At 39.8% G+C, this 72,089-nt stretch overlaps 1 long non-coding RNA gene across 1 annotated transcript; it reads left to right on the forward strand.

The window, feature by feature from the left end:
• The first annotated feature begins 4,035 nt into the window (after nucleotides 1-4,035).
• Nucleotides 4,036-48,157, forward strand: LOC118660572. The gene is made up of 3 exons (XR_004968976.1): nucleotides 4,036-4,164; nucleotides 11,102-11,152; nucleotides 47,568-48,157. It is a non-coding gene; the product is annotated as an uncharacterized LOC118660572 (long non-coding RNA).
• Nucleotides 48,158-72,089: the final 23,932 nt, after the last annotated feature.

A 72,089-nucleotide genomic window follows, 5' to 3' on the forward strand; every position in this document is an offset into this window, starting at 1 on the left:
GATGAGCATCAGATAAATATCTCAACTCCTGGCATTTTTCCTGAGCCCAGTCCAATGTAAGCCTCTAGAATTGCTTGTGTTTGTCCATAATTAGTCTTGCTGAAACCTATGACTTCAGGTTATATTCCAAAGTCAAAAATGATTACTGCACAAACATGTCAGGCCTTTTGCAACCATAAAATTAACCTTTTATTTAAGAGAAAATTCAATCTGTTAAAAAATATTTCATGAATGAGAGAAATTAGTATAAAGACAAAGACCATTAAGAACAGTAAAAGCAATCAAAACAGGGCAATTGTGTATTAAAAAAAGAAATTAACGGCTCTGGAAGAAAAATATAGAGAGATCAGGGAAGGCCTCATAGCAGAAACTTGAATGATTTGCAGGATATGCTAGGTAGATACCTAGGAATAATGGCTCTAGACCAGGGGTGGGCAAACTTTTTGACTCGAGGGCCACAATGGGTTCTTAAATTGGACCGGAGGGCCGGAACAAAAGCATGGATGGAGTGTTTGTGTGAACTAATATAAATTCAAAGTAAACATCATTACATAAAAGGGTACAGTCTTTTTTTTTTTTAGTTTTATTCATTTCAAACGGGCCGGATCCGGCCCGCGGGCCGTAGTTTGCCCATGGCTGCCCTAGACAGAATAAACAGCAAATGCAAAGGCCCTGGAGCAGGCATGTGTCTAGTGTTTTTACCATGAGACCAATGTGCCTAAAACAGAATAAACCAGTGCAGAGTAAGAAGAGATGAGATCAGAGAGATAGAGAAGGGGTTGAGTAGACAGATCATGGATGGGTCCTTAGGCAACATTAAGGAGTTGGAATTTTATTTTGAATGAGATGGGTAATTTTTTCATAGTGGGAAATGAGCTGCAAAGACACCCATATTGTGAAAGTGATCTTGAACAAAGAGAAAATAGGTTTACAACAAGAAAGGTTAGGTTAGATGTGTAAAATAATGTTTGGATTTTAAGGCATTTAATCATTGGACAAGGTTATCAAAGAACAATAAATAGCATTCCCTGTTGATGTTTAGGAAAAACCTTATTTACTTGACATAAACTACCACTTAGAAAAAAAGGATCAATGTGTCCCCACCCCCCATTTCAACTAATCTATAGCCAGTCTGATTAATCATGCAATCAAATTGATTTAGTAATTAAGACTAGCAGGAAAATGGAAATATAATCAGGCCTCCAGTCTATTATTTTTCATCAGTAGGTACTTCCCAGGGGAAATACCCAGTTGTTTCTAGGATAGTAGTTCTGCTACATTTGGCTCACGAACAACTTCAGTAGAACGACACAACTATTCTAGAATGAAAAATTTTCTTTGAGATAATAGCACAGGGACTGACTAGATCACGAAGGCAACTTGGAACAGTGCCTGATTTCATAGTCTTTCAACCTGATATTTAAAAATATTAGCCCAATACTCTGGAATTGCAGAGAAATAAATTGTCTTTTATTAACTATTATGTACAAACCAGGTTCTTATCAATTATCTTACAGCACCCAATAAGAACATTCTGCTAAAAATTTGGCAAAGCTTTTCTTATTCTTCTGTTTTTATTTGTTTTTTTACTACTTCCTTCTGCGCTTTTTCAAAGCCTCAATTTGCTGATGTCATAGTAAAGTATTTAAAATTTAGATAATAAAATAAAGCATTTCTATAATGAGGACTGTGCTGAACACTTTTCATTGTCAGAATTCAGTGTTCTATGAGCATGGCTTTCAGCTGATGGCCGTCATGCCATTTTCCAAAAATACTCAGTGGGAAGAGGCTTGTCTTAGTAAGGAATGCTTTCTTTCTTTCTCTCAAGGGCACTGGGAATGGGATGAATGCACATCGATTCCTGTGAAAATAGATTAGTGACAATTAGTTGCCTAGTTGACTGGCACCACCCTTAATGTGGCCGTGTGGGAACACGAACATGTTGTAAACAATAATGCTACATAGGATGACCCCAAGGCCACGGAAGGGGGTTTCCGGGCCAGCTGAGACCTCGGGCTGGGAGGCCAGGGTGGAGAAGTGTGGGGGTTCCGCCTCAGACTCCAAGTTTACTCTCATCCGGGCGCTGAGACCATGTGTCGTTCTCTCCCCATTCCTGTGAATCATTGCTTGAGAGGTTTATCTTATCCCTTGCAGAGTTCAGCGTCCGCAGAAGTGTAGGATTAATACTTGTTTGTTGCTTTTGGTTTCTGTTTGTTTTAAGCATTGATTGATGGATGTTCTAGCTGCTTTTAGAAACTGGATTAAGGAATTAGATCGCATTAGTTTATGCCAACCAAGGCTTTAGAAAAGTAACACGTCTACAGTGTCTAGAATGGTCACCCTTTTCCCTGGACCCAGGCAGAAGAGCCACATGGGCCTAGCTGTTTTGGCTCAGTGGATAGAGCGTCAGCCTGGGGACTCAAGGGTCCCAAGTTTGATTCCAGTAAAGGGCACATGCCCGGGTTTTGGGCTCAATCCCCAGTGGGGGACATGCAGGAGTCAGCCAATCAATGATTCTCTTTCATCACTGATGTTTCTATGTCTCTCTCCTTCTCCCTTCATATCTGAAATCAATAAAAATATATTAAAAAAAAAAAAAGCCACACAGCCCTGACCACTCTTCTCTTCCCCTCCCTCCTGAGGCTCCTCTGACAGCATGCTTGGTAAACTTAAATCTGGAGAGTAGGGCCATTAGCATACATTTCTGTTAATAACACACCAATGTTCCATATTTGCAAGGTGCGAAGTCAGTCCTGGAAAGGGACAATGAAGATGCCTCTACTCCACCTCCAGGAATTGCTTAGATCCCTAAGCTAGATGAGACAAGGAACAAATAAAAATCCAGCGTTGCCATGAAAGAGATCTGGGATGCTTGTGTATTCTAAGGGGTCCATTTCCTGTTCTAAGCAGCTATTCTTTCTGTCTCAGCTCCTCCACATATATGCTTCCCTACCTTCCCCTCCATGGACCTGCCATCACACACTCAGTGCACACATTCAGCATGGAATGCAATTTTCACTACTCATGCATCTTATCTTAGGTGTCTGAGAAGTTCTGAATGTGATCAGGCATGCTATTGGTCTTTGCAGCATGAAGACAAAAAAAAAACAAAACACCAGTGGACGGATCAGTGATAATTGGACCTAGAGAGAATAACAGGCATTCTGTGGCAGCGGAGCTAGAATATCCGACTTGTAGAAAAGATCAAAAAGGGATAGAGAGAGGATGGCGTGCATCTCCAGCTGAGACACACTGCATAGAGGATCGTCCTCACAGGTAGCTGAAAATAGAGGTGCTGGGGTCTCATGTGAGACTTGTGTGTGGAAAGCACCCCTTTCCTGGTTCACCTTCAGGGAAGCCTTGAGCTGGTAAGAGCACTTGTCTCAGAGCACCCTCTGCAACCCTCTAGCTGCTCAACCTCAAAGGGAAGTAAGGGAGCTCCCCAGGACTGCCTTCAATGTCTTTTCAAGGTCATGGCCCTCGGCTGCCTTTGCCCATCACTACTTCTGGAAGAGCCATGTTTTCCCCAAACACTATTTCCCCAACTCAATTTCTGACCACATTGTGTGGTAGACATGGAGGGTGGAATGGAATGCAGGAAGGAGAGAAAGAAAAGGAGCCCCTCAGATTGTTTTTCTGAAATCATCTCACCTGACAGCTTTACCCTGACATTTCCAATGGGAGCATCTAGAGGTCCGGGTTTGGAGAGTGGAGGTGCATGGGAGCTCCGAGCAGAATCCCCCCACATGCTCCTGAGGAGCTCCTGAGCTTTGTAATGAGGCGGGTGGGATGGGCACCTTTGAAAAGCACATTTCTTGTCAGTACAGGCTTCCTTATACTGAGTGCCTATCATGAGTTATTTAAATTATTTGGCCTGATATTTCTATGGCATAGATATTATTGTCTTCATTTTACGTGCTAGGAAACTGGGATGTAGAGGCTTAAATAACCATCCAAGGTTGCAGAGTTAGGAAATGAAAAGACCAGCATTTTAACCAAGAGCTCTTGGTTCACAATTCACGTCTTTTCCAGTACATGAACTGCGTCTCGGTTCACACGTCTGGAGGAAATAGTAGAATAATTCAACAATCCAGTGATTCCAAGCTTCGAGGCACAGAAAGGAATCTTCCCACAGTACGCACAGTGTGGATGCTGTGGCCACAGGTAGGTCCACTGTCGTGAAAAGAGGGTATTGATTCCTTCCCTGTTCCCCTCCCCCCTCAGAAAAGATGCTCTAAGCCGGTCCTTTCCACCCAGCTCCTCCACTGGGAGGAAATGGTGTCGGTGAGCTTCCTGTAGTGATACATACATAGTAAACCAGAACCTGAGTGAGGCTGGCTGATGAGCAACTCCTCTGCCACTCAGCACTTTACTCGCTACGTAAGTGCAGAAGTACAGACCCATCCCCACATATCATGGCACCAGGGAGAGAGAACTCAAACTGCACCTGGAATCCCACCTTCCTGAGACAGGCACCTGGGAAGCCAATGAGCCCAGCACATTCTCAGTGCCACAGCCAAGACTGCCCATGGGGACAGTAGCCATCCTTTCCTAAGCAGATGAAACCTGAGCCTCTTATTTCAGGATACCAATCACCAAGCAGACAGGCTCTTTTATGCTAACATCTGTATGAGGGTGACTTCCCTCAGCAGCCTCCTTCCCGCCTGCCTGTTCTCACTGAAATACCTGCAATATCTCAGGGCCACCTTAACCCTGAAGGGGCCCAGACTGTCCCTGGACCTGTGCCACCTTGCATGGAGCCTTGGGCTCAGGGACTTTTATTTTCTCTCAGGGCCAAGCCACCCCCTGGATGTGCAGTGTCCATGAGCCACCTTGGCAGCTGCAGAGGCCCTTTCAGTGGTCTCCATAGCATTGGCCTGGACTCCAGGGTTTCCCCGCAGGGGCCTGGTTAATCCACTGGGAGGACAGACTTCCTGGGAAGACTCTGGGTTTGCTCTGAGTTTCTTCCTCGCCTGAGATGGGCCAGTTCATGAAGCAGTTCACACACACCAATGCCAGATTTATAAAGTGTGAGTTGAATTCTGCCCTTGGCCTTCTCTGTTCAACTCCCACCACTTCCCTATTGTAGCTTCTTTGAAAGCGTAGCCACATTCCCCTTCTAAAGCCCTAGTAAATCCCACCAGATTGATGAATGGGGGGAAATGATGATTTCTTATGCATTTTTACATGAAGGCTCCAAACAGACCCTGTCCTCTGAGATCCTCCTTATAGTGTTCCTATGGGGCCAGAGTAGTTAAGCTCCAGGTTTTACAAGAGGAAAAGCAAAGACCACTCCTTTTCTTTCCCGCTGCCAACAGCCCTGAACAGACCAAAACAAGAAACCCAAAATGAAGTGATTTGAAAATGAAGTGATTTGAAAATGAAGTCACTGGCGCAGAGGCCTCTGTCTCTCAGCTCAACACTCTGATTTGCTTGATTACACTTCCTACAGCCCTTCCCTCAAATCTCATAGGCACGGACCCATTACCCCACCAGGATTTGGCTGGGGTGGCTGAAGGGACAATGAGAACATAGAGGAATCTGGTTAGGCTGCCAGAGTTAACAACCTCTTACGTGCAATAAAACCAGAGTGGATTTTTTGATGGACCACACTCTCATTGCATTTAAACAGCCTTGGAGAGCTTCCATGGCTTCTGATGTCAAATAAGAAAACATCCTGCAGGGAAGTGGGGCCGAGATGTATCCACCTCCAACACTCGGGGGCCCAGGGTCATTGTGCAAATGGAGGCCCACATGTCATGTGCTTAAATACTTAAAAGTTATAATTCAAACTTGAACTTTCTTAAATAAACATAAAATGTCTTCTATCCTCCATGACAAATGTAATTTTATGAATAATATAGAGGCCGGGTTCAAATTTAGAGTTCTCTGACTCCTTGGTGTTACATCTGGATGATGATGGCCAGGGAGAGCTGGCCTCTCACTCCCAAGTCCACTGTCCTTGGACTGAGGTCTGCCTCCTTCTCTTCACATCCTGGTTCAACCTGCACTGTGAGTGGCCTCTCAAACTCATGCAGGACACTCTACCCAACCTGTCCCAGTTTCACTTGGACATTTCCACCAATTGACACTTCCACCAATTGACACTTCCACCAACAGCTCCACCCACCACTGCACCCTTCCTTTGAGAGGTGTGCCCAGTGTGCACTCAGGTGGACAGACCCAGGAATGAGGACTCACACAGATTGGCTGATTGGAAACTGGCTGTTTGGGAAGGGAATTCCAGGGTCCTCAGAATTCAAAGCATGGTTGTGAGAATATCACATTGTCTCTTTTTCACATGAAAAGAGGCGCTGTTGAAAGACGACAAAGCTGGACCTTGTAAGATGAAGAACCATTTTGCTTGGATTTATGGACAGTATGCATATAATAGGTCCTTTACAAGAGGATGTTTCACTTAGAAAGTGGATACTGGCTACTGTGTCTGCAGACAGAGGTACAACAGGGCAAGGTTCTCCTTGCTTCATATGCTAAATGAGGACAGATGTCTAGCTGTCATGGTTCTCAGTTCAATAGTGACATCGCTTGGGAACGATGTCTCATGACTGCATTCTTAGGGATTCTGATTTAATTGGTTTAGGGTGAGGTCCAGGCACAAGTATTTTTTTAAAAGCTCCCCAGGTGATTCTGTGTGCAGCCAAGATTGAGAACCAGGAGTCCAGCATAATGATTTTGCTTTTCATACCCCAGGGCATTAGCCCTTGTACCTACACCAAATAACTTAGAACCACTGTGGCCCAGGGGATATTCATCTCTAGAATAATGAGGACCCTGTGCTGTAGCTAACAAGCAGCTCTGTGCCTGGAGCAGTGAGTAAGATTGGTCTAAATAGGTTCTGCCAGAGGTAGGCGGAATCTCAACTGGCATCTCCATTGTGCTCCACGTGGGTTGAAGTTCAAAATATATAAAATTAAATGGCCACCACAGCAACCAATCAAAACAGGCTCCAGCTGTAGAATACTAGTTGGCCTTATCATTGTCTGACAGGGTAATTTAGTTATCCCTCCATGAAATCTCTTAGGGCCAACATTACTATGTACTTGCACCATGCAAGTATATGATACTTCAAAAGCACAAGATCACAAGATAGAACAGGATCTTTCACGGCCATCTAGTCTACCTCTGTTTCTGGGAAAGTCTGCATTTAAGTCATCCCAGAGACAAAACTCCCCCACTTGGAATAGAATTTCTTTTTCTGCACAGCAGGGAGGCCTTCTATTCAAAGCCTATACAGGTCAAGGCCATCTTTGTGGCAAAGTTATTTATTTCAAGTCTCTCTCCTCAGCAGGGCAGATTTAGGTTCGGGGAAATGGAATTTAATACAATTTGCAGAATTATCTTTATGATAATGGCTACAAAATTAGATACAAAAGTGAATATTTGTTCAGAATGAGAAAATAATAAAGTACTGGAGCCTTTGAGATTTAGGTCTCTTTCCTCTAAGATCTCTTTTGGTGAATTTCCTGGCCTGCTTGCATTGAATGCTTCCAGTTTGTAGTCTGGTTTTCCCAGCACACCTTGAACATGGCAAAGCCCAGTGGGCCTTTACATTACACCCTCTGGGCCTCGTACATTGGCCTCTGCTCTTCTACATATATTCATGGGTACTATTTTTTTCTCTATTTATGTGCCTCATCATTCTAAAAGGATTTGAAGTAGAGAATCTTGCTCTCTTTATACTCTGACAATATAGCACGTTGCTTTTGCGCACACTGCTCTTTTTCCTCACCTCCACTGTTTCTCACCTCCCACCTGCAACTGTGACCTGGCAAAATCCTACTTATTCCATAATACTTTTCTGGATTCTTCTAGACCAATGATTCTCAACTAGGAACAATTTTTCATCCCTGGGGACATTTGTTAATGTCTGGAGACTCTTTTGATCATCCCTACTAGAGTGAGAGTGGGAGTGGGATGGGGACATAGGGGGTGGTGTTACTAGCATCTAGGGTGCAGAGACAAGGGATGCTGTTAACCAGCCTACAACTAATAGTTACTGGAAACAAAATATCAATGGTGCTGAAGCTGAGAGACACTACCCTTGCTGGGGTTGAGTTCCCTTTCTCTGTGCTTCCAGAAACCTATACAAAGATTCTGCATTTCCATTCAATATGCTTATTATCACCTGCACATGTGCTTATTTCCTCCATGGATGGTGAGTCCTGCCAAGGATGCTTTTGTGCTTTAGTCGCCTTAAAATTCCCAGAATCTATCATTGCTTGGCACACAGTAGATGGTCCTTGAAATGATAGACCACTTCTACTTGTATTTGAGTTGTATAATTTAGCAAGTTTACCATATATTGCTTTGTTTTAAGATATTTCCCATGCATAAATCTTGTCTCTTCAGCAAGACAGTAAGCTTGTTAGATGGGAAAGATCATGTCTTAATACTTTTTCTGTATTTCTCCACACACTTTGCAGTGCTAAGCTGCCCAATAATTATTTCTGGATTGGCTATCTTCCAATTCTTTCAAATCTCTATAGAGGCTAAAGTGATAGATTGATCATGATAACGTAGCTATAATAAGGGAAGGTTCCTCATGCAAATGTATTAAAAACTGACTTTTGAAGAAGGAAAGAGGTGTATTTGATTCCTAAGGAGGGATTCCATAAGGGGTTCCCTCCTTAGGAATCAAAATTAGAAATATGTGTTTAAAGACATTTTTTAAATTTTTAAGAGAAATGTGAATTTATAATGCATCTCTTTAGTGAACTATAATCCACTGAGTATAGGAACATTTTTAGGTTGGTTGAATGAGCTATCTTTGGCAAGACTTTCAAAACCAATGTTGTAATTTTAAAAGTAATTAGAATATTGTGATACCTGGTTACCATTGGGAACTCTTGCAAATGTTTCAATATATATAGCAAAACAACAACAACAATGGATGACAAGTGACTAAGGTGAATCAAAATTGCAGAAACTCCTTAAGCCTTTGACAACTCTCCAAATAATGATGCTACATAGAATGGTGGCTCTTCCTGTCCGCACAGGCCTTATTATGTGTGACAAAATGGCTTACATACAGACTCACACATGAGATATTTTAGATTTTCACATCCATGCTTTCCATTCATTTCTGTTTGTGTGGTGACTAGGAGGGTGATGAACTGCCATAAAGTGGGAAATGAGCTCCTCTTACATAACATCTTTCTCCCAGATGCTTGATAGGTGAAAACCACAGTAACATGGAGGCTGCAAAGAAGTCCTGATAGTTTTAAAAATCACACAGGCACTTAAACATCTGTTTCAAGACCTGTGGAATGGTAACAAGCAGGCAGGAGACAAGCATGGCGTTTTACAGATACCTTCTGCCAATCTTAGTTAAGCCAAATTCTGCATCTTCTCTGCTATTCCGGCGGGGTTTGTAGAATATCACAATCCAGGGATGTCAGAAGGCAGTAGGGGAGGAAGTATCCAAAGCTCCAGGCTTCCTTTATTTAGACACAGGCTAACTCACTGACTTATTACTTTTTTATTGATTGTTCTGGTGGACAAAAACCAATTTTATTTCTCAGTTCACCCTCCAGGCTGTGTGTTGAGTAGTTATTATGTGTTATGTCTATCATTTGATAGCTTGGATGCCTCTAATTTTTTCTCTCCCAGTGCATGAAGCACAGCGTGAATCACATGGTATGAACTAAGTAAATATGTCTTAATTGATTTTTATTTTTAAAGTGCTTTACTCAGTAAAATTGGGCCTCCACTATGTCTCCCCATCAACTGGTCTATTATAACTTTTACAGGACTTCACATTGCATAGTGCTAGATAAATTTCTATTGAAGGAAATTTTCCTATTATTCACTTTCATGGTAATGAACACTCCTCTACTACCTTCATTAGTTTAGATAATTAAGGAAGCTGGTTATTGGAAAGCCTATTTTAAATTGAGTTATACAGGGTGGGGCAAAAGTAGGTTTATAGTTGTGAGTATGCAAAATACAGAATTTATTAATTATTGTATTACTTTCTACATGAACAACTCTCTAGCTAGTGTGTTTCAGTGGTTGTGCATTGACTTATGAACCAGGAGGTCATAAGTCAATGCACAACCACTGGTTTAATTCCCAGTTAGGACACATGCCCAGGTGTAGGCTTCATCCCCAGTGTGGGGCATGCAGGAGACAGCAGATCAATGATTCTCTCTCATCATTGATGTTTCTCTCTCTCTTCCCCTCTTCCTTCCTCTCTGAAATCAATAAAGATATGTTAAACAAACAAACAACTGTAAACCTACTTTTGCGTCACCCTGTATTTCACTTCAACCACGGAGGAATAAAGGCCTGAGTGGACTATAGTTAGCTATTGCTTTTATCGATTCACAGGAAGCTTTCTCATCTCTTCTATGCACCTGCAGCACAGGAGTGGGCAGGACCAAGACTGGTCAAATAGTCCCCTGGCTATAAAGATACAGTTAAAATGTGGGTGCATGAGCTAAATAGGGCCAGAGAATCTTTCTCTGGTTTTGTTACATTGGAATCAAGAGAAATGAATAACTTCTTCCCATTGGGGTTACTGAACAGAGTGATCGGGAATCTGGAACTTCCTTCAGCCGTGTTCTTGGGCTACTGATGGGGAGTCTTCATTGTAATAGAGCATAAGGCAGTCCTTTCAAGGAAAGTAAGGCCAAGTATGAAGGAAGGAAGGAATAAGGAGGGAAGGGGTCAGATAAATATTAGATGTTTATTGATCCCCAGATTTAGTCATGCTTAAAGTCAGTGCCTCTCTTGGATTTTCTAGTAACAAAGAGTCAATAACTATCTTCCCCCCTTGTTTTCTTATTTGTTTGAATTGATTGTTTGCCACTGAAAGGAATCTAGTTTAAAATTATCTATGGACTATCCAGGTGGCTTAACCCAAACAATTCGGTCAGTTTTAGACAGAGTATACTTTACCAGAATTTCTTTTCCCTAAAAGAACTTTCCCAGTTGAATAAAAAGTCCTCAAATTGAGTAAGTGGCCAACTTTTGTTCCCAAGATTATTCTGAGTGTTAAATAAGCCAATCATAAAATGTTCTTATCATTTACTACCTGGCTCTAATTGTTTAACTGTCATCTTCATCTTCTTCATCCTAGGTGTTCACTAAAAGTTATTGAGTTGAAAAATTGCCTGGAAGCCAGAAAGTGGTAAGTCTATATGCTATGCAAGAATATTTTGCAGGTGCCAATTTGGGGTTTAGTCTATAAGACTATAGTATAGGGAAGAAAGTGTGCTCCATAAGATTTTTGTTATAAGAAGTCTCCTCTCTCTCTGTTAATATTCTCATAATCTTTCCAAGTCAGTTACTTAAGTATTTGGGGGGAGTTGGCAAGATTTATTTTTACCCAGGAAAACAATATATCACTTTGACTACATACAACAAAAGTAGACAAGAGGTAGCTTATTGATATAGGCTAAGACAAATCCCAAAAGCAAACACAATCCTACCCTTTTTCATGAGCTGTGGTCCAGATAACAAATAAGATCACTTAAATATATATATATATATATATATATATATATATATATATATATAGATATATAGATATATAGATATATAGATATATAGATATATATATATAGATAGATAGATAGATATAGATATAGATATAGATATAGCCAAGTCTGGACTAAAGCAAAAATTTTAAAGGAATTTTAAAGAAAACATGAGAATTGTTCATTAAAATTACTCCTAAATTAAGCAAAAGCTGTTGACATAGCACGTTGAGAAGCATGCATGTCTATCCTCTGACTCAGGAGGTAATTAAAATCAGTGCTGGTGAATAAATTAGTTGTAACAGGATAGGAGACTATAGTTACCATAATCTGGGGAAAGAGTTGGTGAAAAAGACAGAAATTGAGACAATTCTAAATCTAAAAATCAACATTTTTTTTTTTTTGCCCCAGAGGATGCAAGTTAAAAACATCTTTGTTTTTTCACCCACAATTTTATTTCTGTTCTCACACCCACCCTCCCCTTTACATGAATATTAAGGACTAAGGCTTTAGCAACAGGCTTTTGGTTGTGAGGGAGGTAGGGGTAAAGGGAAAAGCGTTGTGTATGGCTTTTCATATGTTAATAAGTTGATTCCATGACAACCATTGAAAAAGCAGAGCTGGAAACAAAAGCTGCAGCCAAAGAGAGGACAGTGCTCTTTCCCGGGTGCTGTAAGAATAACAGCCCGGGCTCCCCCCTCTGAAAGGTATCTGATGTCTGCTCCTCAAAGGGCTTTGTTTTAATGGTCCAGAGTCAGTATATAATTGATGCAGAGTTTTATGAGTCCAAATTTTACCCTCAATGATGCTTTCCTTTTAAAAGGTTGGGAATAAGAACCAAAACCAAAAGGCTGTGTCACTGCTTCCAGTCCTATCAGTTCCTATGATCCTGCACTTCAGTTTAAGCAAAAAGGTCAAGGGCCTTTATCTTTGTAAGAAAGTGGTTAGTGCTGGGCCATTGGAGGAGGCGGGGGTGGGGTGGGGGCCTGCAGTGGAAAAAGCTTGCTCTTCTCTCCAGGCAGCCTTTGAATGTGGTGCAGCATGTTATCCCAGTGACATGTTGAAACTATACAGGGTACAACACAGAAGCAGGCCCTGGGACACTGATGGCATTCCTCAGCTTCCTTGACCAATGAAAAGAAATCTCTGCTGGCTGTTTATCCTCCCAGAAACATGAAGTGACATTCTCATGCCAGATTTTCCAATGTCTAGTACAGCTAAGTTTTTACTTTAATTTCAGTAGTCACACATCTCAATTAGCTGTTGCATCATGCCAGCGCAATGCATTCCTATATCTAGCCAGTTCTAATACACAGTAAAGGATTGCATTAAGTAATAATGCTGACTTTACTAATTTTCTGTCCAGCCTTGTTTTTCCCTCATGTGTTATTACACAGCCTTTGATTAAATTATATTAAATTCCTCTTATTTGTTCCCTTTAAGTAGTTGCCAAAAACTCTGCCATGAGTAACTTGCGATACAGTGTTTTCTCTGTTTGGGTGGACACAAGAGCTTTCATCACAATGGAATGCTTATGGAATTACATATTTCAAAGGACACTAACACAAAAATACAACTTCATTCAGAGTCAGGCACAATAATGAATAGTCATGCCAAAATTATTACTAAAAGAATTTGCAATTTGCTTTTTAAAGTATTGACTTTGGTCTTCATTGTCATTATGTATTTTTTTCCCATAAACTTCATGAACTTATATGAATCTCTCTTTCATACTATTAGTGACTATAGTAGTATTGTTTGATGAAAAGAGATATTGTAGACATGATGAATCAGAATTTGAAATCTGACAATATTGTTACCAAGAATATATAAAAAAATATTACAGTTTCCTTAAAATGATCTTATTTCAAAATACATATTTTATTTAATATTTACTGTGTGATATTTATCATTGTCCAATATTTTGGTAAAAATCATTGAACCATTGATTCATTCAACAAACTGAATAAGTGCTTATTGTGGACCAGACTGGACTAAATTCTATAAGTACAAAGGTAATGATATGATCACATTCCTTGAAAAATTCAGTTTAGAGAAACAAATAATTTTGTTAATAGATAGTTATTGCTTTTGTCATTTTTTAATCTCATCTCTTCTGAAATTAAGATTTGATGTGTGTTAAGTAGATACACATGATAAAAGATAAAAAATAGAACGAATGAGGATGGATAAGTGAAATAGGATCAAGACAGAAAAAGAAAATAAGATGAAACTGGGTAGGAGAGCTTTAGATAGACACTGTAAAATCTTGTATTATTTTCAGCAGAAGCATTCCACAGATTTGACCTTGAATTTTTAGTAGCCAGTTCAAAGAGTATGTTTACAAAATTCATGGTGTACTTAAGAGCAGAGCCAAAAGAAAGTACTGATGAGTCAAGCTTTTACTTGTATTGAGATGTAAGAGAAATTTCCCTTATGGATATGTGTGAATGGTAAATGCTATCAGGTCATGGTGCATTTTCAACAACATTCCTAAAATAAGTGCAATATCAAATCTCATGAATATTTTGTATGCTATTTCTCAGTGCAAAACAGCACAGACAAAACTCAAAGTTCTTAAAATGGCCACAGATCTCTAAGGGAAGGAATGTAGCCATAGTTGGCTTGACCACAAATAATTGTGCTCTGTACCATACAGCCTTCCTTCCAAAGAAAACACACACACACACACACACACACACACACACACACACACACACAGTAACCCAAACCTCCCAATTACAAACATTATGGCTACAACTAATTGGTCTCTGGACAGGAGGGGCACCTGACTTTAGAGTAGCTAATGTTTACAAACTGGCTAGTGGCCTACAAGGCCATCTGACAAAAAAGGCTTTGCTCAGAAGGGATGATGGAAGTTGAGAGGAAACAATTGGATGTTTTCTTTTGGAGTGTTTGAAGATAAGAGATGCACAGAGGGAGGCAATTATTTGGAAGTGTGAGTAGGAACCAAAGGGCACAGAGAGAAGAGTCAGGTTGTAAAGGCCAAGAGACAGCTGAGACAATAAATAGGCACAAAGCAAAAAGAAAACACAGGGTAAAGGATGAGGTGATGGTTTCTTCAGGTCAGAAATGGTATCACGAAGCTTCTGCAGCTGAGCTGGGGTTTGAGAGCTGATCACTGAAATGTGGTGGTTTCTGAATGACATGGCTTGACTCTACTGTGATTCTGCTTTTCCTGAAAGACTTGGCTTTGTGATTATTACTTGAGCTTACCTAAGAACATTGCTGATTTTTGTCATTGTTTGAAGAAATGAAGTAAGTGGCTAATTGCACAACCTAAAATGCACTCATATGAGAAATCCTACAAGGGAATAAAAAGTATGGTATAGCCCTAGCTGGTTAGGCTCAGTGGATAGAGTGTCATCCTGCAGACTGAACGGTCCTGGGTTTGATTCCAGTCAAGGGCACATGTTCAGGTTGCGGGCTCGATCCCTAGTGGGGGGCATGCAGGAGGCAGCTGACCAATGATTCTCTCTCATCATTAATGTTTCAATCTCTCTCTCCCTCTCCCTTCCTCTCTGGAAAAAAAAAGTATGGTACAAATATATAGCTTCTCAAGATATGGCGTGATACAAGAAAAAACAAAGTAAATAATATCCTATATAATAAAAGCCTAATATGCAAATCGACCAAATGGAAGAACGATCGACAGAATGACTGGTGGCTGTGGTGTGCACTGACTACTAGGGGGCAGACACTCAACTCAGGAGTTGCCCCCAGCCCGTAGGCCTCAGGCCAGCCAAGGCGGGTGAGAGCGGAGCCCCCCGATCGCCCTGCCAGTCACCCCACAGATTGGCCCTGATCGTAGGCCAGGACTAGGGACCCTACCTGTGCATGAATTTCATGCACCAGGCCTCTAGTATATTACATATATACATATATTTTCAAAGGTAGGATTTCATGTCCTCCAGGAAATCTTCCATAGAAGGTATTACTGTAATTTTTAAACAAACTCATTATGAGAATTAAATGGCAGCATACCTGGAGTTGCACTATGGAAAGAATATGGAGTGCAGGTGTTCCCTGTAGTTGATCAAGGGTCAACCTATATGTTTTGCCTATCAACAGACTGGAGGGTAGAGTTGATGTCCTTTTGTAGAAATTTCTAAAATGTGGGTACTTTTCCTCTGTCTATAGATGAACTGGTCCACAGTTGGTGAACTAGCACAACATTTGCTAATTAAACAAATCACACTTCCAATCTCAAACATACAGGGAAATACAAGTCTGGAAACCCAAAGCTCCATGTCATAAAGCAGAGTGACAATGATGTTTCCCTATAAACATTTTAAAGTATGATGAGCAGTGGTTGTTCCCCATGGCTATAACAAAATGCCCACTATATCCTCATAGAATCTCTGGCCTATTATGGCATTATTAGAAAGAACCAATTGAGATTTTAGGGTTCAGCTGCCCAAAACAATGGTTTTGGTTTTAGTAATAATATAAATATCGGAGTTCATTACATATTGGAGTCTCTCCTAGTCATCACAGTGATCAACATGGGAGAGGCATGAAAGCGTACTGGGAGATCATGTAAGCAACTCATCAGAACTAGAGGGGATTGGCGCATGACATGAACCATGACAAACATGGGCCACATAGGGAATCCATCAGGCTCTGGGCCTCTGCTGGCAGAGGCCATCCTCCCATTCACACTTCCCAACTTAAAGCCAGGCCTATAGCAGGCTTTCCATTCCTCCCTTTCATTATGCGTGTGGGAATAATTGGAATGCTGGTGTAATCATATGTAGAAGTGGTCAAGGCAGATGAGGGGCTAATGTAAAACCAGTATTAAAGCAGCACATGTATCTAGACCAGAGTCACGAACAACACTGACTACTCTAGCAAATTGAGGTTGAACATCAACCAGTAATTCTTAACCAAGATGAACATCAAATCACACATGGAACATTTCAATTTCAGAATTGCTTTGGGTTCTTACCTCCATGTTAGTTGGAATTTACTTTGTATGTTATCATGCGTAACTTAACTGTTTAGACAACTATATCTAATATATTTCAAATGGAAGATTAGGCTTTTATTAAGCTCCTAATTAAAAAAAAAAACCCTTCCAAACATTAGGCTTATTTTATTACATGATGATGTTATTTGTTTGTGTCTAGCACAAAATGAGAACAATACCAACAACAACCTGTTAGATTTACTTATTTTATAAAGTATAACGATTGCCAAATATGCCTTTATTATCCTTTCTTATTTTTTTCCTCTTAATTTTCCCTTGATCTGCTGCGTCAAACTAACTAACTTTCAAAAGTAAGACTTCTAAGACTAGCAAGATATTGAGGGGCTGAACTTAACAAGAAAGTTTCCAAATCTTTTTTAGATTACCAACTAGAAGCTCAGTGCATGAAATTTTTGCACAGGGGGAGGGGGGGAGTTCCTCAGCCTAGTCTGCACCCTCTCCAATCTAGGACCCTTTGGGGTATATCCAACTGCCGGTTTATGCCCAATCCCGGATCAGGCCTAAACTGGCAGTCGGACATCCCTCTCACAATCCGGAACTGCTGGCTCCCAACCACTTGCCTGCCTGCCTGATTGCCCCTAACCACTCCCCTTCCAGCCTGATCGATGCCTAACTGCTCCCCTGCTGGCTCGATCATCCCCACCTGCCTTCCCCTGCTGGCCTGGTCCCCCCCAACTGCCCTCTCCTGCTGGCCTGGTCACCCCTAACTACCCTCCCCTGCTGGCCTGGTTGCCCCATCTGCCCTCCCCTGCAGGCTTGATTGCCCACAACTGCCCTCCCCTGCCGGCCATCTTGTGGCTGTGGGTGACACTATCTTTGAGGGTGGGGTAGTCAATTAGCATATTCCCTCCTTATTGGCTGTGGATGCCACCTTTGCAATGGTGTGAGGGTCAATTAGCATATTCCCTCTTTATTAGATAGAATTTGGAAATTTCCTATATTTTAGAAGCTTTTGCACTAAGAAAACTACTAAAAGGTGCTACTATTCAATCCCCGATTAGAAATGTTTTTCACCTGTATCTCCATAGTGGCTATCAAAAGAACGATCTGGTTCTTCATGTCCTAAATGTTTGCTGTTGGGCAAATTTCTTATCTAATCTGACCGTATCTAACTGTAGATTGAATAGTACCTGACATGTAGAGGATTTTTAAAAAGAAAGCATGACATAACATGAAGAAAACTCCACTCATATATAAGCCATCCATAGTCCTTGACCTAGTAGATGTTTCATAGTTATTTCTCTTTGCCAACCTTTGGTAAGTTTGGGTAAAGATAGAACATTGTGAATGCTAACTAGGATTGGACTAAGTCATTCTTTTAGCAGGATACTAGAAATGAATTCTGTTTGGGTCATTGTAGAATGAGTTCCCTTTTGAGATGACTTTTCCAGTCTAACAAGTTTCATGTTTTGAATAAACTGTGGCACTGTGGATCTAAAATTCCAACTATGTTTTTTCCTTTTATTTTGAATCGTCCCTATAGATGGAAAGTGGAGGGGAAAATTGAGGCAGCTGCCTGAATAATTCTAGCCAAACCAAAAAGAGACGATAATTGTGTGGTTATTATCAGTGAAAGTGCCCCTTAGCCTACATTATCTAGATGATTACCACAATGGGTGTTCTACTTTGTGTACAAATACATAACCTTATTATTAGAGAAATGTGAGAAATGGTATTCTGGCCAAATTTTAATTTCAAATTACTCTTTCATGAACTTCTTTGCTTCATTGGTTTAGTAACCTCATAGAGTTACCTCATTCTTTTTCTATCATTTGCTGTACCCTAGCAAAGAAGGAAGTGATGTTTAGTATTTGATGCTGAGTTTCAAAACAAAAGATGACTATCCTTTAAAAATATTTTCTAGGGGTCTAAGCTGGTTACATTTCCCTGAGAAGCTAATAATACTCAAGGTGATGGGAAGACTTTGAGATCTCAATCTCTGTGTTTCATGAATTTCAATACGTACTCTAAATAAATAAACACCACAGCTATTTTTGATATATATATATATATATATATATATATATATATATATATACACATACACACACACACACACACACATACTAGAGGCCGATGCACAAAATTCCTTCCCCCGGCTGCTGGCACCGGCTTCCCTCTGGCACCGGAACCTGGGCTTCCCTCGCAGCCCTGGCTTCATTCAGAAGGTTGTCCGGAAGGATGTCCAGTCTAATTAGCATATTATGCTTTTATTATTATAGATATGTATGTATATATGTAAAGTAATCAAATAAATAGAAGTCTATGTAGCTTCTCCCCAAATAAAAACATTTAAGATTATCTATATAATAGCTAAAACTTCTAAATTAAAATAAAAATAAAAAATATTATCAAATATTTGGATATTGTAGCCACAAAATATTAAACATGTGGTATTTTTAAATATTCAATAATTTGCAACTATTATAGATAGAGCATCCAAATGTTAGACTCAAACATCAATAAATGTGTTTTGTAGGAGATGTCTGCCAAAAATAAGGGTATTTCAAGATAGCAAGCTCTGTGGAAGATTCTAATTAGTTATGTAATAAAGTTTTACAAGACGTGGGTGCCTAACATAGAAAGGCACTTCAAAATACAGAGACATGGTTTGGCTTATTAGAACAAGGCTTATACTATGACTTACAAAACCTGGGGTTCTCCACTAGTGAATTGTGGGGCTTTGAAGAAAACACTTCCCCTGTGCCTCAGAACTGTTGCTTTTGGTGCCATGGTTATGAAAGTGAGGCACTGGGGTCAGAATGGAGGCCGGCTGCCCGAGTTTGAACCCCAGCTCTTCATCTTACTAGTTGTTTGATCGTCAGAAACTTACCTAAACACTTTGCACCTCAATTTCTTCACCTATAAAATGGGGCAAATATAATAATAGTACCAGTCTCAAATATTTTCTGTGAGTCTTATGGGATTATATATATGTAAAGCATTTAAAATGATGACTTTGGACAGACACGCACATTTTTACACTTGCACAAGAGAGCTTCAAAAACAGGAAAGTTAAAGGAAAAGCCAAAACGAAAAGCTAAAGACTAACGCAGAATAAAGAAATGACAAAAAACTCTGAGATGCCTCAGAGTCCCATAAAGCAGCAGGAGTGAAGCCCCAGCACCATAAGCAATTTTCAAGCCTCTGCTTGCGTACATTTGCTAAAGTCCCATTGATCAAGGCAAGTCACATGGCCATTCCCAAATGCAAGGAGTGAAAAGATAACCACCGTCTCATGCTGGTAGAGGCAGTAACATCATATTGCAAAGAAGAGTTCATGCAGGGAAAAGGGGAATCTGTGATCATTTTTTCAGTCTACTGCAACTAAGAAGCAATCTATTGATGTGGAGGGTTCAATTTATTTTTATAGAGAAAATAAGAGAGTGTTGGTTATTCAGGCTAGTCTGTTAAGTAAAAATTAGAAAAGAGAGCTTCCATCTATTTGTTATTATATTGGCTCCTCAAAGGAGAAACAATTGCTTACCTTTTTTACTCTAAGTTAGAAATAGGGAAAGATTTTGTTACATTAAAAACCCAAAATTGCAGACTACTGTAAAAAAAAGGTTGTTAAATAAAAAATATTGATATTAATTTTCTATGCAGCATGTTTAACCAAAATAGATTATATAACCCAAAACTTCTGAAAATCAGGAAGAAAATGATAAATAACAATAAAAATGTGGGGGGAAAACTTACCTTAATAGTTATTTCATAGAAGAGAAAACTCAGAGACATGAAAAAAACTCAATCTCATGGAACACTGAGGAAATGCAAGTTGAACTTTCAATCAGATACCATTTCAACTCTAAAGATTGGACAAAATTAAAAGGCCAGACAATAATGAATATTGTACAGGATATGAAGCAATACGACATCATGTATTTTGGACAGGAAATGGTATAAATAGTTTGGGAAAATGAGTTGGCACTATTTTGTAGTATTAAAATGTACATATCCTATGACCCAGAAAATCACTCCTAGATAAATAGAGTAATTTCCACTCATGCACACCAGGAAACATGTACAATAATGTTCACAGAAGCAACGTATATAAAAATAAATATCTGGAAACAACTTAAATGCTTATTGACATGAGCATATATGAAATATTTTTTATCCTTTTTATACCATGTTAATTATATAGCTGTGAAAATCAATAAACAATTGCCACAAATATGAATGTGAGTGAAAAAAATCTATTTTCAACAGGATAAAAACAGTGTGAGTACTTAAATGTTTTTTTCAAATATATAACCCATGCAAAAACAATGTTGCTTAAGGATACAAGTATATGGTATAAAAATCCTATATAATAAAGAGCTAGTATGCAAATGATCGTCACACCCTTGCGCCCTCACGCGGGGGCTGGGGGACCTGAGGCAGCACCCCCTGCCCTGGCGCCAGGGCTGGGGGACCTGAGTCTGGGCCAGGAGACCTGAGGCTGCACCCCCCACCTCAGTGCCAGGCTGGGGTACCTGAGACTGCGCCCCCCGCCCTGCGGGGCTTGATGGAGGTGGGGCTGGCCGGGTCTGGGTTTTGCGTGATTTTGAGATGTGCACGGGTGGGTGGGGACTTGACTCTGGGTCCTGCAGCGCACCCCAGACTCTGACAGGAGGGAGATTTTCATATCCATCTTACTAATTTTCTTTCATCTCTGATACTTCTATTATAGAGAAAGGGAAAATAGCAATATTAAAATATTTCCTCTAATTAATTCCCTTTTATTTTTTTTTATTTTTTTTTATTTTAATATATTTTTTTTTATTGATTTTTTACAGAGAGGAAGGGAGAGAGATAGAGAGTTAGAAACATCGATGAGAGAGAAACATCGATCAGCTGCCTCCTGCACATCTCCCACTGGGGATATGCCCGCAACCCAGGTACATGCCCCTGACCGGAATCGAACCTGGGACCTCTCAGTCCGCAGGCCGACGCTCTATCCACTGAGCCAAACCGGTATCGGCAATTAATTCCCTTTTAATGTGCACAAATTTCGTGCACCAGGCTACTAGTACTGAATAAAAAAGCAATAATAGACAAAAGTTTCAGGATAGTGGTGTGGGGGTGGCAAGATGGGATATATGAAAATGTTAATGATAATGCAGTATTTCATTGTATTATTATTTTTTATACCTTACATATGTGATATGTTTTCTTTGGTATATATGTATACTTTATAATTTTAAGAAAGAGGATAGTACCAGCCAGCATATTTAATGGTTAGAACGTTGGCCCTAGACAGAAAGATTGCATCTTTGATTTCCAGCCCAATCATGTGGGAGGCAACCAATCTCTCTCTCTCTCTCTCTCTCTCTCTCTCTCTCTCTCTCTCTCTCATCTTCCCACCCTCCCTTCCACTCTTTCTAAAATCAATGGTAAAAATATCCATGGGTGAGGATTAACAGAAAAGAAAGAAAGAAAGTTAGAATGGTGGCATGTGGGCTAATACCACTTATATTTTAATTAGGACTTCTCAAAAATATTCCACTAAGCATCCGTTACTCCTGAGGGTCTGGGGATAGAGTCAAACCCCTTGCTTATTTATTTATTTATTATTTTCTTTATTGATTAAGGTATTACATATGTGTCCTTATCCCCCCTTTGCCCCTCACCCCCATGCTGATGCCCTCACCCCCCTAGTGTCTGTGTCCATTAGTTATGCTTATATGCATGCATATATGTCCTTTGGTTGGTCTCTCCCCCTTCCCCCCACTCTCCCCTGCCTTCCCTTTGAGGTTTGATGGCCTGATCAATAATTCTCTGTCTCTGGATCTATTTTTGTTCATCAGTTTATGTTGTTCATTATATTCCACAAATGAGTGAGATCATATGATATTTATCTTTCTCCAACTGACTTATTTCGCTTAGCATAATGCTCTCCAGTTTCATCCATGCTGTTGCAAATGATAGGAGTTCCTTCCTTTTTACCACAGCATAGTATTCCATTGTGTAGATGTACCACTGTTTTTTAATCCACTCATCTGCTGATGGGTACTTAGGCTGTTTCCAAATCTTAGCTAATGTACTAGTAAATTGTCCTGCTATGAACATAGGGGTGCATTTATTCTTTCTGAGTGGTGTTTCTAGTTTCTTGGGATATAGTCCTAGAAGTGGGATCACTGGGTCAAATGGGAGTTCCATTTTTAGTTTTTTTGAGGAAACTCCATACTGTTCTCTACACTGTCTGCATCAGTCTGCATTCCCACCAGCAGTGCATGAGGGTTCCTTTTTCTCTGCATCCTCACCAGCACTTGTCATTTGTTGATTTGTTGATGATAGCCATTCTGACAGGTGTGAGATGGTACCTCATTGTCGTTTTGATTTGCATCTCTCAGATGATTAGTGACTTTGAGCATGTTTTCATATGTCTCTTGGCCTTTTGTATGTCCTAAAACCCCTTGCTTTAAGCACAGAATACCTTTGAGTTCTCCATTGACATTTAAAAATTTGATCATTAATTTTGCATTCTGTTCTATAATATATTAGTGATTGTTTTAAAATAAAGCCATTGCCATAAAAATATGGTAGACTTGAAGTTCTAAGAAAATGAATCATTTAATTCTATGGTTTTGAGCATTACCCAGCAAATATTTCACATGGTAAATACAGGTTTGCTAAAGGTTTTCAACTCTATGGTTTTTATAGTACAACATAAACCAAAGTGGAAAGCCTTAAAAAGGAGAAACAAAAAAGGTATTACGTATGTGTCCTTATCCCCCTATTACCCCCCTCGCTTCCCCCCCAACGCCACCCGCTCATGCCATAGTCTTGAAGGAATCAATGGAAGATAGACCGTCACTTGTGTATATCACTTAGCATGTCACAGACTACACTATATTCTAATTGTCTGTTTCATTGGCTGCCTGCCCTCCTAGAATATAAGCTCCTTCTGGTCAGGGTTGTTCATTTTCCTATCCTTGCACCCCAGCAAAATGAGTAGCACATAGAATGCCCTGTAGAACCCCCTGGCTCTCAATAATAGCAAGTTAATGGTTTGTCAGTTTGGCTGTAGAGGACAAATCCTAGTGGAGGGAGGTTGCTAGCATTAAGAAAACCAACATATTCCGTAAACTGGTCCTTTCCTTTGGGGTCTCATTAGTCACAGGTGCCCCTTCTTTGTTGGCCTCAGGAAGCACCACAGTCTCCTTAACTCTTTCTGAAATAAGTGAACATGGGACTGTCCCTTAATGACACAGAGTGTGACTAGCGGCCTTTAACAAAACTTTCTTAAGTGTAGTGGACAACAATAGTATAATCTCTGCTCAGAGAGGAATGTACTGACGTGCTCTCCAGTCACCAGTCCAAATTGGTGCTTTACCACCTTGCCTAAATCTCATTCTGATTTCAACATGGCATCTCTCTCCTACCACCCCACATAAACTTTTAAGAATATCTAGATTCTAGGCTTAAGAGAATGTGGTTGCATAAGAGAAAGAAATCCAGTTTATCCACTGTCTAAATTCTGTCTTTGAAGTAAAAAATTTCAGTCTTATGATCCACATCATTTCATTATTATTAACAAAAGGATCACTCCCTACCTTCAATACATATCAGCTCCAACAGGACCATCACACATGGACAAAAATGTTTAGCATCAGTGTGAGAAATGGCTCACCTGTCCAAATTTTAAATGATGGACTAGGAAACAGAAGCATGGTGAAAATGAGACTTAATAACACTCTTAAGAGTGGGTGCCCATTGTACAGGAACACACGTGGGGCAGGGAACATAGCCTGTTTATTTAGACCCTCCTCCAGTTCCTTATTGGCTGAGTAGTATTTGGTCACCTATTTCCTAATAGGTCGCCTAGGTTTTTCTGTCTCCCATTGGGTTATTTAAAAAATGGGCTGGGGACTTTTCTAGTTGCCTCTACCTCCCTTTGTCTAGAGCAGTGGTTGGCAAACTGCGGCTCGCGAGCCACATGCGGCTCTTTGGCACCTTGAGTATGGCTCTTCCACAAAATACCATGTGCGGGCGCACACATACAGTGCGATTGAAACTTCGTGGCCCATGCGCAGAAGTCAGTATTTTGTGGAAGAGCCGGTATTTTGTGGAAGAGCCACACTCAAGGGGCCAAAGAGCCGCATGTGGCTCGCAAGCCGTGGTTTGTTGAGCCACAGTTTGCCGACCACTGGTAGAGGAATCTTCCTAGGACACGTGCTATCAGCCACATGTACAGCTCTCATCCTCTCCCCCCACCCCCACATCCTGTTTGCTCTGGGGAAATTTAGTAGCCGCCTGGCCACATACTGTTTCTTTTCTATGAATATAAATCAGAGGCATGTTTCTCACAATCAGTACGAGAGAGAGCAATTTGGGAAATAGTAGGTGCTGGGATGGAACATGGCAAGCAGGGTTGGGAGGGTGCATTTTCCATAGAGGTGGTTTAATAAATGTTTGTTGAATAAATGGAATAAAGGGCCAATGAAAATTCTTGGAGTATACTTTGATGAGAAGAAGATGCAAAAAAGCAAAAAAAAAGGACACATATGTAATACCCTTTGTAATACTTTAAGCAATAAAAATAAATAAATAAATAAATAAATAAATAAATAAAATAAAATAAAGAATTCATTTCCCAATGCAACAGAATTTCAGAGCAGAAATATACAATAAAGATAATTTTACCTCTATTTTTTAAAAGAATTAAGTGGTATTAGATTTTACTATGTGATCAGAGATCACTAATTGTAAGGGGTTATTATAATTTCACTTTCATAGGGTCTTCCCCCCCCCCAATATGAGATAGAACAAAAGAAAGCCAAAATTAATCTTTTCATAAGTGATGAAAATACATACTAATTCATTCTATATCCATTCATTAAATGCTTGTTATGTGTAAAGCATTGTTCTGGACTAGAAAATTACTGTGCTGTTATGTTGCTCTAATTTTTCTTAAGCATTAAAGCATTTTTATGTCTTTCACTTGTTTTTTATAAAGATAAGGATATAGAATGAATTAGTCACATTATCTAAAAGACCTGTTTTATTCCCAGTAAAATCCTATCCTACTACCTTGTAAAATAAAGCAAACACCCTAGCCTTCTATGTGCATGTGGCACACATACTACTCATGTTTTTAAACTTTTGGGGCCAGTGAATGGTAGCAGGTAGAGCTAGTCTCCTACCAAAGGCCATATTCCTCTTCTTCCTTACTGAAAGAACCCTGATTAATCAGGAAAGCAATGTTCCCAATGAAAAACATTTAACTATATTTTTATTGATTTCAGGGAGGAAGGGAGAGGGAGAGAGAAATAGAAACATCAATGATGAGAGAGAATAATTGATCAGCTGCCTCCTGCACACCCCACACTGGGGATTGAGCCTGCAACCCAGGCATGTGCCCTAACCAGGAATTGAACCGTGACTTCTTGGTTCATAGGTTGAGGAGCAACCACTGTGCCATGCCAGCTGGGTGGCAGATATATTTTGAAAGAAGATATTTACAAAGTGAAAATCAACAAGTGATAATTATATTAGATTCACACAGAGTGTGTATATTGATTTCCTATAAATAAGAAACTCTATAAACCCAATAACACACGGATAAAAATATATGAATAAATTCACAAAAACATGGTGCTCAAATAGTTAATAAGCAGCAGATACTTGTTAATTTAAATAATCATGAGGTATCATTATCAGACTGACAAAAATTAGAAAACCTCAAAATATCAAGTGCTTATAATATCAACTGCTGGTAGAGGCAAGAAGATGCAGTCACTTGAGACAGTAATTTGCCAGTATTTAGTGAAATTAAATATTCATGTAACTACGATCCAACAATTGCATCCTGGTGTACACTCCAGAGAAACTCTCCCCATGTTCATAGGAAGATCTGTTTATTCCAGTGTTAGTCATGTTAGCACAAGAGGAGGCAACTATGTGTGTTTATGACCAGAGGATTATACAAGTGTCATGTGTAAATGCAAAGAAGCAGACCTGGATTTACCAAAGCTATTGGGGTCCTGCAGGAGGCCCCCAATAAAGAATGATCCACTTCCTTACTTGGATTCTGCAAAAATTGAGGGGGGGGAAAAGCAAGAATAGATGAAGGTCTAACTATTGCTTTTTATTATTGATAGCACAGCACTGGAAGATACGGTTTAAGGTGGGAGGAAAGGGGGCCCACTAATTGAAAACCAGGGTAAGCAGCCTCCACATCTGAGCAGAAAGTAAAGTGCACTCCATGTAGATAGCCAGGACCCAGGAGGATGCAGTCAGAATAGAGCAAACATGCCAACTAATGAAAAAGTTGCTTTACTCCCAAAGGCAGAGTGAAAAACAGGGTAGAATGAATGATTGGGACAGTGATAGCCTGTGTGAGGAAAATTAGCAATAGGAGTATTTCTAAAAGCAAATATTGGTGAAAAAGTTGGGAATAATACAATTTATAGTTTAATGTAATATATATATAATTTTTTAAAAAACTACACAAGGCTCGGCCAGTGTTGCTCAGTGGTTGAGCATTGACCTATGAACCTGGAGGTCATGGTTTGGTTCCCAGTCAGGGCACATGCCTGGGTTGCAGGCTCGATCCCCAGTAGGTGGGGAGAGGTACAGGAGACAGCCAATTGGTGATTCTCTCTCATTATTGATGTTTCTAGCTCTCCCTCTCTGAAATCAATTAAACACACACACACACACACACACACACACACACACACACACACACACAAAACTACACAAGTACCAAAATAAACAGCATATTTTTCAGGGATGCTCATCTAAGGAAATATATGGAAGGTAAAATAGAAAGGCAGCGAATATATGTTTTTCTGAATGTTAATGAAGGATTAATATTAAAACTTTAAAAAAGTTCTGTACCTCTGGGATCAAAAAGGAAACATTATAGACGCAGGAATGATATGGCATATTGTTATTATGCTTTCATTTGTGCTCATATATATTATCCAAAAAAATCTAACAACAAAAATAAAAATAAAAAGTTATTGAATGACTGCAGTGGTCCCTGGACTCCATGATGGACAAGGTCTTGAGCCCTCTGTAGAGCTCAGAGTGACAGCTTTCATTTGCACAGAACTTTCGGGTCTAAGGCGAGTTCATTATCACTCTGGTGATATGATGTTTATGAGAGAGAAGGGAAAACAAACACGAAATCATTTCAATGTTCTAGGTATCCTTTTCACTTCTGGGCTGTGCTCTGCTATGATATCACTCACTAGTGATGGAGACATGTTAATTCCGTTCATCTTGTTCCTTTCCCAGAATCTAAAAGGATAAACAGAACCAGTTTTGCTATTTTTGTTACATAAATAGCTTATGAGAAATCTGCTAACAAACTGCCCCTGCCTGGAGCCAGGTTGAGGGCCAGGCCAGGCAGGGGAGGAGGAAAAAGGTTGCCAGTTGGGGTGGACTTTCACGGCTCAAGGCTTCCAGAGCCTGGATGCCATCTTGAGGCAACTCATGTTTGGGCTGCTTGTGCAACACAGGGCTGCTAAGCGGCATGACTACAGGGACTTGGAAAGTACCACTCAGCTCCACAGTCGACAGATGGTATTTCTTCTGCGTCTGTGTGGAGGGGGTGGGGGAGTGGTGGGAACAATAAGCAGCAGTAGCCACTTGACAGGCTCCCTGCTGCCAAGAATTTGCATGACGTGTGCTTGCTGCCATCTGGAGAACTTCAGCTCATTGAGGAAGAGGCAGCGCTCAGCTTCACCACCCTGGGCCCCAGTCAGGGCTGAGAACCTCCCTTCCCAGGGGAAGTAGAGAGCAAAAGGCAAATCAATCAGATGAACCTGGCCTGGGGGAGGCAGACGGCAGCGCCCTCAGGGCAAGTCAGGGCGAGGTGGACCTGCTGGTCAAATCCAGAGGAGGTGTGGACAGGTCTGGCACTTCAGAGTGGATTAGGTCAGCGGAGCCCGTCGCCTTTTGAGCATGAGTTTGTTTGTATGCCGGTCGTTGGTGGAGGAAATGTGGAACTGGGAAGGAGAAAACTCAAGCAAGTACCCCCTTTCCCATGACCTCCAGAGTGGAGTTCAGTGAGACCAAAGGCTGACCATACACCCTGGGGATCCATTCACGGGCCACAGTCCTGTGCATTATAAACATATGTGTGGTCCAGTTAATTAAACACATAACAGGTTTTCAGCTGCTGAGATTTTGGTGTTTAAAGCAAAATGTCTTTTCAAAGTGTGAAAAAAGTTTCATTTCAATCTTAGTTTTACACTCTAGCTGCTTTTCTTCCTTTCTTGTTAACTAGCTGGGAAACGTATAATATGGTATATTTTCTAGAAAATTTGCTCTAACATTTTTTTCTCTAAAAATAATTTTTCTTCTAAATGTTTCTAATTGATATTTAAATTTTACTAGGATCAAATACTATCTTAAATGAAACAACATTTTACTGAGAGATTATATCCTATAGCTAAAAAAAATAGTTATCAGTTAAGACCTATATTTAATACGCAGAACCACAGAGCTCTATATACACCCTGTCTTCCCAGTATTTCTAGCATCAAGCAACATCAAGGGAATTCCCCATAGGCAAAAAGACATGGGCTCATCCATATTAATGTAGACAAATCAAATAAGTGTGAGTCATATCACATGTACCGTTGATGCTCTGTGGGATTTGCTTAGGTGGAAACTATGTCTGTCTGTCCTCATTCTCCTAGCACTTAGCACAATTCCTGCCATGAGGAGAGAGTCTAATCTGCTTCAGCTTTGGAAGTTACAAGGAACGAAAGTCAATGGCAAACTTCAACCCAAAAGGGGATTTATTGAAAAGGTGCTGAGTCATCATATAGACTCTAAATGATGAACAAACAAGACTAGAAACAAAGGGTCAGCAACTCAACTGCAGGGATGTGTGGCAGACTTCTAGTCTCTGACTTTAGTCTCTGAATCTAAATTTCAAATTCTATAAAGCAGGGGTGAGGAACCTTTTTGGATATTTATAACATCATTTGCAGGCCATATAAAATTATCATCTTAAAAATTAGCCTGCTATATTCGATCAAACATTTAATTAACCCACCCCTAATGCCTTGGCAGGGCCAGACCAAATGATTTTGCAGGCCTTATATGGCCCATAGGTCGGGCGTTCCCCACCCCTGTTTGATGGACTCAGCTTGGGTCAGAGGTAGGTGACCACTCTGGACAAATCAGAGAACGGAAGACGGTGCGGTGCCAATAGTAGAGTAGCAACTGTTGAAGCCTAACCCCAGGTGTCACAGGCAGTTTCCAGAGGAGGGGAAAGCCATGTCTACATGTAATGTGCCAACATTGATGTGCAGGGATGAGGCATTCTGGTAGACTAAATATTTCAAAGAATTTGAGCTTAATGTTTTGTTTACCAAAACTTACATTTTAAACTATTTAAAACTTTTAAGTGTATTCTTAGATAGAATGATTTAAGTCACTTAGTATTTCAACTATTCAGAATAATAATTATGCACATTAATTATTATACAGTATTGTAACAGAAGCCTGTCAAGAACCACTGAGGGATGTGAGAGGTAGGCCTGGGAGTAGGGTGAGGATGGTGAGGCCCCTAGGATATAACCTTTAAGGAGAGAGTCTGTTATGAGAGTGAGTTAAGCATATTTCTTTACATGTCACATCCTAGGGCCCTCACTTGCCTTACCGACAGCAGGGCCTGATGAGAGGGCTATTTATCCTTATACACAAACGGCTTCATATTATCCTTCTGGGTAGTTTTGTCAGCTGTCCTTTCTCAAGAACCCCATGTTTTTTGCCCTCATTACAATCATACTCACTTCCCTGCCCATTCAAACTTTTGTTGTTGTTGTTAATCCTCACCGGAGGATATTTTTCCCATTGCTTTTCAGTGAGAATGGAAGGGAGGGAGGGAGAGACAGAGAGAGAGAAAGAAACATCCATGTGAGAGACAGATCGACTGGTTGCCTCCCCCAAGCACTCCAACCAGGGGATAGGGAGCAAACCTGCAACCCAGGCATGTGCCCTTGACCTGGAATCAAACTCGAGACACTTTGGTGTGTGTGCCAATGCTCTAATCACTGAGCACACCGGCCAGGGCACTCATTCAAACTTTTCTAGTTTTTTGTTTGTCATATAATTATGGTGTCCTAATAGCCCTTCTCCCTGACCCCACCACCAAACTAGAGCAATTCTGATGTTAAATATTCCATCCTATGGATTCACTGCTATATGACCACAAATGTCAATGTAATTTTCATCCTATATAATAAAGAGCTAATATGCAAATGGTCATCACGCCCTCATGCCCTTGTGCCCTTGCACCAGAACTGCTCAGACACTCAACACTGGGGAGAGAGGAACGGGCACCAGCCAGGCACAAATGAGCTCACGAGAGAGGAATGGGGGGCAGCCAGGCACAAACGAGCTTGTGAGAGAGGAATGGGGACCAGCCAGGCTGCAGCTTGGGAGAGGGACAAGACACATGCCCCACAGTCCCAGGGGCCAGCAGCTGCACCTGCACCTGCGACCTGGGAGAGGGACAAGCCACCTGCCTCATGGTCCCAGGCACCTGCGGCTGCGGTCCAGGCGAAGCCACCTGCCCATGGTCCCCTGTGGCTGAGGCTGGCCCGGGTGAAGCTGGCCCGGGTCCTGGGTGCCTGCAACCAGCCAGAGGAGGGAACCCTAGGTCTTGGGTGCAGGGCAAGGCAGAGGTGGTTAGGGGCAATCAGGCCAGCAGGGGAGCAGTTAAGGACAGTCAGGTCAGCAGGGGAGCAGTTAGGGCTGATCAGGCAGGCAGGCAGAGGTGGTTAGGGGCAATCAGGCAAGCAGGCAGGCAAATGGTTCGGAGCCAGTGGTCCCAGATTGCGAGAGGCAGTCAGACATCCCATGAAGGGTCCCAGATTGAAGAGGGTGCAGGCTGGGCTGAGGCCCCCCCCACACGAATTTCTTGCACCGGGCCTCTAGTATGTACATAAGGATCCTAAACAATTTGAGACTTTGAGAAAAGGATCATTTTGAAACAAATAAGAAATGAGTAACCATTATCTGCAAACATATTGGGATAGACACATTTCCTGTCAAAGCATATGTCCTGAGTCTTAGATTTGAAATGTTGGAGTTATGACCATAATGTAGGAAGAACTCAGGTTTAAAGGAGAAATCAGACAGCTACACTTGGAAAATTATATATTACATTTTCTTTTTTTTTTTTAATATATTTTTTATTGATTAAGATATTACATATGTGTCCTTGTCCCCACGTTACCCTCTACCCCCCACCCCCCCCACCCCTGCTCATGCCCTCACCCCCCCGTTGTCCATGTCCATTGGTTAGGCCTATATGCTTGCATATAAGTCCTTTGGTTGATCTTTCCCCCTTACCCCCACCCTCCCCTACCTTCCCTCCAAGTCCCGACAGTCCAATCAATGCCTCTCCGTCTCTGGATCAGTCCTTGTTCATCAGCTTATGTTGTTCATTATATTCCACAAATGAGTGAGATCCTGTGGTATTTATCCGCTCTCAAGTTCCATCCATGCTGTGGCAAATGGTAAGAGTTCCTTTTTCTTCTTCCTCTTCTTAAAGAATACCTTTCAGCATTTCATATAATGCTGGTTTGGTGGTGATGAACTCCTTTAGCTTTTTCTTATCCGTGAAGCTCTTTCTCTGACCTTCTATTCTGAATGATAGCTTTGCTGGATAAAGTAATCTTGGTTGCAGGTTCTTGCTATTCATCACTTTGAATATTTCTTGCCAGTCTCTTCTGGCCTGCATGGTTTCTGTTGAGAAATCAGCTGACAGTCGTATGGGTACTCCCTTGTAGGTAACTGACTGTCTTTCTCTTGCTGCTTTTAAGATTCTCTCTTTATCTTTTGCTCTTGGCATTTTAATTATGATGTGTCTTGGTGTGGTCCTCCTTGGATTCCTTTTGTTTGGGGTTCTCTGCGCTTCCTGGACTTGTAAGTCCATTTCTTTCACCAGGTAGGGGAAGTTTTCTGTCATTATTTCTTCAAAAAGGTTTTCAATATCTTGCCCTCTCTCTCCTTCTGGTACCCCTATAATTCTGATGTTGGTACGCTTGAAGTTGTCCCAGAGGTTCCTTACACTATCTTCATATTTTTGGAATCTCTTTTCTTTTTTCTTTTTCGGTTGGGTATTTTTTGTTTCTTTGTATTTCAAATCTTTGACTTGATTCTTGGGATCCTCTTTTCTGCTGCTGGATCTCTGTAAATTATTCTTTATTTCAGTCAGTGTATGCTTAATTTCTAGTTGGTCCTTTTTCATGTCCTCCATGGTCTCCCTATACTTATTGAGGGATTCATTAAATTTATCGGCGGTTTCCATAAAATTCTTGAAAAACCTTATAACCGTGGCCTTAAACTCTATATCCAATCGTTTGCTTTCCTCCATTTCTGCCATTTGTGACCTGTTTCTTTGTCTCCGCATTTTGGCAGCTTCCCTGTGTTGATAGAGTGGCCCTGTGCGCCAGGTGTCCTGTAGGGCCCAGTAGCTCAGCCTCCCCAGTTACCTGGGGTGGACACTCTTGGTGCACTCTTGGTGCCTTGGTTGTTGTAGAATCACTGGGAGGAATTGACCTCCAGGCCAATTGGCTGTGAGAATCAGCTGTGTCTAAAGTGGGAGAACTTCTGTGCTGAAGACACCCTTCTGGGGCAAGACTTGCTTCAGTGGGGCTTTGGTGCTCACTGAGTCTGCTCCCTGAGTGTGTCCCTTATGGATCTGAGGAGTTGCAGACTGGATGGTCCCCCTCTGACCACTGGGTACAGTGGCTCCTGGATCTAAGGAGGTGCTAATTCAGCCTCTGCCTGAGGCCACACAGCAGGAGCCACGAAGAGGCTCAGCTGTGAAGCAATGCAAGCCGCTGCGGGGCCTTGGGCCTTCTCTTGGAAGTTCCAGGTCTGCCTGGTTCGGCTGCAGTTAGGTACATTCACATGCAAAAGCCTCTGCCGCAGCCTGGGTGGGGCGGGGTCTCAGGGAGTCAGAGGGCGGAGAAAGCGGCCATGGCCGATTCTCCGCCCAGAGTCGCGTGTCTCAGTGTTCCGGTAACGGCTGCAAGCACCTCTGAGGGAAAGCCGCCCTCAAGTTCGCTCGCTGCCGGACAGACCAGCTTCTCCCCGTGTGAGACCTGGGTCCCCAGAGACTTCCCGGAACCGGAGTTCAGAGCCCTCGGGAGTTTGTGATTCAAAAAGACAGCCGCGTCCTCAGGCGCCACCCCCTTTCCTCGCGCGCGCGCGCGCCGCCGTACCTCTGCACTTCACCTCCGCAGCGCCTCTGGCTCTCAGCGTGCTTTTCTTTCCTTCTAGTTGTGGACTTTACACTCAGCCAGCCTTCCTGTTGTTCTGGATGATGTTTGCTCAGTCCTTTGGGGTAATTTTCAATTGTTGTGTGAGGCAATAATTTCCCGGTGTTTACCTATGCCGCCAACTTAGTTGCTCTCCCTCCACTGAGGCACATCTTAGGGCCTATATATTACATTTTCAATAAAGCTCTAAGATAACACAGATTTTGTGTGAATCTTTGAAGGTGATGATAGTTCTGGCCTGCGAAAAACATGCATGACCTTTGTAACAGATTCTAAACTTCTTTCTAGGCTTCCTGTGGCCATTGGGGGCCTAATTCTGAGCACAAGAGCTGATTCCCTGACAAGGGTGATATGATGGTGATACAGTAGCAGAACATCCTTAACCTGGAGGGGAAGCCAAGTCTTAGGTTATCTTCCTGGCTCTACTCTAACTTGCTAGATCACCATGGACAAGTCACTTACTCTCTCAGACATATAGTTTTCAGGTCTATAATTGGACTACACAATTTTGAAGTCTCCTTTCAGTTGGAATTTTTTGTATTTGCATATCAAAATAAGTTGACTACTTTAATATACAACTTGGAAATAATTTCTGCTGTTTCAAGAAGTGCCTGAGGTGATTTATACATGTCAGATAAAAAAAAACATTAATTTTAAGGATTTTCATTTGGGCGCCCACTTGCTATTCGTAGTAAGAACAAAATATTGTGCCTTTGTGATATGTGATTATAGCTCTGCGCCATCCCAGTGACATAGCAGTGTTAGTTTTGTTGTATGTACAAAGAGTCTGTTCAACTTTTTATGAAAACTGAATTTTAAAAAATTAACCAATGGCTGGTTTGCCTCCCAAACACCAGGCAATATGCTAGCTCAATCTGAGGACTGAATTAAATTATCCATGTGTTCTGGTATTATGGAGAACAAGTCTTGGCATAGTAAATAAGGTAATATAGGCATATAGTCTGATTAAATATACTTGCTTTTGTATCTTCTACTCTAATTGTTATTATTTTAGGGGATATGCTATTGGTTCAATTGTGTCCCCTCTCCACCCACCACCCAGAAAGATATGGAACCTTATTTACATATCTTTCTGGGTGGGGAATGGAGAGAAGGCTCTTCACTAAGGTAATCAAAATAAAATGAGGTCTTTAGGATGGACCCTAATCCAATATGACTGATATCCTTATAAAAAGGGGAGATTTGAACAGAGACATGCACACAGGGAGAACACCATGTGATGATGAAGACAGATCTAGATCGAGGTGATGCTTCTCCAAACCAAGGAATGCCGGCGATTGCCAGTAAACTACCAGAGGCTAGGCGAGAGGCACAGACAGATTCCTTTTCTCAGCCTCAGAAGGAACCGCCCTGTCAACACCTTGATTGTGGATTTCTAACCTCCAGAACTTGTGAGACAATAAGTTACTGTTGTTTACGCCACCTGGTTTGTGGTACTTTATTACAACTGCCCTAGCAAACTAATACAGGTACTTATTGGAAGTGTCCAGATAAAAATACCTTACTACTTTCAACACTGGTTTTGAACACACACATCCCAAAATTACACATTCTTTTAGATATCACAGTGAAACAAAAAAATTGGCTTTTAAGAGGGCTGCATTAAATTTGTACTTTATATACATGCTTACCAGTGTCTTGGAAACATAACTTCATTTTATTGAATGGTTACTACTTGAAATAATTTTCAGAATCATCTTGCTATGCAAAAGGACACAGATAATTAGGAATTTAGTCTAGAGCAGGGGAGGGCAACTTTTTGACTCGAGGGCCACAATGGGTTCTTAAACTGGACCGGAGGGCCGGAACGAAAGCATGGATGGAGTGTTTGTGTGAACTAATATAAATTCAAAGTAAACATCATTACATAAAAGGGTACGGTCTTTTTTTTTTTTTTTTTTTTTTTTTTTTTTTTTTTTAGTTTTATTCATTTCAAACGGGCCGGATCCGGCCTGCGGGCTGTAGTTTGCCCTGGCTGGTCTAGAGCATCTGTGAACCATCACCAGGTAAAGATCTTCTGTAACAGAGAATGGTCTGCCCACCCCATGGAAAAAAATGGTCTCATGCCATTGGCGAGTTTATGGGATATAAGAGCTTCCATATCCTTCTCTAGGAAATGTTACTGATAGGCTGCTCCTAAAAAGTGTTAGCTTCTCCTTTATAATCTCACTTTTAAAATTCCATAACCTTCCTGGTTTCCTCTTTTAGCATTTCAGAGCCCCCTAAAAGAAGAGAATTTATTCCTAATACCTACATAAAATCCCCCCCTCCTTTTAAGGATTTATGCTTGATCTTTTTTTACGTTCATTAATAAGAAAGAGCTGATTATTGCAACTACCACATATTATATGCCGTCACAGGGAGGTAATGAATATGGAAATCAAGGATATAATATTGGATATAATATTTTTAGGCACTTTTATATGCTTTTCCAGTTTTAAAGTAAGATGTGTACTTATAGAAATGTTGTTTTCCTTTCTAGATCACTAAGCTGCATTTCCCTCCCTTCTTCATATAGAGGGAGCAGAAGTAGGGCAATTTAAATATATCTTTTGAGCCAAGGAAGCTAGTAAAAAATAATAATTTTAAGGAAAAATGAGAAACAATGAGAGTGTTTAAGATTACATTGTGTTTAGATTCTGTTAATTATTGCTACCGGTTTACAAGCTTCAGCAAAGATCCCCTGGAGATTTTCTCCACTCTATTTATGGAATCTTCAGAGGCAAATCTATGAGAATGTCTTTTTATGATATTCTCTTTAGCCTTTCATTTTCAGTAGCTCCCAATTAGTTGCCTGGAATGAGGATGTGTATTAGGCTAAATATGCAGGGGTCATAATTCTCTGACCCACTTCCTTCTTCATGTCTAAATACATTTGGAAGGAATTCTTCCCCAGATTCTGTTTGTCTGTTTTATTAACTTACAGTGACATCTTTTCAACTGTCTTGGCTTTAAAAGTGTCCTGTAGTTTTAAAGTAGAAATTTTCTATTTGAAGGGATCCATTATCCTGTCTCCAAGAATGTAACTGGATTGGAAACGCTACTCCACAATAGATAGTAACTTGTGGAAAAAGTGTAGAACTGAGATGAGCAGATTAGAGATGGTAGAAAATTAATGCTGAGAGAGGAGGTGGATGGTAAAGAGAAGCTGGGTGTAGCCATCTTGTAGAATGGGCTCATTTAGGCAGCTTTTTCTTTCTTCTTATTAAAATGGAAGTTTTTTTGTCTTCTTTATTAGACAATCAGAGTTGATAATCCCATTTATTTACAATTCCTCTCGAAGTAAGAAAGACATATTTGATTTTATTCATCAGCTTCCACAGAGTAGAATTTTATACCTTCCTTTTTGGCACCATATGTCCATTTGAAAATGCAGGGCTTCCTTAATTCCCTGAAATGGGCTTTGTGTATGCCAAGGGGCAGCATGTGACATTCTCCCATCTGGCATGCAAGTTGCCACTTGGCTGCCACCTGTGCTGCCACCCAGGACCCTTGCCATTCCTTCCCCATTCAGTGCCATAGATGCGAAGTCCCCACAGCCCCTTCCTGGCTGCTATCTCTTCTCCCGTGGCAGATGTTGGGATGGAAAACACTTTGAGGGCCAAGCATTTGCTCTTACCAGCCTGGCGTAGACTCAAATCCTCCTCTACTGGCAAAATATAATGTAAGATTATTGACTATGTTTACCTCTAAGTGTGTGACCACTTCCCTCCTTTCCCTCCTAACCCCTACTCATTCTTTGCTAATGAACTCAGTTTAATTTGACTCCTTGCTCTAACTTGGAGTGTACCCGATTGGACTGACATTGCCTGCTGTGTATGCCATCGCCAGTCCTCAGGAAGCGATCTGCTGTGAGTCCTCCCTTGCATGATGAGGAGGATTGATTCACGTTGCCTTTGATCAGCTGAGCTTAGTCCCTTTCTGAAGTGCTCCTGATCCTTGGACATGCAAATCCCAGACTATCAAGTGACTGCACTCTGAATATGATTACTGAACTACTGGAAGCTCCACAGAGGCCAAGAGGTGTGAATGGATTTGATGCCTTTGATGATAAAAAAACAGCTCTAGGATCGTAACTCATTATTTTTAGAGCTGAAAGTAATCTTAGAATCATTCATTTAACCTATTTGTATAAGTTACAGAAACAAAAGTGTCCTGTAACTTGGCCATGCATTGTTTATACATTGCTGCTATTCCCATTAATTGGTATTCTATAAAACCATATGTCATGAAATTTATTTTGTTATAAGAATTTGAGATTTATACTTATTTCTTATGCACATACCCTTTGAACCTGGGAAACCTTAGGAACAAAGCATTTCACTTGAATGAGACCTTCTGAGTGTTAAGATTCCCTCCTGGGTTTAGGACATTTTATACACCAAGAAAATGTTTTCCTTTCATTACTTGAAAGTCCATGGGACTGTCTTTAGAAAAACACACACACATTATTCAAATCCATAACTACTCATTAATTCAATATGTACTTATTGAATATTTATTGGAAAATGTCAGGCACTATTTATTGAAATATTCATTGAAAACTTAAGTGCTGGGGATATAATGAGGAACAAAACAAGATTCCAGATGCTTAAAATAAATGGCTTATATATTTATTTAATAGTGAATACAATCTTAAGAATATAAGCCTAGTTTTTGTTTGGTTGTGTTCCATTTCTTTAATGTCACCGTCATCACAAAGTGTTTGTTAGGTACCCAAGTGCATTGGGCTGTGAGTGAAAAAAAAAGTCAATTAAATGAAAACTGGCTTAAATCATAAAGGGAATTTATTGGCTCAGTAACTTAAAAGTCCAGCTGGAAGGTAGGCTTCCAGCATGGTTTAATCAGGACTCCAGGTCAATTGCTCTGGGACTGTTCTAGCCCTGTCCAACTCCATGCATGAATCATGTTAGTCCCTGCCAGGTGTCTCTTGTGATTGCAAGATGAATACCAGGAGAAAAAATGGTTTGGTGCTTTCTCATTCAGATATAAGGGGAAAAAATAGTATTCCTATTTTAGGGTTCCAAGAAAGATCTTGAGATTATTCTTACTGAGTTTCATTAAATCATGTGTGTACCAATTATTGTGGCCAGGAGAATGAAATGTATCCTATGATTTAAACCAATCCAGTGCCTAAAACTGGGGTTAGAGGTGGGATCTGTTTCTATTAAAGCAATTGAGTTGGAGGGGAAATAGATACTTGAACCAAATCTGAATGTTATAAGAAGTAGGAAGTGGATAATGGAAACTAGGTATAAAATCATCAAATATTTACACGATAAATTTTGGAGTATTACATCAGATTCTATGACCTTGTTAGTCACCACTCTTGGACACTTATTTAACAATTTCAAAATGAATTTACATGAAAGGTGATGTTTACATCAATAAAGAAAGTAAACATTAAATATTGAACTTTGTGAGAAAAACTATTAAAAAAAAAAACAAAGACAAGTGCACTAAAGAAATTAATAAAGATAAAAGCCAAAATTAACTAGTGAGAAACAAGAGTGAAAATTTTCCGTTTGTGGGCATGGCAGACTATTTACTGTTAAACCAACACCACATACCGAGAACATCTAAATAAGCTGAGCAACAACAGTAAAATCTGAAGCCACTGAGGAGCTACCAAAGTGACAAGGACTTGAGGGCCACGATGCTGGAGAGAGGAACACGGATAAATGACCTCTATTTATTATTATTATTATTTTTTACCATTATTTTTATAATTCATTTCAATAGCCACTGTCTTGGACAGTACAGATATAGAACATGTCTGTCACCATTGAAAGTTCCATTGGAAAGCTTTGCTCTAGAAAGAACAAGAAGGCCAGTATTGCTGGGGTAGATTGAGCAAGGGTGAGAGTAATAGATGAGGTCACAGAGTTTAAAGGAGCACAGTTGTGGAGGAGCTTGATGGCCATTGTAGAAACTTTGGCTCTTATTCTGAGTGAAACAGGAAATTTGGAGGATTTTGCCAGAGGAGTCACTTGATCTGACTTGACATTTACAAGAATCACTTTAGCTTAGTATTTGTGTAATAATCCAAACGAAAAAATGACTGAACGTGGACAAGGTTGGCAGCTGTGGAGGTGGTGAAAAGTGCTCAGATTCTGTGTGAGTTTAGAAGCTGATGATCTCTGTTTCTGGCACCACTTGCATCTTAAGGCATTGCTAATTAGAAGCATGGGTGAGGGCTGAGAGGCTTCAAGTTTTGCAGAACGTGGTATTCGAGAGGCCATGAAGCTGAGCAGAGTGGTCTTATGGGGCTAAGGTGACCCAAACTAGAGTTGAGGGCCCGCTAATGAGGAGTTGCCCTGGTAAGTACCTCAGGCTTTTAATGGGGACTTCCAAAGGGTTACACCCCAGGAATATGGGCTAGCTGGCCAGCTCTCATAAGGAAAGAAAATCCAGATACTGGAATTACCAGGCATGGATAGTAAAATATCTCTGATTCACTTATATATACATGTTTAGTATAAAAATAACATGGCATTTCAATTCAAGAAGAAAAATGGAGTAATCAAATGGTGCTGGAAATGGTTCCAATGTGGAATATTATTAAATTAGATTCCTATCTTAAACAAAGCCATAAAATCAATTACAGTTGGATCACTTAAATGTAAACAAAGAATCAACTGCTTTTCTCCCCCACAAAAGAGAACTTGAGGAAATGGAAGAAAAATAGACGTAAATAGAATAGAATCATTTTTTTTTAAATAATAAAGCATGAAAAAATTAAAAAATACCAATGAAATATTTAATTTACATAAAAATTAAAAATATCTACAGATCAATAACAAATAAATAAATATCATAAACTAAACCTAAAGACATATGGTCAGTTAAAACCAACTAGGACAGTTTTTATAGTTTGAATTTGTCTATGGAATTAATAATTCTATAAGCAAACTATGCTTATTCGAATAAAATATAGGCAAAAGACATAAACTGGATACTCACAAAAGAACAACAAATAGCCAATATACTTAACAGAAACACGTTCAACATTGCTAGCAAACAAATGAATGGGAAATATCTAAAGCACCAGTGAGATTATGTGGCTGCCATATATTTGATTAGGCATGACTCTCATCATTATGCCTAACACATTGACATCACTAAACCACCTTCATTATACTTAATGTGAACATTTACCTGCTAAAAGAATATTTTAGTGTGGCAGATTGGTGTTGTTTGTCTGCCAACATTTCAGGTTCAGCAATATTTCCTTTATTTTTGTCAATATGGCAGTGTTTATGAAATTATTTAAATATTTTATCACATTTTCCTTTCTTTATTTTAAAAAATAGGTGGAAATAAAAAAATCAGAATTATGTTATTGATAAGAAATATATAGCTCAAAGTTAAGACAGTGAAAACAAAGATGGACATCATCTGGCATTTTGAAAGCATTTAGTATTCAGTCTCCATTAGTTGCTTACTCAGCTTAAGTCAAACTATCCAATTCAGCATACTTGTGAAGGACATTATAAAGAAAAGATATACCATTGTGAGGAGTGTCTGAAAAAGTAAAGGATAATTAGAAAAAATAAAGGAAATTTACCTTCTTTTGAACCTCTCATGATGTGTGCTTTATTATTCACTTTTTGCATATTTGAACTTCACACTGGTTGGCAGAAACACATCATGTGTGCAAATAATGCAGAGAATACATTTCAACTCATCAAATGAGTAGACATGAAATAATGTACTCTGTTCTAATAAAGTTTTTGGCCACAAGCCCTTTAATAGGTTGCTATTGGTGGTATAAAATTGGTAAATTCTTAGAGGGCAATATGGCTGGATGTTTCAAAAGTTTTAAAAATATTAATTCCCTCTGTCCTACCAATTCCATTTTAGGTATTAATGTCCAAGAAATAACTATGGTGTACAAAATGATTTATGTGTCAGGATATCCTTTTCATTGTAGCATTATTATGGTAGTGAAAAATTGGAAACCACCTAAATGTCAAAAATAAGAGACTAATTTAAGTAGATTATGATGCAGCCATGATTGGATACAGTGTACCTTTAAATACTATTTTAGTTATGTATTGATAAAAAATCAGCTCACAACTTTGTAAACAGCAAAAATGTATATTATAAATATAAAGACAGAAAGGATATAAACCAAAATCATAACAGGGCTTATTTCTCTTTGTACTGTAGTTACAGGTGATTTTCATTTTTTCCTTTGGGGTTTTCTGTAATTCCACATTCCCAAAATTTCCATAATAAATATGTCCTGTTTTTGGAATCAGAGAAATATTATTTTAAAAATTGTGCTTAAAGTAAGTAAGGCAAAAAGCTGAGGTTATATTTTGGGGGGAGAGATGGAAACTTTTTAATAGTTTCCAACATTACATCTCTTATTGGGAAAAGCATGTTATTTCCTTTTCCCTCTCAAATTAAGCACTGCTTACATACTACTTTTTCTTCTTACTATCTAACATTTAAAAGTTGAGAAGAGCCCGGACTGGTTTGGCTCAGTGGATAGAGCATCAGCTTATGGACTTAAGGGTCCCAGGTTTGGTTCTGGTCAAGGGCACATGCCCAGGTTGCCGGCTCAATCCCAGTAGGGGGCGTGCAGGAGGCAACTGATCAGTTATTCTCTCTCATCATTGATGTTTCTATCTCTCTCTCCCTCTCCCTTCCTCTCTGAAATCAATAAAAATATATTTTTAAAAAAGTTGAGAAGAGATAAAACAAAGAACTTATATACTTACTAGGGGCCCGGTGCATGGATTTGTGCACTGGCGGGGTCCCTCAGCCTGGCCTGCGCCCTCTCACAATCTGGGACCCCTCAGGGGATGTCAGATAGCCGGTTTTGGCCTGATCCCCACAGGCCCAATCCAGACAGGAGGGAGCCCAACCCTGTGCATTAAGCGTCTCTCTCCTGTTGGTCAGTGTGCGTCATAGTGACTGATTGACCGGTTGTTTGGTTGTTTGGTTGCTTAGGCTTAGATAGGTAGATAGATAGATAGATATGCATAGCCCATGGACATTGGCAATAGGATAGTGAAGACATGGGTGGGGGGGCTGGAGAGAAGGGGTGGTACAGGAGGGGAAAATGGGAGATATTTGTAATACAACAATAAAAAATATATTTAAAAAATAAATAAAAGTTAGTATTATTCTTGTCCAGAGTGGTACCTTCTGATAAACATTTTCAGCAGAATGAACCTTTGAAAAGATGCCTGTCATAAATGAAAACCTTTTTGGACATCTCTTTTCAAAGGCTAGGTAAGGTAGCCATATTTCCTTCTTTCTTTATTTTTTTAATTTTCATCTGAGGATATGTTTTTATTGATTTGAGAGAGAGGAAGGAAAAAGGAGGTCAGGGGAAACATTGATGTGAAAGAGAAACATCAGTTGATTGCCTCTTGTACGTGCCCCAACTAGGGTTGAACCCACAACTTTTTGGTGCATGGGATGATGCTCCAACCAACTGAGCCACCCAGCCAAGGCAGATAGCCCCATTTCTTAAAAATCACAAGTCAGAATTTAGTATGATTGGATCCTGTATCTTAAAATAATATTTTAATTACACAAGAATCAATTAAAAATTTCAGTCACTCATACTATGGTTCTGTGATCCTAAGTACATCAGATGATACTGTGAGATAAGCAGAGAAGATAAACTGAAAAGCAGGATAAAGTGACATGCAAAATGATTTAATGAGAAGAGGTTTACTTGGGTAATGGTTGCAAATTTAGGAGTTCTGTGGAAATATATTTAATAACAAAACTTCTAAAGAAACTATAAAAAATTTAATTTAATTTAATAAAAAAGAAACTATAATGTTTGGTGAGATGAGCAAAAGTATTATATGCCTGAAAGAGAACAGGATGGAATAAAAAGAAGCAATTAGAGGCTAGCAATGAACTTCTAGATATCAAAAATACGATAGTGAAAAAAATTAATGGGAGATTTAGACTATGCCTATGGCAATTAACCAGAAAGCAGAATTAAAGACAAAAAGATATATAACAGAATGAAATAAGTTTATGTGATTAGTCAAGGATATCTAACATCCAGAGGCCAAGAACATAAGAAGAAAAAGTCATTGAAGTACTTTCAAAGAAATGATGTGATATTCCTATAATGAAAGAATCTGAGTCTATAGGTTGAAAGGGCTTGCAACCCAGCCCAAAGCAGAGACACACACCAAAGCCCACACTAAACTGTTGCAAATTGTCTCCCCAAGGATAATGAGACAAAATAAAAAAGCAGAGACAGACAGACACACACACACACATACACACACACACACACACACACACACAGAAAGCAAACAACAAAGACAAAATGGGTAATGAGTAATAGAAATGGAAGATATACATATTTTTTTGTTAATCCCCACCCAAGAATATTTTTCCATTGATTTTTAGAGAGTGGAAGGGAGGGAGAGAGACAGAGAAAGAGAAACATCAATATGAGAGAGACACGTCCATTGGTTGCTTCCTGCACACCACCTGACAGGGCCAGGGATCGAGCCTGCAACTGAAGTACATGCCCTTGACTGGAATTGAACTCGGGACCCTTCAGTCACAGGCCAAAACGCTCTATCCACTGAGCCAAACTGGCCAGGGATAGAAGCATAATATTTAATAACAACTAGAAGCAGAAGACACTAAATGGAAAATGCTTTTAAAATTCTAAGAATTTTTAATTTAGAACTTCTTATCTAGTCAGATTATTAATCAAGTGAAAGTAATGGTAGCTGCTATAAGTAATAATCCCCTAATTTCAGTGGGTGAAGACAATAGAAATTTTCTCACTCACATAAAGTCCAATACAGGGGAGGGTTAGTGAGGGCTCTGAGCCACTTAGCCATTCAAGAACACAGGCTGATGAAGAGTCCACCAAATACAGTGTCTGCCTTTCAAGGCTGGCTTTGGTGTTAATTTGCAGTCAGAAGAAGGAAAAAAAGATGGAGACACCCAACTTGCATCTTATAGTCCCCAGCCTGGAACTGTCACACATCAGCTCTGTTCACTTTTCTGTTGTGGAGAACTAGTCACATGCCCTTCCCTAGATATAAGGGGCCCTGAGACTTGAAGTCCCTGGCTAGGTAGGCATGTGCAGTGACAGCCCAAAATTATGGAAAGGGGTGAGCAAATTTTGGTGAACAAGTAGCTGTTATCAAAACTTTACTTCCCATTCACTCTTTTTTGGGGGAAGCTACTGAGAGATGAGTACCATCAAAATAGAGAAAAAAAACAAAACAAGAAAGATGAAAACATAGGATTGTGAAAAAGGGAATCACAGGAGAGTTCCAGCATGACAGTGATGCAGCTATGCAGCCAGCCTGGTAGAGCAGACAGTCCAGACCGGAGAGAGTGAGAGAGGGCTTGGAGGGAGAGGCCCAGAACATAAGAGGTTCCAGGAAAAAATAGGGGAACCATGAGACTATCTGATGCATTTGACCATGTGGAAAATAATACTGTGAAATTATATATATATATTGTTAATCCTCACCCGAAGATATTTTTCCATTGATTTTCAGAGAGAATGGAAGAGACAGAGAGAAACATTGATGTGAAAGAAAGACATCGATTGGTTGCCTCCCGCTCACACCTTGATCGAGCCTGTAATTGAGGTATGTGCCCTTGACGGGAATCGAAACCAGGACCCTTCAGTCCTATGCTCTATCCACTGAGTCAAACTGGTTAGGGCATGTGAAATATGTTGTATGTGTGGTATGAGGGAGGAAGAAAGTTTCCTTTACTCTCTGAGGGTTTTTGGCTGGTCTAATAATTAAACGTACATGAAACAAATTAACAAGAGAAAATAACCACATTTAATTACATACATAAGTATGGGAACCCCACATACATGAGAGAGCCAGAGACCCTGCATATATGGGAGGCTCAGAGACAGAAAGGCAAAATGGGGTGTATAATAGGCCATTTTGAGGTAAGGCCCCTGGGGCTTCAGAGGGGAGGAAGGTCTTTTGCAGGGTGATAAGAAGAGCAAATGTTCAGTAATTAGAAGTTTGCCCTGCCCTCTAGATAGGGCACAAAAAGTTGGTGATGATGCTTATTATGGGCAAGGCCCCTACTTTAAATTCTTTAAGGGAGAGGTAAAAGTTTCTCAGGAGCCAGCAGGGTCTTGATTGCCTGTAGCTCAAAACAATCCAAAAGTCCAAGTGGCACATTCCCAGAGGGTGGAGCAGGAAGGAGAGTACCTGGAACCCCTTCAGTGCTATGATGAAACGTTTGAGAAAAATGAGACATACTAGTAGGTATATAGAAACCTAAGCAAAGGAAAAATAGAGACAATTATTAACCTCAAGAAAAATGAAAACTAATGCAGAAATGGAAACATGATCCTATTATACTGCTTGGCCTCAGAAACAAACAGTAATTACACAGTTATAATGAAGTATCTCTAAATAGGAATTTAACCAAAAGTTGCTGTATACATATATCAGGAGGAGGTGGGGATAGGAAGTGATTGTTAGTATAGGGGACAGGGGGAGTATAAGCCAGAAAAAAATACCTGCCATACTTTAAAGTCAGCAGATGATGTATAACCATACTAATTAGAAACACAGAGGAAGAGGACAGACAAAAATAGTTTACAATTTTTTGTACATATTTGCCCTGGGGACTAGGACTTGAGGTGTGCAGCAGTGGATGCTGGTTTTCATTGTAAGTTTTATGAGACTATTTGACTTATAGAAAACATGTACTCAAATTACTTTGATAAAATTAAAAATCAATGACTTTTAAGAGATCATATAGCTAGAGAGGGGCAAGGCTGGGACTGCAAAACACACACACACACACACACACACACACACACACACACACACACGGAACACAAAAGACTAAGACCATCCACTTGTATTTCTAGGCTATCTCCAGAAGTAAGAGAGTGCAGTCTACCCCAAGTTCTTTTTACATCAAAACCTTTGTGGTCTCTGCCTTGGACTTAGAGACTGTGGTCTTCAAATTCTGTAAACTGGTCATCGCAAAATCACTTGGTACCTTGGTCGATGTGAAAACAACCTGACTCCAGTTATTCTACCAAAAAGGTTTTTCTTCTCTGCTCCTCTTGGAAATGAAGATTTGACTCCTGGTTTCTCTCAGAGCTGACTTGGTGTTAAACAGTCTCCCCAATCAATAACGTTAAAAATAAAGTATTTTTCTGTCCCTTGGGCTCAAAGACCTTGTCTTTGCCCTGGCAGGATGTTGATGCTGCACCAGTGGACTGTTAACTCTTGGTGTAAGGCTTTGATTCTGGCAAAATTCAAAAGCCATAGGAGGAATAACTCCATGTGGTTATCAGCCATTGACATAGAAAATTTTAATAAAGATTCAAAAAGCACATTTGGAGTATGTTTGATTGGTGTGGAGGATAGAGTGGAAGGAAAATAATTTGAGGGGAGATACAGGATAGAGGATTTAGGACACAAATGTGTGAGCATTGCAGCATTAAGTGTTTTGCCTGACAGGCAGGGACTCTTTGTAATTCTTTATACTTGCGATAATGAGAAAGTTAAAAGAAAAGCATATCTTTGTTTTTGACGTTGATTCTTATCCACAATGGAGAATGTGATAGCTCCTTTGCAAATCATTTGTTCTCAACTAAAGGGGCTCCCATTGTTAATGGCTTCCGGAGCTGAAACTGAACACTCTGGGATTTCCCCAAGACCATGTGCCCTGCTGCTGCAAGAGCAGCCCAGGCTTAGCACTGGAGTCCAAGCAACTATTCTAGGGAAGACTGTTTAGTTGCATTTTCAAAACCTCTCACTTATCACTCCTCTTTTTCCTCAGCCCTTCCTGGTGGAATTCGGAACAGGTTGGATTTGCTGCATTTCATGCCAGATAAATTACTGAAAATTGAAGCACAGCTACAGGTAAAATGACTATGGAAGCACTCGCCACAGCCAAATTCCCCCAACTCCATCAACAACAACAAGAAAGAAATGGCAAGGTATTTATTAACAGCTGAGCAGTCTAGCTTTGCTCCGGTCAGCTTCGGGTAGGAACTGAGTCATCTCAGATGGGACTTCTCCTGGCCATTTAACACTCAAGGAAACTCAATAATCAAGTGACATGATTTAATTTATGACCATTTTGAAATTTTTCTTTCTAATCTGTGTTGCATCCAGTCACTCACAGATTGATTTTTAAGAGTTAACATTCCACTAAATCCAGTTTTCTTTAGGCTCTTATTTGTATACTCATGACAAGTAATGAAGTGGATACACTTAGTTGAGGAATATTAAAAAACTTGTGTGATTATGTGTTTTGTTTTTCTCTTGGGTTGGTGACACATTTCTAGTCTTCTAAGCTTACATCACCTAAGAAGAACCAATAACATGTTCTAGCCTCCACTTATTTTCTTAATAGCCACAGGCTACTCTGCATCACCACTCAGATTTCTCCCCCTAGTACGCATGGCATTTGCTACCTAATGATCTGTGACACTAGAGCTGAGCTAATAACTACAGGTGAAAGGCGTTTGTCATAGTTACTACAAAAGTAAGTGTTCTTTGTTTTAAGCTCATTTTCCCTTCACTGTTAGAGTTTCCATGTCTATTTCAAGTTTAAAAATGACATTGAATATTGTTATACTGGTATATAAGTCTTAAGGTTACAAATAACTTTTTCCCAATTACTTTTAATATTTTATTGATACTATAGTCAAGCTCTATAATATACTTCTATGCTTTCTATAAATATACAAAAATGGTGGGGGTGGGGCTGGGGGTGGAGGGGTGAGTGGGTTTCAGCCCTGAAAGGATTAACGGAAAGACATTTTAAATTGGTGGTGTGCAAAACTTATTTCACTCCCCCCTTTTCTGTTGCTTTCTTCCTCCCTTTCTTCTTACATGTATGTGTGCATGTGCACAATGGAGGGAATGGACATGTGTGCGTGTGCAACACACAAGTCCATTCCCTCCATTATGCCTTACACCATGTAAGTCTGATAAAATGCAGAGAGAAAGAATGCCAGGAAACTATAAGGTCAAGGACTAGAACAATCAACGATCCCTTCTTTTCTTATCGGAACATTGTCAACCATTTTTCTGCTAAGGCAAATTCATTTTAGTTTCCCTTAAAGTAAAAATAAATGGTTACATATAATTTTTTTTATATTGGACTTCCCTCCTTGGCCTTATCTGGTTCCAACTGTTCTTTAGAATTATTTTCTTAGTCTCCAAATTCAGACAAAGCTCCTACTCTTCTGATTTGCCCAAGGGCAGCTCAGTCTGAGTCTCAGAGCCGTGCTGTAATGTATTTGTATGAATAAGAGCATCCTTGGGTGAGTCACCCCACCTCCCACAGACCCCTGTGCAAGCGCATGTAGTTTCAGAGCTCTGGTCAAAGAAGAGAGGCCAAATCTGGCCCTGTCTGAGCTCACTGTGAACCCTGTGCACAACATCAGTGCCTGGGGTTACTTTAAACTAAAGCATTTTAGTGTCTGACTATTCTTTTTCACTACTGTGAGTAATTTAATGAGGGTAAGTTTTAACAAACTAAAATATTAAAGAGTCTTTTGTCTTTATGAATGAGTTATTTAAAATATACTTGATCTTTAAAGAAAGCAATTTTATTCTTTTTCTAAAGATAATTTCCAAAGTCAGAGATTTTAATGTACATTTTAACTTTTTGAACTCTATAATGAGTACCATTTAGGAAACAAATACTTATTTCCAAAAGAAAAAAAATAAGCAAAACAAAAATTGTCATTTCTACTTATTTTTTATTTATCCCTTTGTTAAGTTTCTTCCATAGAGTATTTACACTCTTAATGAAGTATTAAATCCAGCTTTCAGTTTTAGGATAGCTCTAAAATATATATTTGGTTTAAAGACCTATTACCACTTATTTCTAACAGATAATTAAATGATTTTATTAAAAATTATGCATCATTGTGTTTTGTCATCAATACAAATTGAACAAATTTGTTAATCCTCACCCAAGGATATTTTTCCATTGATTTTTAGAGAGAGTGGAAGAGAAGAGAGGAGACAGAGAGAGAAACATCAAAAAGAAAATACCGCCCTAGCTGGTTTGGCTCAGTGGATAGAGCGTCGGCTTGCGGACTGAAGGGTTCCAGGTTCGATTCCAGTCGAGGGCACATGCCCAGGTTTTGGGCTCCATCCCCTGTAGGGGGTGTGCAAGAGGCAGGCAATCAATGATTTTCTCTTATCATTGATGTTTCTATCTCTCTCTTCCTCTCCGAAATCAATAAAAATATATATTTTTAAAAAAGGAAATACCATTATCCCAGTATATTGGCATTATAAAATAATAAACAAGGTTCTAGCTCTTAAGAGCTGGGTGGTCTAGTTTGCTACCATAAGAATCCAGAGAAATACTAATAGGAGCCAATTGCGTTTGGCCTTGAAAAATGGAAAGAATCTAGAGTAAAAGAGGAAACATATTTCAGGAAGTAGTAATGGAGTGAGAAAAAATATGAAAGCAAGAAGTAGGAAGAGAGCTGTAATGAAGGGCCCACAGGTATTAAGTGTCAGCCACCAATCATGAAATGCGTCCTCCGGCATAAGCCAGCACCAAAAGTTAAAGCAAAACAAAATTCAGAGCAGGGCTTTAAGACTTTCTTGGATTATAATTGTTATTTTATAAAAGGAGGCCCTCAGGACATCATTGATTACGTCTCCCAGTTTCTAAGGAAGAGGTATCCCATATAGTTGAAAGGAACTGAGTGTCTGCAGAACAGTGCTCTTTTGCTTGGGGATTAGGATAGAAATAATTCCTTCAAAGCAATATTTTAACAGCAGCAGCACCATGTCTTTGGAACAAAGAGCTATATTTGTAAAGCACATCAGACTTGTTCTTTTTCATTGCTCCACCTCTTCTGTACAAATCCAATGGGAGGCTTTTGAAAGCTATATGGCATAAGGGTCAGGGGAGACATGTAAAAAAAATCTAATCAAGCAATTTTATCTGCTAACTTCAAAGGGCAGCCAAGCATGAGGGACATTTGTGAAGATTCAGCAGGCAGGAGGCTTTAAGATGTCATATGACAGTTTGCTTGTGTCTGTGGGATTTTTAAGTATTAGGAGTATCTAATGAAGCCAGAAGGCGCCTTGGGGAAAAAATAAGTACTACCTGAATGTAATAATCACTCAAGAGGTTCAGGGATGTTAGTAATCACATCAGGTTGACAGAGTATCTGAAAACTCTATGTGAAGTGTTTGATATTCAAAACAATGATCTGATTATGTCTTCATTTGCTAGAACCAATCAATCACTGTCTCATTACTGTAGATCAATAGGTTGAGGAATTTGGTGGCAAAGACCAGATACAGAAGATGAAAGGCTTGTGGAAACAACATGCATTTGAATTGCAGTGCAGGTGTCTCCTATTTAATCTTCCTTTTAGTCAGAATCAGTTCATATCTAACTGCTAATAGATGTTCTAACCACTAATGTCAGTGGCTTCATGTCCTTTACATGTGCACAGCCTAAAGCCCAGGAAGGTCAAGTGCTTGCCTGGGCCAAAGGTCCAGACCTTGGACCCAGATCTGTAATAGTTTGTTCACCATTTCAAGGTTCTTGGTTCACAATCCAGTTCATGTAAGTTGTCTTTAAAAAGAAAAAAAAAAAAAGAAATTGTTAAAATGATCACATATACCTGAGAACAGGAATAACTTTCAATGATATTTCACTTGCATGTAGTCATTGATCTTTAGTCTTAAAATTCTGCAACTTCTCTAAAATTCAGGAGGCTGACTTGATGCTGCATGACTTAATTATTGACTAAAGTATATTTAGAAATCCTTAGATGAAAGGTGATGTGTGAAATTAAAGTATCTTATCAGAGAGTACCTGCGTGAAGCCGGTATGCATTTGGATTGGATGCATGTCACCTGGTTAGCCAGCAGGCAGGCTATTTTGGGAGATTGTGTATTCTTGCTGCAATAGTAGGAACGGAGAGAAGGCAATGCTGGCACTTTCTTAGAAGAAGCCCCAGCCCAAACCCTCCTTCCATTAATTATAAGTGATTTTACTTTTTTGGCCTTTTATTAAATATCTTTATATTTCAAGGTTTGTAACATCTTATCTGGTCACAGCCCTTTGTAGTTGACAAAATATCCATATAGATTATCTCTTGAAATTCTCAATGTGTGAGGTAGGCAGGTGGGTATCACTGCCCTCTTTTTGTGCATAAGTACAGCCAATTGTTGGGAATACGATGTCAGAAAATGAAATTTCTTACCAGAACAAGGCTGCTTCCCTAACTAGGGTTCCACCCTGAGCAGAAGTAACATTGATGTCATCCTCCCGAGGGCATGTTGGGGCATCACCGCTGAGTGGGGGTTGGCAGCTCTGGAGGATCACTGAGAGGGATTCTGGTTATCCTGGTTATAAATGCCAGGAAGTTAGAGCTCTCTCTTTGGTGTTACCACCATGTGTTATGAAGTTTTATGGAAGAATTGACTCAATCTTTTGGGCCTCAGGTCCATGTCTTACTTCACCTGGTTGACTCTGTATTTTGGAGCAGCGGGAAAAAGGCACCAGGGACAATTTCCCAGGCTGCCTTCTATGGCTTTACACTATACAACTTTAGGGGCACCATCACATCAAAGGTGTGATAGATGTTGACATTGATTATGATACTAGAGGCCCGATGCACAAAATTCATGCAAGGGTAGGCCTTTCTTCCCCTGGCTGCCGGTTTCACAGCCCCGCCTTTGTGGCTCTGCCCCCCCGCCCGCACTTGCCTTGGCCTGGCACTGCCCCCATCTGCCACCACACACCCTGGTTCCATAGAGACCCCCGATCGATTGCCCTGCAGAGGGTGGCCTGGGCCTCCCTCTTTGGGGTGATCGTGAAGCCCCCCGATTAGTTGCTCCATCGGCCAGTGGCCTGAGCCTCCCTCTGCAGGGCAATCATGGGGCAATGGCAGGACCCCCCTCCCCCCACCAATTGCATCACACCCACCTTGGCTGGCCTGGCACCAGTGCATGTCATAGCGTGGTTGTCCAGATGGTCATTCTGCTATTCAGCTGTTTGGTCAATTTGCATACTATGCTTTTATTACTATAGATTGTTCCAACAGGTTGAAAGTTAAGTATTGAGGTGCACTTTTCTTCTTCTAATTTATACAAAAGTTCAGGGCAAGTAGTGACCCTGAATCAGGACAAATTTATTTATTTTTATTATTTTTTGATCCTCACCTGAAGATATTTTTCCAATGATTTTTTTTTTTTTTTTTTTTTTTTTTTTTTTTTTTTTTTGAGAGAGAGGAGGGGTGGGGAAAGAGAAACATCAATGTGAGACACATCAATTGGTTGCCTCCTGCATGTGCCCTGACCTGAGCCAGGGATCAGACCTGTGACCCTTAGGTCTGCTGGCCAAGGCTCTAACCATTGAGAAACCAGCTAGAGCAGGACAAATTCATTTATCTATTTCTTGAATCATATATGAGCATTTATTCCAATATTGCCAGCAGTATGGAGAGCAGCAGGTCATCCTCAAAAATCTGCTCTGCAGTCCCCCATAAGCCAGCTGCTTATATAGGGTAAAACAAAGATTACAGGGAACTATGGATTATAGGTATGGGGAAGTAGGGATTACAGGCATGGGGAAGTTGGAGGCTCTGGTGGGACTCTATTGTTTGGGCAACGAGGTTGTTAATCTTTCCATGAGAATGGACCACATTCCAAGGTTGACTCCCTGGTCCAAGGTTGACTCCCAGGTCCCAGGGGTACACAACTCCTAGCCAGGTCAGAAAGGACAAATTTATTTTTTAAAAAGTGAGAATTAAGCCAAAAGAAGGGTTATTAGTTTTTATATTTTTTTATTGAATTTATTGGGGTGACATTAGTTAATAAAACCATACTAGTTTTAAGTGTACAACTCTGTAACACATCATCTGCATACTGCCTGATGTATTTACAACCCAAGGTCAAGTTTCTTTCTGCCACCATTTATCCCCCTTCGCCCTCTTCTACCTGAATCCTTCCCCCTTTCTTTAGTCAATCACCATACTATTTTCTTTTTGTTTTATTTAATAGGATGCTTTATATCATGGTCAATTCATTTAGAATGCAATTAATGAGAACATAATCCCATTCATAGTTAAGGACAAAAAGACAGTCAGTAAATTCTGTCATATTATACGTGGTTCATCAGAGAACACTGAATACAAAAATTTCAGAGTCAGGCCCAAGTTTAAAAAGTGTTAGAATGAATTAGAAAATAAGTTTACACAGCTTCAGTTCTCAAGCAGCTTAGGAAAAGAGTTCTTTCCCACGAAAATTTCACAGGTGGCTGAAGGACCAAGTTCTAAATTTCCTAGGTCATTGTAAGAACTTGTCCAAAGGATATTTTCTTTTTTTTTTTCATCTTTGCAATCTCCTTAAGAGAAACTTTTTCCAAATACTTCCCAATACTTCCTCAAACTATGTCCCAGTGAAAAATGGATCTATTCATAAAGGAGTAATGGTTTAAAATATTTTAGTTAGCTTGAATGCAATTTAATTGAACTGAAGCTTGACTAATAGGAGTTTGGAGCCAAAATTGAGTGTAAAGTTATAAATCATTAAAGCAAAGAGAACTCAAAGTTACCAAGAGCGAGAGTGTCAAAATAGGTGAAATGAAAAAAGGTTTTACATGTTGAATGCAACATTGAATAAATGCAACAAAAGAGTAGCCATCAAGCAATTTTCTCCAAAATTCTATAAAATTCCTATTTTCCAATTCTATTTTCAATCAATTCCTTACACCATGTGCAAAGGATTATAGGTATTTCTCAAAGTACTGAAAGATCTCTCATTTTTCTTAACCATACCTACAAATATTGATTGATCCCTTGCCTTCATTTCTCAATGAAACCTCTTTGCGATGGTCTCTCAAACCAAATCTACTATCTTTGCTTCTTCTCAGTCTTGACACTGTTCTATCATCACTGACCACATTTTCATCTTGGATGCTTTTGATTTCAAGGTTACTGTGCTCTTTTAGCTATCCTCACACCTCTCATTTCCCCTTTCATTTCACTCTCCTGGACTCCTCCTCTATGTCCTTATCTTATAGTCTATCTACCTGCCTATATTTTTCATATGTACTTTCTGAGCATTTTTATCTGCATTGATATTTCTCCATATTTCTTTTCTTAAGCTCTTTTCCCATTCCTACATTGTATTGTTTTACCTGACTGGCCTGCATTCAGTATCCCATTTATCCTGTATTTCTTTCCCTCAGATGTTTCCTAAGTCTCCTCTTGGCATCTTTTTCATTCTGCCGCCACAGAGCCTTGTGCATGCCAACTCCCCTGCCTTCAGTCTATCTTCATCTGATAAGCTGCATTTACACAACAAATATTTTCTTCATCTTATGTGATGTCTTTTGCAGTAGTTTTCAGTAACCTCTCACATCAAATTTAAGCAATTTCTCAAGAACTTCTGTTTTTCCCATTGCCCTCTTCCTTTTCACCTCATTACCCTCTGCTCTCCATAAGGAATATATATATCCTGGTTGCTCCAGGATAGTCCTGGCTTATGCCCATTGCTCTACGGTGGTTATTAATTGTGCCCTTTTACTCTAAATAGTGTCCTTTTGGATAATAGATTATAGGGGCATTCTATCTGTGTGAAATCTTGGTCACGACTCTGCCTGCTACACAAATCTCCTTTGCAATTCTTTGTATTTGAGTTCTACTCATGCTTGTCCATAATGATACATAGCATTTTTGTGTGTATGTGAAAAAAATGTTTTTTCATGTTCTCCTGATCATGATTCTCAAATCTATGAAAATGTACTGAAGATCACATGTGGTAAAGCCTTTTCATTATTTTCTCTAGTCACTAGATTCTCTTCATAAACTTCAGTATAGTTCATTTGGTATAGTCTAATTCATCCATGCTGCTCCGTGCACAACAGTGAGGGTCTGGAAGTTCTACTCTCTATTTTTATTAATGTCACAATATAGAACCAGCATTCATTTTTTTTTTTTTTACATCGGGGTTATAATCACTACCTGTTTATGATTCAAAGCTGTTATATATTTCTTACATTGGGGTTATAATCATTACCTGTTTATGGCTCACTATTAAATCACTACTTATAAAACACTTAAATAAAAATTCTGAATAGAAATAACATAAACAAAATAAAAAATAAGATTTTGATCTTATTCAGTACATTTATGACCTAACTGTACAACTATCCAGGAGCCCTTTTTGATCTATGTGCTAATCAATTTGTAATGTTACCTTATATATTTCTGTGTAAAATAATGTAGACCCAAGCTCTGTTATTTCATTTTCTCTGAAAAAAAGAGTCCTTTATCTTCTATAGTTAAAGAGCATCCGGCATAACGACTTAACAAATGAAACTGCATTTTTGTCATTTCTAATAAATACCTAAATAAAGTTGGAATTTTTTCTTATACAAAACTTTGATATTTTAGCACCTTTAGTTTTTTGCACATTGGTTGAAGGTTAAACATGATCTGGAAGTGCTCTTGCTTCTCTCCTGGGTTCTTGCCTTTGTAAAATAACAAGGTTGGCAAGCATTTGATAGGATCCTACATATTGATCATCATCTACAGAGTGTTTCAGTGGAATCCAGGACAAATGTTAGATAGCTAGGGAGGAACAGATGACTGAAATCAACAATTTTTGCCTCCTTTCTTATTCCCAAAAGAATTCTGCTGGGCTTTCTCAGAGTTGCTGGGAGAAAACAGCTGAAGACTGAATACAGTGAACTAATTTCCTCACATCCTTCAATAAACAGAAGTTGGTGGAAAGGAATGTAAACATTCTTATGGAAAAAGGAGTTTTAAAGGCCCTAAATCCTTAAAATTAATAAACCAATAAACCAAAACATAAAACTGTACAATTATTTGCATGGCTGATAAGAAAAAGGAAAAGAATTTCCGATATCTTTTTGAAGAAAAAAATAATAAAACAAGCATATTAAAAAATCAAACATCAAATGCTATTCAATGGAAAAAATGTACAAAGCACCAAATCAGAGGAAGTTAAGAAGCTTTTGTTAACAGAGAATGCCTTAAAGAATTATGATTCAATTGGTTAACTTCTTTTTAAAAGGAAGTCCCATTGCCCAGAATTCTAAATTTTCCTTTTTAAAAAACTTCTCTCGTACCCTTTACCTTTCCACGATCATCAGGACACTTCAGAAAGCTTCATTTTTGGAGTTACTTGTTAGTATTTGCACTGAACTCTTAGCAGTCCACTATATTACTAAGTAGTATTTCCATTGTATGGAAAAACCATAATTTGCTTATCAATCCATGTTGATAGATATTTGAGTTGTGGCTATTATTAAGAAAGCTGCTATAAAATTCATATATAAGGCATATATAGGTGTATGACTTCATTTTTTTTTTTTTTTGCACAAATATCTAAGAGTACAATGGCTTAGTCATATGGTAAATCTATATCTAAATTTTAAGAATCTGAAAAACTGTGTTCCCAAGTGGCTGTGCCACTTTACACTTTCCTCAGGAGCATGTAAGTGTTCCAGTTCCTTCCCATCATTGCCAACACTTGATATGGTCACTCTTTTTAATTTTTAGTCATTTCTAATATATTCATAGTGATGCCCCATTGTGGTTTTAATTTGTGCTTGTCTGATGACTAATGATGTTAGGCATATTTTCATGGGCTTATTTTCTAACCATATACATTCTTTGGTGGAATGTTTGTTCAATTTTTTAAAAATTGAGTAATCTGACCTTTTATTATTTGGTCTAAGGTTTGGTTAATAAATACTTGCCTTTTTATATTCTTAACAGTAATCTTTGAAGAGCAAAATTTGTAATTTTGATGAAATCCAATTTATTGACTTTTTCTTTTGTGGTTTGTGCTTTTGACAAATTCAATGTCACTAAAATTTTTCTTGATTCTTCTAGTAGTTGTATTGTCTTAGCTTTTATATTTAGCAGCAATGTCTCGTGTTCACCTCAAATCACCAGTGACTGACACAAACCGGATGCTCAATAAATATTTTTTAATGAATTGGTGAATAAATAAGCCAATGCCAAGATTTTCAGTCTCACACTGTAAAACAAAAACCAAAAAACTACTTTTGTTAGAGTCACCAATTCCCTCCACATTGCAAAATCCAGCTGTCCATTCTTGGTCCTCATAGTTTCCACTCCATCTTTATCAGCCAATTTGACAAAGTTGATCACACTGGTCTTTGCTGAGGTCTTCATCTTTCGTTGTTGGTCACTCTTTCCATCTTTTTTGTGGGTTTCTCTTCTCTCCCTGATCATGGAATGTCAGAGAGTCTGAGGATTCAAGTGGTAGTAATCTTTTTCTCTGTTCTTTAATGAGCTCACCCAATTTTTTGTTTGTTTTTTAAAAATATTTTTATTGATTTCAGAGAGGAAGGGAGAGGGAGAGAGAGATAGAAACATCAATGATGAAAGAAAATCATTGATCAGCTGCCTCCTGCACGACCCCCATTGGGGATTGGGCTTGCAACCTGGGCATGTACCCTTGACTGGAATCGAACCTGGGACTCTGTAGTCTGCAGGCTGATGCTCTATCCTCTGAGCCAAACCAGCTAGGGCAATTTGTAGGTTTGAGGTCTTCACCAGTTAGGATTACATACAGTCTGAAAAAATTGGTTTATTGTACTGGCCAATTTTTGTCTAATTTAATTGTGTATTCTTGATTTTACATGCATTTACCTAAAAGCAGTCACTGATTAACTGTATTGTTAAGTGGGAGAAAGTCACAGTTTAAATGCCCACAGAAGGGCAGCTGCTTCCAGGGAGGAAACCTATTTCAATGGGCTGGAAACTTAGGCCCATGTTTTTCTGGCTCCAGCCACCTGTTTCAACTGAGCTAAACAAATAGCCTGTATGCACAGATTTTAGATGTAGACGTTAAGAAAGAAAAGAAACTACACTCATTTTGAAAACACAGTTTTTTGGAGAGAAAAAATTTGAAGGCTCAATTTAGTGTACAGTTATGAAAGCAATTTGCAAATGATTTAGGATTTCTTAGTGAGAGCTTTACGTATATTCAAATGGTAAAACATTTGGCACTGCTGATTGCAGCAAGAATCTGAGGCCATGGTGAGAAAGGAGTGCGGTGAGGGCTGACTTCATGAATCTGCATTGTTGAAAAATGATGTAATCTGAGTAAGTCACTGTGCAAATATGGCACATAAATCTTCTGTTCTCAGGGAGCATGCCCTGCACGCTGGGCTCAGGATGTGGTGCCACGTACAAAACGGAATGAATTCACTGTCACATGAGAATGTCTCCACGACCCAGTTATTATAATGACTTGACCTGATGAATTTGGAAATTGTACTAATTTTCTAAAACTTACAAACTTCCTGTCTTTATTGTTTGTCTCCTTTTTTCTTTTATTCTAATTAAACTAATTTTAAAAAGTAAAAATGGGAAAATCTGGGAAAGGAAGAGGAGGAGGGAAGGTCAACCATTTATCTGAGAGAAAAAAATGAAGGTGTGAGATAACATGATCAACTTACATTTTTTCTATCTATACTTTTTTCCTTTATTTTATTTTCCCATCACCATTTATTCCCTGTATACCCTCTTGCACCTCCCCCAACCCCACCCCCATCAATTTAATTCTTAATTAACATGTCTTGTAACTGTTCTGAAGAGAATGTAGGTACTTCATATTATTAGGTATCCCAGGGTTGTTGTTTTTGTGTGTGACATTTCTACTGTTTTGTCTTTCATTTTGAATAAGAATACTTAGTTATAAAAATGATTTATTAAATGAGCTGGTCCTGAGAGGATATAAATGAGGAAGAACTTTCCCTCCCATGATCTTTTAGATTTCCCTTCCCAGGAACCAGAGATCCCATTGCTTTTATAGTTACTTTTAGGCATTAGATCAGTCTTTTCTTTTTCCAGCTATAAAGAAGTAGATTAAACTGGCACTCAATTCAAAGGTACCCCTTCTCTCTAAGGCCGGACCCAGACATGGCTTTGCTCTCTGAGGCATTAGAGTAAAAGGAGCAGAGCCTCTCTCTCTCCCTCTCTCCCTCGCCCCCAGTCTGGCTGTCAGCCCTCTTTGTGGCAGATGCCCAATGCTTTCCAGGTGCATTGTGGGCCCTCTGGGGAGGCTCCTCTGGGGATGTCCATGCTGCAGTTCCCTTACACAGGTGAAGCTTCCTCTGGCTCACCTCTCTGAACCCCACTCCTCTCCTGATACAGAGGCACACCCCTGGGATTTCCTCCACCCCGTGGGTAGTCTTCTCCATTGGGACCCTTTGAAGATGGCTAGAGCCTGGCTGCTTGCTGGAACTTCCACTTGTCTTACAAAAACCTCCGGAAGTGCAGGTCACCCAACTGCTGCCTTATCTCCTCACCCTCTGCTACAGATTCCTCCCTGCCTCTCAGACTTCTCTAAGGAGAGGCAGCCTCTACGTCAGTGGTTCTCAACCTTCCTAATGCCGCGACCCTTTAATACAGTTCCTCATGTTGTGGTGACCCCCAACCATAAAATTATTTTCGTTGCTACTTCATAACTGTAATTTGCTACTGTTATGAATCATAATGTAAATATCTGATATGCAGGATGTATTTTCATTGTTATAAATTGAACATAATTAAAGCATAGTGATTAATCACAAAAACAATATGTAATTATATATGTGTTTCCCGATGGTCTTAGGCGACCCCTGTGAAAGGGTCATTCAACCCCCAAAGGGGTCGCGACCCACAGGTTGAGAACCGCTGCTCTATGTCTATCTTCATGTATAGCCCCATATCTTGTTACATTGAAATATGAACACAATTAAATAGTAGTAGACAGTGAACAATGCAGTTGGTGAGCAATTCTCAAATGTTAGCTTCTATATAATTCACACCTATAGTAATTTATATGCTACTTCCCTGTCTATGACCTTTTACTATTTGAATTTGGTGAGACTCTCATTTCAGTTTATAAACAATATGGCCCCTTCCCTTTCTAGCCTTATATTTTCTTGTTTTCCATTTCCTTCCTTCCTTCCTTCCTTCCTTCCTTCCTTCCTTCCTTCCTTCCTTCCTTCCTTCCTTCCTTCTTTCCTTCCTTCCTCCCTCCCTCCCTCCTTCCCTCCCTCCCTCCTTCCTTCCTTCCTCCCTTCCTCCCTCCTTCTTTCCTTCCCCTTCTTTCCTTCCTTCCTTCCTTCCTTCCTTCCTTCCTTCCTTCCTTCCTTCCTTCCTTCCTTCCTTCCTTCCTTCCTTCCTTCTTCTCTCTTCTCCCCTGATCTGTATCCCATCTCTTCTTTCCTCATTCTCTCTTTATCTGATATTTTCTTCCAGTAACAACTGAGGTATTTTACAACAAGATATAACAAAGTGTAAATAGTTGAGAAAAGAGAAAGCAAAGGATATAGCATGGAGTTAAGAACAAACCAAACATAAAAACACATTTCACAAAAGCCAACTCAGTTGGTACAAAAGGACTGTGAATCTGGTACTAATTGGCATCCTAGCAGCCAAGAAGAAAGAAAAAGCTGTTTGATCACTTATACAACTTACAGCGTCCATGACATAAAAAGAGACTAATTGGACAGGAAAATACTTAACTATTGCTTATAATAAGGACAGACAGGAATTTCTCCTGAGGGCGTAGCATTATGAACAACAAACCCAATAAACTACCTCTTAGTAGACACAAGAATGAGTTCTGTGGGTCTGTTTCATAGGGAAGTCCTTGGTGTAAGCAGATGGCATCCTGCCAAAGCTCAGTTCAGTCACAACAATTCGATGAGCCTTAGCCACTACTCTGCCTCTTCTTATCTGTTAGGCAGACAAGAATGTGACTCAAAAGGCTCAGGAGTGGAAGTAAAGGCAACCAGTCGAGGCAGTGGAATTTGACCATAGTCAAATAACTAGATCTCCCTCTACATGAAATGTAGGCTAAGAGTCATATTCCATCAGAGAGGAAGCAAGTACAGTCTATAAAATTAATGGAGTTCCAGAGAGGATAAAATGTGGTAGCATGTTCTCATGTGCGATCTTTCATCAGGATCAGCACTCCAGGCAGTAAGTAATGCCAGAGTGTGGTTGGGCCCTCCTGAGGTGTGAAAGGCCAGGTCCAGCCTAGAGCATACCACTTGCTAACAATTAATTCTGGACCTGGAAATGGTAGGAACTATAAAACGACTGTTGCCCTACATTTGAGTCCAAAGAATATACTTTTCATTCAATAACATTGAAAAGACTTTCCAAATAAATATATGTTTTCTGTGGGAACTATTAAGCAAGAGAGAGTTTCTAAAATGTTTTAGGTGTTTTGTGTATTTTGTTAGTCTCTTTACGATGTCTCATGTCCCAGAGCCCCAAGCTCTAAAGAGCCCCAAGCTCTGACATTTCATTTGTGATCAAAGTTTTCTTGCTATTCTTGACCTATTTCTTAGTCTTGGTTAAAAAATAAATTCTGACTTTTGGGCAGTGCTTTTCAAAACAGCCGTGGCAAGAATCAGATTATTTCTTCCTCTTCCCATATGTCATGGACTTATATTTTTATAAATTCCAATGAAAATTAATGACTAGCCCTGGCTGGTTTGGCTCAGTGGATAGATTGTCGGCCCGAGGACTGAAGGGTCCTGGGTTCGATTCCGGCAAGGGCACATGCCCTCGTTGAGGCTCGATCCCCAGTAGGGGTATGCAGGAGGCAGCCAATCAATGACTCTCATCATTGATGTTTCTATCTCTCTCTCCCTCTCCCTTCCTCTCTGAAATCAATATAAATATATTTTTTAAAAAGAAAATGAATGACTAGAAAAATGCTCATGTATTTGGCTATTGTGGCAATGTCAAATTGTTAAAAAAAAAACACACACACCACAATTTTAAAGCTCTCAGTTTTTTAAAAAAAACATATTTTATTGATTTTTTACAGAGAGGAAGGGAGAGGGATAGAGAGTTAGAAACATCGATGAGAGAGAAACATTGATCAGCTGCCTCCTGCACACTCCCCACAGGGTATGTACCCTTAACGAAGGTACATGCCCTTGACCGGAACCAAACCTGGGACCCTTGAGTCCGCAGGCCGATGCTCTATCCACTGAGCCAAACTGGTTAGAGCAGAAAGCTCTCAGTTTTTGTATTTGTCTCTTTTAGGATTGGTAACTGTTTTCAGATGGGCTTGCAGTATCTGGAGGAGCATGGTTCCAAGACACCTGATGCCATTCCAAGTCAAATTCTAATTGGTGTGTGATCAATCTGAGGTGTTGCTTGGCTTAATATCTTCTGACAGTTTTAGCTTACTTTCCTGTTCATTTAGATCAGGGGTGGGCAAACTTTTTGACTCGAGGGCCACAATGGGTTCTTAAACTGGACCGGAGGGCCGGAACAAAAGCATGGATGGAGTGTTTGTGTGAACTAATATAAATTCAAAGTAAACATCATTACATAAAAGGGTATGGTCTTTTTTTTTTTTTTTTTTTAGTTTTATTCATTTCAAAAGGGCCGGATCCGGCCCACGGGCCGTAGTTTGCCCATGGCTGATTTAGATGCATGATGGTGACGAGCATGTAGGAAGATGCAGGGCAGCCATGGGGCCAGCACTGGCTCTATCATGTGCAGGTCTCAGTGCAAAGTGAAAATATGAGGCTCCTTATTTAGAAATCATTAAGAATTTTAAGAGAGAGATGGCAGAATATAAAAACAAGTTTGGGGTTCTTCTGAGGGTAGGGCTCTGTGTAATTGCATAGGTCACATGCCTGTGATGTGACTGGGGTCCTCGAGTTGCTCCCACTGAACTTAATACCTTAGCCAAGGCCATGTGCCTGCACTGACAGGTGCTCTAAGAGGCAGCCCAGTGAAACTCATTCTGGTGTCTACTCAGGCCCATGTGCTAGTCAAGTTCAAAGCTGCCGCTGCTGCCGCTGACGACAGTGTTGTTCCTTGACCTGTGTGCATGACCTAAAAAGGATGTGAACAACAGTCCTTTTCACAATGAAGCCAGGTATGTGTTAGAGACTATTGTTAATAAATTCTAGTTTCGTAGCCCTTTGGAAGGCATTTACTTAAATTGGCTTTTGACTTTCTCTGGTTCCTGAATGCTAGGCCAACAGGAGTAAGTAAAAATGTTTATCTTGGTGGCAAGTGCCAGAATTATTTTTAGGGAACAAAATTGTTGTTGTTCTTTTCCTTTCTTTATGAACTAAATTAAATAGAGCAATAGGGTGAAAAAAGATGCCCCAGGTTCCTTTGGGAGATTTGGTCTGGAAGGTGAGGACAGGAAAAGGGAAGGCCTTTTAGGTTCATTGGTGTTTGTAATTCAATTTCAAGTTATTTTAATTGTTGTAAGGCAGATGTGCTCCATCCATTTCTCAAACCTTAATAAAGCCTGCTACACAAATAAAGCTTTGTGTAATATTTCTTCTTCTTCTTCTTCTTCTTCTTCTTCTTCTTCTTCTTCTTCTTCTTCTTCTTCTTCTTCTTCTTCTTCTCCTCCTCCTCCTCCTCCTCCTCCTCCTCCTCCTCCTCCTCCTCCTCCTCCTCCTCCTCCTCCTTTTTTGTAAACCAAATAGAGTATTTTATTTAGGATAGGGTTTATGATGTACGAAATAGAGACAGCACATGTCAGACACGGTAACATTAGGACCACAAAACTCAGTGGACAAGAACTTGGGTTCCGGAGTCAAACTGCCTGGCTTTGAAAATCAGTGTCAACACTCATCAGCTGTGTTATCTTGGGAAGTTATTATCTTCTTTGTGCTTTGGTTTCAAGTAATACAGTTGACCTTTGAACAACTCGGGATTAGGGGTGCCAACCCTATGCAGTCGAAAATCCGTGTATAAATTTTGACTCCCTCAAAGCCTAACTTCAGTCAGCCCTTTGCATCTGTCTATTTAAGGAGGTTGGGAATCTGCTGTTGGGAATGAGAAAATACTGTTTTCAATCAGCAGTTTGTTGAATCTGCGGGTACAAAACCTGTGAATAGAAAGCGCTGACTGTGTTTATTGGAAGAGAAAAAAAAGCTGCTGAAGAGATGGACCTGCGCAGTTCAAACCTGTGTTGTTCAAAGGCCGGCCGACTGTACTAACTGTCCCCTCTAAGATTGTTAGGAATACCAAACAAGTTACTGTCCGCAAAGCTCAGAGAGCAGTGCCTGGTTCGGTAAGTGTGTTAGTTCTTATTACTAAAATATAAATTACATTAGTTTGACGAGAACCCTAACAACTTAAGTCCACTGGAAAGACACAGCGTTTCAGGAAGTCAATGAATCATGGGGGTTTATATCAATCGGCTCTGAATCTTAAGAGTGCAGGTGACAGTAGTGGCCATTGTGACTTTCTAAGTTGAATTCTTCCTTACTCTTCTGGGGTCCATGATGTCTTAATGCGACCGCTTTGATAAAGCCATTTTCATGAGGTGGTTTTGCCAATGGGTAAAACAAATAATGGAACTTCCCCCTTTTTTGAGAAAGTATTGAAGTGATGGGACCATGTTTTATCCCTGTCATTCAGCCGGTCATCCATGATCCTCCCGCTTTATGGCTGCCTTACTCCTTCAGCTGTAGAAAATATTCTGTTTGGGTCTCCACATCAGGCTAACGGCTTAACTTGATTTCCCTACACAATTTGTTTCTTTAATGTGTTTTTACGTTTCCCTTAGTTCGGCGTTCACCTTGCCCTTCCCCAGTAATTGAGTGCCTGTTTAAGCACTCTGACATTATTCCTCTGCTCTCAGCTTCTTGCCCAGGGAGGCTGGGTCACTGCCACTCTGTGCATCTGCCTGGGAGTGGCCATTATCGGTGGCCCTAGTGTGTTAGACAGCAAGGACTCTGTGCGTGAAGCCTGCCTCGAGGTCCAGAGGCTGCCATCGACGGAACGAGCACAGATATTCCTAACAAGAAAGGATTTAAGAACAGTTCACAGAATTAAAGTTTGGTTGTCCCAACATAGTTTGTGAATTATGCTCATGAACCATTTTAAAAAGCTAGATAACTATAATGGTAGCAATGGTACTGATCATAAGCTAATATTTATTGGGCATATATATACCAGGCTTTGCTTTAAGTATTTTAATGAATGAGTACTAACTCATTGTCATAGCAATCTTGTGAAATAGGTATTTCTTTTTTTTTTTTCTTCCATTTTTACAGATGATTAAACTCTTGCTCATTGAAATTGGGTTCCATGTTTGTGAAATGAAAGGGCTGGATTTCTATGGTTCCTCTCAGCTCTGAAGGTAAGAAGGATCTGGCCAGGGAATACAGTGATATTGTACTCACACCAGAGGTCTTCAAGCTTTGGTACATATCAGAATCACCTGGAGGACTTGTTAAAGAACAGATTGCCAGGCCCTGCAGTCAGAGTTTCTGATTTAGTGGGTCTGGGCAATGCCTGAGAATTTGTATTTCTTTCAGTTTCCTAGGTGATGCTGATTCTGAGCTGAGCCCAGTAATGGGAGGTTGTGATGTCTCTCAGGACAGAGGGGAACCTAATGCAGAAATTTCTGGCTATTGGATCACCTCTCATAAAAATATATAGGCTACAAGGCCAATGCCTCTCTATCTACTTATCTATCATCTATCTGAGTTCTGTCTATTACGCTGGAATGAATATAATGTGTGTTTGTGCATTTCTAGTATATTAAGTATATTTATATTTACATTTATGTTTATATTCCACTGGAATGAGAAAAACATCTTTAACTTCTTTGTCAAACCTAGAGAGTACCTTTTTTTGTGTGTGTCATGCCAATCTGCCTTTTTTTTATAGACTATTTTTTGAGCAATTTTAAGTTCACAGCAAAATTGAGCAGAAAGTAGAGTTCACATACACTTCCTGCTCCCAAACATGCACAGCCTCCCTCACTATCAACATCCCCCACCGGAGTGGTAAATTGTTATAATCCATAAACCCACATGGAGGTACCATCACCCACAGTCCATAGTTTAAGTTAGGTTTCACTCTTGGTGCTGTGCATTCTATAGATTTCGACAAATGTAAATGGCATGTATCCAAAATCCATCTTAAAAAAATTATTTTTAGCTAATATTAAGTAATCAAAGTTTCATATTTTTCTTTGCTTTTATGGAATGTGTTGTAGTTTTTCTCAGAGGTAAAATAATCCTCATTTTGCTGAAAGAATCAATCTGCTCCCACTCCCCACCCTCCGCCCTGCCCTTCCAACCACACACATACTCACATACACACTCTTTTTTTTTTGTTTTAACGTTAAGGAAGGGGCAATTCAAAGATCTTACTGGCTAATTTAAATTTTTTTCAAAGTTAGGACATTTCTGGTAAAAGACATTGTGCTTCAGATTTCAATGGCAATTCAGCCATGGGATTAACTGGATTAATGTAAAAAGCTTTCTCTCAGAGAAAAAGCAAGCCCACTCTTCTTTTGCTCAGAGGGAATGTCTGTGATTTCAACCCTGACAGTACCAGCACCAAAAAGCCGCGACGCCAATGGCTGGGAACAGCTGCAGCGCATCACCAGGGGGGACAGGGCTTGTACGTGCAGTGCCAGCTCTGAAAGGCCGCTTGTCTTCACATGAGTCCCTTTATTGTGGGTGGTGGGGAAGTCCTTTCAACAAAGCTTCGCTTCAGTATATTAACAATATTTGAAAAGCAGTGCGTTATGGTGGAAAGAGCCATAGATTTTATGTGGCTTTTTTTAGGTGTCTGAATGGCTATTTTATATATAAGTGCAGAAAATATATACCCAGGCATGTCTAACATACATACTCATTCTACTGGGAGAAGATGCCATCTGGGATTTTCACAGCTGGAGCAGAGGAGTCGTGCTGGCTTCAAAGCTTCCATGAACAGGCTGGCTGAAAAAGGAAAGGCTATCAGTTTTTTTAAAAAAATATGTAGTTTTTAATTGATTTTAGAGAGGAAGGGAGAGCAAGATAGAAGCATCAATGATGAGAGAGAATCATTGATGACTGCCTCCTGCACACCCCCTACTGGGAATTGAGCCCGCAACCCAGGCAGGTGCCCTGACTTGTGACCTCATGGTTTATAAGTCGATGCTCAGTCACTGAGCTATGTGGGCCAGACTGCTATAGGATTTTTTCATTCAGTCAGATCTGGGTTTCAATTTTGGCTTCATAGCTTGGGCAAGTTCTTCATCCTCTCAGGGACCGCTGATATCGACATAGTTGACAAAACTTACCTCCTCAGGTTACTGTGAAGCTCAGCAATGAGTTAAAAACACACACACAAAAAACAAAGCAAACAAAAACCCCAGTGATTACTGTTATCATTTTTTTGCCAAAAGAACTTCATTAAACCATTCAACTTTCCACAAACGTAATTATTTATACATTTATTTGTTCATTCATTCATTTTTATTGAGCACTTACATAAGTACTGGAGAGTATCAGTAGCTCTTTTTTATACTTTGTCATAATGATCTCACCAGGGAAGATATCAACAAGAAGCTTTTTAGATGATTATAAAAATGTAAGTATAGTATGATATTTCACTTTTAATGTTTAAAAGTTAGAGAGAGATAACCATCTCTAAATGTTAACTGATTTTTCTAGGGAAGTGAGTTATATGTTTTATATTTTCTTCTTTGTATTTATTTACATATTCAAAACATTTCTACAATGAGTTTAGATGATTTTGGAATAAAAAACAAATTTTACTAAAATTTTAAAAAAGTATTTGGCTAATTCTGATTATCAACAATAATTATTGGTTACTTCTGTGTATAGGACTTTGTGTTATACATTGTGAGACAGAGGGAAGCATAAGGAATAAAACCTGTGCCTAAGAGGGTTTTAACAGCTCTAGCTGATTTGGCTCAGTGGATAGAGCATCGATCTGTGGGCTGAAGGGTCCCGGGTTCGATTCTGGTCAAGGGCACATGCCCAGGTTGTAGTCTCAACCCTCAATAGGGGGCATTCAGGAGACAGACCATCAATGATTCTCTCTCATCATTGATGTTTCTCTCTCTCCCTCTCCCTTTCTCTCTGAAATAAATAAAAAGAAGTGTTTTAACAAAGTTGTAAAGGAAGATGCTTCTCATATGTTTTCAATATGGTTACAGAACCTGGATGTTATGTCATGAACCAGTTATATTGTTGGTTGTCACATCTAATTTGATAATTGATATCCCACTATCTTTTCAATTTTTAAAAGACAAAGGATGAAGCATAAAGTTTAGAAGTATCAAAACAATGAGATATAATAAACAAATACTTTGCCTAGGGAAAAAAAACCAAATCCACATTTATAAAAATTTTAGAAACCTTCCTCATGCTCCAAAGTTAAATATTATACATGTTTGCTCTCTTAGGATAAGGAATGTAAACAATTTAGTTTCATTTCAGTCCTTTCCAATTATGGCCCAACTGTCCCTCCCACTGCCTCTAATTGCCCAGGTTAATGTGAGCACTGATAGGCTTGCTCACTCTAAGAATATTTACCATGTCACTGATAATGTCATTTACCTTGTCCGAGTGATCATGGGAAGAAATCCAGAGCAGACAGAGATGAAGTTCTGTCCCAGCTCTTTACTAAGGCTAAATCTGTGACAAATGCGAGGGTGTTCTTTATGTAAAATGCCTTTGCTGTTTCTAGGAGATGTCAAATGTTAATTGCTCTGAAATTACAAAGATAAAAGCAAGCTAAATTTCACAAGAACTTTTTTTAAAGGTATAATCTAATTCAGTAGCCAAACTCATGGAATATAAATCCTGGCAGAATTGTGGATTCTGTAGATAAAATGTTATAGTTGTGGCATTTACCTATAGCGAGGATACCCCTACCTATTCATGATATTAGAGACCTGAATCACCTGCTCTGTGAGTGCTGCACAGGCCTCAGAATTTATATTTGTAGTTTGAGACCTGAAGAGGCCTGATAGCTCATACCGCCTGCCCCTCCCCGCAACATGAAACCAAAGTATACTGCAAGGACTTATAACAGCAAAAATAATTACTTCTTTTTCAAACTTGATTCAAATCATTATCACAGCTGTCAGGCCTGAAATGTAAAAAGAAATTACATAAGGTATTATTATGATTTTAAAGGAAAACAAAATGTAATGAATACTGTTTACTCTCCAATTCCCTATCTTGGAGTGAAGAGAAATTTTATACGAAAGTATGATTCTTGTCAACTTAAAGTGGGTTTATCATGGATTTGATTAATTAATTTTAAAAAAGAAAAAGAGGAAAATATATTCTATTTAATGCATATATGCTTGTGGTTGGTAAACGGAGTTTTATGTAAAACAGCCAGCAGGTGATCAGGTAAGTCTTTCATGGTGGTCAAATGTGGGCCATGGGGTGGACATCCATGCCCTGGGGCTCAGGGATGCAGTTGACAAGGGAGCAGTGATGGTTCTAACACTGGGTACAGGAAAAGCTTGATGCCCACCTGTCACAACGCAATTCATTCCACAAACATCTTTTGGGCCCTCTGGGCCAGGCACCACATTTTATTGGGTATATAGAGCCAGGAGGCCCATCTCTATCCTTAGGGAGCTCCCAGCACAGTGGGGACAGTCAGATATCAATATCCTCATAGAGGATACTGTGGGGGCCTTGAGTAGGGGGTCCTAAGATTTCTAGGGTGGTAGGGAAAAGTTATTTTTTTCTTCCTGTTTTATTTATTTATTTATTTGGATGGGTAATTTTATTATTTTTTAAAAATTTAGTAATTATTTATTGTTGAAAGTATTACATATGTCCCCTCTTTTCCCCCTATTGATCCCCCTCCAGCTGCCCCTCACCCCTGGTTCTCACTGCCCCATTGTCTGTGTCCATGGGCCTTGCATATATACATACAAGGTCCTTGGTTGACTACCTCCCACCCACCCTCCCCTGCCTTCCCTCTGAGGTTCTGCACTTTGTTCCTTGCTTCCATGTCTCTGGATCTACTCCATTCATCAGCTGTTGCTGTCTGTGGGAGCCCAGCCAGCCCTTTTGCACCTCTACCTCTCCTATCAGTCTCCACTTTTGGTCTTTGGTTATCTGGATTCTCTCCAGGGAGTTTTCAGTTGATTATTCAGGAATTTTTTCTGTATTTTAGTTCTAATTCCAGTTTGGTCTTGGGAGCTTGTCTGTGCAGCATCCACTTACTCCACTGCCATTTTTATTTCTTGTTTTTTTCACTTAGAGAGAATGGATACTGAAGCTTGGAAAAGTCATATAACCAAAAAGTGAGAGAGCTGGGATTTGAAGCCCATGTCCCTTCCCCATACTAGGTAAACTTTCTGTAGGTGGGAAGGTAGAGGCATTAGATGGAAGCAGTGGGACAGAGATAAATGGAAAGATTTTAAGAGGTAGATGAGATGACTGGTTGAATGTTGAGTGAGACGTAGGATAGCAAGTCTGGGTGACTGTTCGGTAGAACTCTGACTTGAGCAACTAGGGATATAGTGACAATATTTATCAAGAATGTGAAATAGTGGGTAGGAAACAGAGAAGGCATGGTATGATCCCATTTTTAGATCTGTTGTGCTCTCATTGCTTATGAGTCTAACTTATTTGAAGCCATTAGGAGAGGAATGTGAATAGGCAAATGGGTTTTAGAAGTCTTCAGCATACATGTGGTGGTTGAAGCTGTGTGTAAGGATGACATTTCTCAGGGAGAATGTGTAGGAAAATAAAAGTGATTGGAGGCTAGGAGCCCGATAAACACAGGTATGGCATAAAGAAAAGCAGCCAAAAATGAGTTAATGAAGAAATGATCTGCAAAGGAGATGGAGAACCAACAGTGTTTAGTGGTAAATAAATAAGGGATATTGGTTTCAAGAATGGTGGTGGTAACTAAGGCTAATGGTTACACATTGTATGACAAGCACTGTTCTAGACACTTGACAATGAGCTTATTTGACCTTCACAACAACTTCATGAGGTGTGTGTTAGTGTTATCTCCATTTTCTAGCTGTAACTTGACTAAGGTCGTGCAGGTAGAAGATAGTAAAGTTGGGATATGAACCCAGGCAGGCTGGCTCCAGATTCCATGCATCATACTGCATTATACCACGAGTTTGCCCTATAAAATTTCCAAAGAAGCTGCAAAATGTGATGGTGTCTTTACCTTTGCTTTTTATACTTACTTTCCCTTTCAAGGTTAACCTAGAAATTCTATTAAGGCCAATTTCTCCTATGTAAACTCACAGGGGAGTTTGTTAGAGTGCTCATTGCCTTGGGGACTGGTCTGTTCCAATTATTCTCCTGGTGAAAACTCAAACAGGAGTGCTTAACATGGTATCTGGTCCATAGCAAATGCTGGTTGAACGAAAAATAAATAAATAAATAAATAAATGCACCTCAACTAGACACCTACCAGTACTTGTAGTGTTGAAAACACATTCCTTTAGTATCCACACCATACCATACTGTACCATACCACACCACACCATACCATACTGTACCGTG

Source organism: Myotis myotis, unplaced genomic scaffold, assembly GCF_014108235.1.
Source record: "Myotis myotis isolate mMyoMyo1 unplaced genomic scaffold, mMyoMyo1.p scaffold_m19_p_7, whole genome shotgun sequence".
NCBI lineage: Eukaryota > Metazoa > Chordata > Mammalia > Chiroptera > Vespertilionidae > Myotis > Myotis myotis.